Below are 72,089 nucleotides of genomic sequence, written 5' to 3'. Positions count from 1 at the left end.
CTACCACATGAAGGTGAAGAAGATTGCAGATGCACTTGCTTCCATTGGGTCGCCAGTGGAAGATGATGATTTAGTTTCTGTGACCTTGAATGGTCTAGGAAAGGATTATGCACAGTTCTGGACATCCATTGCCGTCCATGAGAATTTTCTTGATTTTGGGGAGTTGATTGCTCTTCTAATTTCTGAAGAGCAGAGAAATGGTGGTGTATCTTCTTCAGAAGGAAATTCAAAAGAAACTATCTTCTACTCAAATGTTGGAAGAGGTAGAGGCAGAGGTAGAGCAGGCCGATCTGGAGGCCGTGGTAGAAATCAGAATACGTAGCAAATTTAAGAAAACCAGTCCTATGGAGGAGGACGTGGTAACCTTAGAGGCAGGGGGAGCCAAAGAGGTCGTGGTGGATGGTAGAGAGGCCAAAATGCAAACAGCAATGTTGAATGCTACTACTATGGTAAAATGGGTCATATGGCTAAAGACTACTACAAAAAGCAAAATGACATCATGAATGGAAAATTGCAGCAAGGCAACTATGCATCCTCTAGTAGATGGGGTGATGACAGAAATGAGCATCTGTTTATGGTGCAGCACATGACCAATTCTGTGACAAGTGTAGAAGAAAGCAATGATGTGTGGTATGTTGACTCAGGTGCGTCAAACCGGATGACAAGTCATGCAGAATGGATGCAAGATGGAAGGAAAATGGAGAGACCAGGATTTGTGGAGACTGGTGATGATATTGCACATCCTATTGTGCAGATTGGTAAAATTCCTTTGTCTATGCAGGATGGGAAAAAGAAATACCTCTTTGATGTATTTCACGTCTTGAATATCACCAAGAACTTGGTTTCTGTTGGTCAAATGGTTGAGCAGGGCTTGTAGGTCAGATTTAATCCTCATGGATGCTTTGTTGAGGATATGAAAAATAAAGGTCGCTTGATAGCAAAAGGGAAGAAGAAGGGCAGGATGTTTACGTTGGATGTGGACATGCCTGAATTAAGTGCAACAATGTTTGCACATGGGACCGGTGTAGTTGTAGATATTGATATCTGGCATAAACGCATTGGTCATGTTAATGTACAACGACTTAAATTAATGCAGGCCCAAAATAATGTTGCAGGATTGCCTAAGTTCAAGGTTGCAGAAATGCATAAGGTATGTGAAGCCTGTCAATTTGGAAAACAGGCAGGGAAACCATTTCCTAGACATGTTCAAGAGAGTAAGAGGCCATTGGAATTAATCCACTCTGATGTGTGGACTACTAAAGCTGCATCTATTGGAGGCTGTCATTATTTTGTCACTTTTATCGATGACTACAACTAAAAAGTTTGGGTGTATTTTATGAAAAAGAAAAGTGAAGTGTTTGGACATTTCAAAGCTTTTAAAGCTATGGTTGAGAAAGAAACAAGCCTGCAAATAAAATGCCTAAGGTGAGATGGAGGGGGAGAGTACCTTAAATGAGTTTGCAAGGTTCCTGCAGGAGCATGGCATAAAGTAGCAATATTCATGCAGTCATACCCCATAGCAAAGTGGACTTGCGGAAAGGAAAAACAAGCATATTGGAGAGGTATCTCGTGCCATGCTCAACGAAAAAGACCTACCAGATTATTATTGGGCTAAAGCAGTTGCTACAGTAGTCTACATAATGAACAGGACTCCCACTACAGCAATACATGGCATGATGCCAGAGGAGAGGTATACTGGTAGGAAACCATATATTTCTCATTGAAAGTTTTTGGTTGCATTGCCTATGTTCATGTGCCAGATGAGTTGAGATCCAAGTTGGATCCAAAAGCTGAGAAGTGCATCTTTATTGGTTATTCTCTGCAGCAGAAAAGGGTATAGATGCTATAACCCTTCTACTCGTAAGTTTACAATGAGCAGAGATGTTTTTGATGAGATGAGCAGTTGGTATAAACCAGTAAATGTGATTGATGATGTAGATGCACAAAATGGTAATGCTGCATAGAATTCACAGCAGCAATCACAAAATATTAGTGGATCTGTAGTGTCCTCCAACAGTGGTTCACATACTTCACCATGGATAGGTAGATTGAGATCAGGAAAATCTCCTCAAAGCAATGCAGTTAGTGGTATGCAAGTATCACGAAAAGGAAAAGAGAAAGTAGACCAGCCCATGGTTGATGTGAATGCAGGTCACTCTTATGTGGATGGTGAATTTAGTGGCTTAGAACAGAGCCTTGATGATGAGTTGGGTATTCCTTCTATTGTTACACATGGAGTAAGGAAGACAGGGATGTTTTGAGACCACCTAGTAGTGAGCCTATTTTGCGCAAGTCCACCAAAGTTAAGTATCATGTGGATAGGCTGAAATATGATGGATTTATAGCCATTCACTATGCCTATATGGTCAAAGTGATACAAGAACCAGAACCCACTTCTTTTGAGCAAGCCATGGGAAAAGAAAAATGGGAGAAAGCCATGGATGAAGAAATGGATGCCTTGGAAGCAAATGCTACATGGGAATTGGTGCCTTTGCCTAAAGACAAGAATGCAATTGGCTGCAAGTGGGTCTATAAGGTGAAGCACAATGCAGATGGTTCTATGAGCAAATACAAGGCAACATTAGTTGTCAAGGGGTATGCACAGACATATGGCATTGATTATGAAGAAACATTCAATCCGGTTGCAAGGATGGCAACCGTAAGAGCAGTCATTGCTATGGCTGCATCAAAGGGATGGTCTTTACATCAGATGGATGTAAAGAATGCCTTCTTGCATGGTGATTTGCAAGAAGAGGTCTATATAGAGCAGCCACCAGGTTATGTGCATGATGTTCATCCTGAGTTTGTTTGCAGGTTGAAGAAAGCCTTGTATGGCTTGAAGCAAGCACCCAGAGCATGGTCTGGCAAGATAGGACCGTATCTTATCATTATTGGCTTTCATATTTCCACGGCAGATTTCTCACTTTATGTGAGAAAAACAAAGAAAGCTATTATGCTGCTTGTCATTTATGTAGATGATTTGATCATCACAGGTGATAGTGATGAAGATATCCTTCATGGGAAAATGCTATTAAAGCAGAAGTTTGAGATGAAGGATTTGGGAGAGCTGCATTACTTCTTGGGCATTGAGGTGATTAGATCCACAAGTGGGATATGGCTCTTGTAGAGGTAGTATGGATTGGACATGCTATCCAAATATGGGATGACAGGCTGTAAGCCTATTTCAATTCCTTTGGAGCAGAATGTGAAGCTGAGCGCAGATGCAAGTGAGCTTCTGGAAGACCCTACTATGTACAGACGCTAGTAGGAAGTTTGATTTATATGACTATTACAGGCCAGATTTGAGCTATATTGTTGGGTTGGTAAGTCAATTTATGCAGGCTCCAAGGAAACTACATTTGGATGCGGCTAGACGCATACTGAGGTATGTGAAGTCCACATTGGAGTATGGACTATTTTATGAGACTGGGGTTTAGATACAGTTGCATGGATACACTGATACTAATTGGGCTAGTAGTATTTTTGATAGACGATCTACCAGTGGATATGTGTTCTCTTTTGGGAGTGCTGCAGTCACTTGGAGCAGCAAGAAACAGCCTACAGTTGCCTTGTCGAGCACAGAGGCTGAGTATAGGGGTGCAACAATGGCTGCATGTGAGGTAGCTTGGTTGCATAAGCTACTTTACGATATGCATCAGTCTACAGATGGGCCAATTGTCATTTATTGTGACAACATGAGTAGTATACACTTGGAAACTTACCCAGTATATCATGCTAGAACAAAGCACATTGAGGTGCATTATCACTTTGTGCGGGAGAAGGTTCTAGTAGGTTTTATTGATCTAGTTTATGTTAGCACAGAGGATCAGGTAGGTGACATATTCACGAAGGCATTGGGTGCAGAGAAGCTGCGCAAGTTCAAAGACCTACTTGGTGTCCACAAATTGGGATTGAGCTCGAGGGGGAGTGTTGAGATATCGAGCTCCACTCGTGGTATGCCAAGGTGACCGTTGTGTATTTATGTCACCGACTTGTTAGCTGCAGATGCGGTTGGTACACCGCCCATGAATAATAATTGGATGACAACTATCTTTATGTACTCTAGTTAGTGGCTCAGTTAGTATGCCACCTAGGTTAGCTGAGTTTGGTTTGAGACCCACATATAGGGTTCATCTATTCCTTTTGTACTTAGAGAGAGTTCTTTTTGCTTTCACAACTAAGAAGAGGAAATTTGTTTTTAGCCTCCACCTTTGTGTGTATTCCCCCATTGTGTATGTGAGAAAGCTGCAAGTGAGACTCCTTACTTCTCTCCCACTCTTTTCACAATCCTTGCCTATGAAACTTTATGGACAAAGTATGAAGGGGGAGCTTTGCGAGCTGTGGCATCTGCATCATCGGCCCCTCAAAGTCTCGTAGGGATGGAGTACTTAAAGATGAGCAAATTTGTTATGTCTTCAGAGCCTCATCTTCACTCAAAAGTAATGAGTAAAGATCCAAAAACATACGTGGAGGCACTTCACATTGCGACCAAGAAAGAAGCTTCTATAAAGATCGAATCCTCTTTTGTGTCTTCAACAACTTCAACTTCTAAGGTGGAGGTAATGGGCACTCCTTAGGTACCAAAGTCCTCTGAGTTAGATCATAATATCTCCCAATTGATGGCAGATTTTGTTGATTTGAAATTACATTTGGTTAATGCACGACAACCTAGAGCACCAAAGAGTGAAGATAGGCCTCGAGATAAGAGTGGGATCACTTGCTATGAATGTAATGAAAAAGGTCACTATCACCCCGAGTGTCCTAGATTGAGAAAAAAAGAAGAAAAACAAGTTGATGAATGTGGGTTGAGTTTCTTGATTAATTGATGATATGGACTGAGTTTCTTATATAATGCACTGATAATAATATTTTTAGCTGCATGTACAAAGGAGGGTTAAAAGAGCAGCAAGAACTTGAGATTCATGTACTTGATGACAAAATATGAAGAGGGGAGAGGAGAAGAGTAGAGAGGGCACAGCTAGAGAGCACACCACAAATGACTAACTGTACACTAGATTTAGTTGAAAATGATGATGATTCTAGGGAATCAAAGAAGAACTAAGCATTACATTTGTTCACACCCCTTTAATGGGAATGTCCTTCCTCTGAGTCAAACCAAGAGCTTGTCGATGCTTCTCGAAAAGCTTTTTGTGGTTGATGTGATCATTGATGGTCAAGTGATTTCTAATGTTTACATTGATGGAGGTGCATCGATTGATGTCATGAGTGAGACGACCATGATAGATGTTGATTTAAAATACTCTAGTACTACCTCTCCTTATCGCATCAAATTGGCTGACAATACTAGGGTAAAGACCTTGGGAGTTGTGAAGAATCTAGAAGTGGATATATGTGGAATTTCTGTGCCAACTACTTTTCAGGTGATCCCTACCAAGCCAAATGCACATGCCTATCCATTGATTTTGGGAAGGCCTTCACTACGCAAGTTGAAGTCTGTTCAAAAGTGGAATACTGGAGAATTGATTCTACAGGGAAATGATAAGAAGGTGCGCTACAACATCAGAAGCCGCAAAAAGGAAGTTGTCAAGGAGGAGTCTTCAACATCAGAGAGTTCAAGCTCTGACTTAACTGATGAAGAAGAAGAGACAGGGTGTAGCTCTGAGGAGTCCAGCTCAGAGGGTGAGGTGGAAGGAGTGGCCTTTGGTCTTTGTCTTGGTGTTGATCGGGATGAGTCAGGGAGTCAGGAGGGAACAAGGTGGTGGTACAAGAAGATCCTGTAGAGACACTTCATGTGGAGGATGTGGAGCACACTAAACAAAGCCAACACAATGAAGAGCTTCTTGGTGATTCTCTATCAGGTAGTGAGAAGCTCCAGTACTTGGATATGCTAGATGATTTCCCATATCTCTTTGCAACAAGCTATTCATAGGTTCGACCAGTCTCTCTTGTGGAGCACAAGATTGAGTTAAAGCCAGAAAGCAAGCTAGTTGTGCAATGCTTAAGGCGATCGAGGGTGATAAAGGCTGAGGCACTAAAGAAAGAGGTAACACAACTACTTGAGGTGGAATTCATCTTTCCTATTGATGGTTCATAATGGATATATCATGTAGTTGTCACACCAAAGAAATGAAATAAGTGGCGGGTTTGTGTGGACTTTCATCCTTTGAATGCATGCACTAAGAGGGATCATTTTCCTTTTCCATTCCAAGACGAAATACTAGACCAAGTAGCAGGGCATGAGATGTATTCTATATGTGATGGGTATTCTGGGTACTTTCAAATTCATATTCGAGAGGAAGATCAAAAGAAAACATCATTTGTCACACCTTGGGGAGTTTTTGCTTACAGAGTGATGCCTTTTGGGTTGACCAATGCACCAGCTACATTTTAAAGGTTCATGAGTCAAGTGCTCGAGCCTTACTTGGGAAAGTTCATAAGGGTGTTTTTGGATGATTTTTGCATTTAATCTCAACGCATAGATCACATGGAGAAGTTAAAGATGGCCTTAGATAGGATTGATGAAGCAAAAGGGTGTCTAAATCCTAGCAAGTGTCATTTGGCTCAAACAAAAGTAGTCTTATTGGGGCATATTGTGTCTGAAGAAGGCCTACAAATGGATCCTGACAAGGTTCAAGCAATCATGGCATTGCCAAGTCCTAAGAGTGTCACTGGTGTTCGCGAAATTCTAGGAAAGAGCAAGTATTATCAACGCTTTTGTGATTATTTCATAGAGATAGTGCATCCCGTAAACTTGTTGACAAGAAAAAAAGTTTCTTTCCAATGGGGTGTGGAGCAACAAGAGTCTTTTCAGTGACTTAAGGAGGCCATGAGTAAGGGCCCAATATTGAACCCCCCTCATTGATGTCAAGACTTTTATGTAAATCCAAGTGTATCTTTGCATTCAGTTGGTGCTGTATTGCTACAAAAAGGAGAGGCAGGTAGAATGAAACCCATCTATTATGCTAGCTGATAGCTTACAAAGGAGGAAACAAGTTATGAAGAAATGGAGCAGCAAGCCCTCTCTTTGGTGTTTTCAGTCAGAAAGTTTCGCTCCTATTTATTACTTTGGCCATTTTTCTTCCTTACCTCTCAGTCTGTATTAGCATATCTAGTTCGCAAGCCTAATCCTAGGGGGAGATTTGCAAAATGGTTGTCAGAGCTTCAAGAGTTCTCTTTCTCTTTTGTAACTGAAAATACCACTAGGTTTACTATGGCAGATTTGTTGGTCATAGGATGGCAGGATCTAAGAGAAGAAAAGAAATATAAGGAGAACATTAATGATGAAAGGGAGACATCACCAATAGCTTTTGTCTTGTATTTTGATGGGGCTTTTAGTCCTTCATGCCAACAAGGAGCCGATGGGATAGTTTTGATGAATTATGAAGGTCAAGAGGTGTGGGCAAGAGGACAAGAGCTTCTAGGTATCACAACTAACAATGCAGCTAAGTATAATGCTTTGATTCTTGGTTTGGAGGGTTGTCTTCAAAGTCAAGTTAAAGAATTGGAAGTAAGAGGAGATTCTCAGCTTATTATAAAGCAAATGCAAGGGCATTACAAGACAAGAAGTAATCATTTGAAGGAGCTTAATCAAAAGGCTATGGCACTATGTAGTCAATTTGATTTTTGCAAGTTTGTTCATATAAACAGAACAGAAAATCAAAGGGCAGATGAGTTGGCTACTCAAGCCATTGTAGTACACGACTGGGGGTGGTTTCTTTGGTAGACACTGGATGGCCAGAACTGCAAGATGTTCAGCAATATGTGAAAGAAGGCATGTTTCCTCAAGGGTTAACTCCGCAACAGAAGCAGAGATTGGTTACTTTTGGCCATGACTTCATAAGGATGTATATGAATGTCACCAATGGAACCTATCAGCTTGAGGATGTTGATGGCATGGTGATACTTGGATGCACCAATGACTATTGCCTTAAATTCTTCTATGCTCAACCACCTTGAGGGCCAGCAAACCCTCTTTGTCACTAGAGAGGATATGCTCGGGGGGGAAAGATGTGACGCCAAAATTTGATATTTTTAATTTGGCATTGGTATTGTTTTTCTCTATGTTTGATAAGAGTTTGAGTATCAAGTGATAGCCTAGCAGCTCTCACTTATTTCTATTTTCTAAGATATTATATGGGATTGAGAGGATGAGTGGAATGGATCATTCTATTAAATACCATAGGTATGAATTATAAATACCTTGGTATGGGTTGAGAGTTATTTGTGTATGGGATGTTATGGGGTTTTTAGAAAATAGAAAGAGAGTCATATAAAGAGGTGGGCTCATGTCCATGTGTTCCAATAATATAAGAGAGGTCACATGCCAAGCGTGTGGAAGGCATATGGAGGAGTGTGGAGTCAAGAGGAATCCTTGTAGAATTCCCATGTGGAATAAGGAGGATGTGGACATATGGAAAAGAGAGGGTCCTTATGGGCTCCATGTGGGGAGACTTGACTTTCTCAATATTTTAAGAGTCTTGAGCATCTTCTGATGAGACACATGGCAAGAGTAGCCAAAAAGAACATGGATGGTGACATACGGGCTTATGTGATTGATGGGGAAAGGAATCTACAGGTAGCAATTGTAAATGGGTGAAGGAGGGTGACAAAATCTTTATAAAAGGAGCCCTCCTCTCCCTTGCTCATCATCTCTTCCACCATTAGGCCTCATGTTGATGTAGCTCTAGTCTCCTCAAGCCTCTTCCATGAGCCTTGTCTCCTCTTGTAGATATTCTCTTATGTAGACTCTTGCGTCCATCTCTCTCTAGTTTATTCTCTCTCTATGACTAGTCTTGGAGCTTCCGCTCCCTCTTGTATGTATGAAACCTCTTCTTCTCCCTTGTGTTTGTAGTATTTTGAGTTGCATTGGAGTGGAGTCTCACTCTATTGGTAATCAAGGTCACTTCAGGTTCTCTCTCTTGAGTGTCTCTTCCCTTTTTCCATTGTTTTCTCTTCCAAAGTGCTCAGAAGTGTTGTCTATTTCACTCCATTGGTAATGAAGGTCACTTCAGGTTCTCTCTCTTGAGTGTCTCTTCCCTTTTTCCATTATTTTCCCTTCCAAAGTGCTCAGAAGTGTTGTCTATTCGGCTGCTCATTGCACATACATGGTTGATCTATTTCCCAAGCCACAAAGGGGGCTCTTCCTTCCCTCTTAGGTGACCTCTATGGGACTTGGATCGTTGATGAAGTCTAAGCATGGAGGTAGTATTCTCCCAAGTTGGGACTAGTAGGAGGAGGAGAGGAGGAGTAGGTGTTTTTCAGACAGTTTGAGCCCCTGTCAGTATTTTGCTCATAACTTTTTGCTCAATGGTCCGATTTGAACAAAACTTATATCAACATGAAGCTCTCTTTAAGGAGTATCATACTATGTCTTTAGTTATTGTATTATATGTCAAACCAAAAATCTATGACTCTTTATGTGTGACTATTTCTTTTTCAGATAGTTTTTACCCCCGTCCAGTAAACTGCCCATATCTTTTTGACCGCTTCTCTGTTTCTTATGAAACTTACATCAAAGCGAAGCCCATTTCAAGGTGCATGTGGATATGTGTTTGAATATTTTAAGTTATGGGTCTCTGTGTCTCATGACAGTTTGGAGAGTGTTTTGAGCTAAGTGTTTTGAGCTAATTGTAAAGGTGTCTATGCAAGCGATGCAATGTTTCCTCGGAACCTACCCATTCGACCCAAATATCCCCTTCAAACTCCGTGATATATATCGGTTCATGTCATGTTGAGCCACAAGATCTTCTTTCAATAACGTATCACTCTTCTCTTTGGTGTAGACCGGCTTACTGAGATTATGGCCTCCATTGATCCTTTCCTTCTCCCTATGCTTGAGTACAACATCACTTGGGATGTTACCATCTTCATTCTCATATAAGGGAGGATGGTATGGTGTGGTCTCTTAGTACAAAAGCTTCTTCTTAATGTCCCTTTCCTAGTGATGAATATCTCTATCACTCAGTTTGAAAGCAGCAAGAAGTGAAGAGGTGCGTGAAGTTTATTATCCCCAACTTCATGTCACACTACTCTGTCTAGAACATGTTCTATGAAAGGCAAGAGATAGTGGTCGTGCTTGGTGGCAGCATTGACTTTTTTTAGATCCACACATACTCAAATCTTTCCATTCTTGTTTAAGACTATCACAATGGGTGACACCCAATCTATATGCTCTATCTCATAGATGAATCCCACATCTATGAGTTTTTGGATCTCCTCCCTCACTATGAGCACATATTTGGGATTCATAGGTTGTGGGTCCTCTCACCCTCTTTGTTGGGTTCTCTTGACCTTCTGGTATAAGATCTTGCAATCCTCAATCATGTAGGCCTTATAATGGGGGAAGGTACTTATCGCATGTAGGTCCTCCTTTTCATCAGGCTCCTCCTCCACTCCCCTTGGGGTGGTGTCCCTGTTGGCCCTAGTGGGAGCCTTTGGGATTTTAGAACTTGGGAGCTTCAGACCTAAGGGGGCTCCTTCATGGCACTTATGGAGCCAACTAGAGAGGTAGCTTTGCTCAACTGTGATCCCCAATTGGAGGACAACTCATGGTGAGCATTAGTGGCACCCACATATGTCAGCCATTAGAGGTTTTATTTGACCCTTACTATCCCTCTGCTCACCTCTAGGGTTTGAGCATGTTAAACATTCTAAGGGGAGCCACCATATTTAACTCTTCACACTCAAGGGTTGTTATTTGGAATCCTATTCTTTTTAGGATGTCGATGTTTGCCAGAATGTGCATCCAATTCTAAGAGAACTCTGGCTCGGGGAGAGCGGTATACCAAAATTTATCTATTGCCTTCTTGTCACCTTCTCTCTCACACTTTTGGAATAGTTTCAAGGATGTCCTCCAGTCGATTGTCTTAGATTCCATGGCAAATAGTTGTCCTAACAGTGGGTGGACCTTGTATGTATGCAATTCCACTCACATATTAGTGCCTTTTCCCCTCTATGAGTGTTCTGGTGGTCCGAGTGGATAGTATCCGACCCTTTGTTAGCATTGAGCCTATGCTTGAATTTCTCATGTCATTCCCGTATCAAGTTCTGGGCATCTATAAGTGTTGTCTTTTGGGTCTAGATACATTGCTTTATACGAAGGTGGGGATGTGAGGCCTTGGGCCCACACTGGCTTGTTTCCATCCGGGTACAGAGGTATACTCAAGTCATTTTGGAGAGATCCACACCCAATGCACAAGGGCATGGGGCGTGTTGTGGGTGGAACCACCGGGGTAAGATCCCTATACGGGAAGTCCTTTAGAAAGTGCATCCCTTGGCATTTAAAGCATGACACATTGGGGTTTTTTGAGCCGTTATATGGGCATTCACTTACACTCTGTGGACCTTGGCAAGTATAGCGTTGGATCGGGGGCCTTCGCACCATGGAGTTCATGTCTCTTGAACTCACGGCCACTGGTACTGGTACTACCTGGAACACTGGGACATGTTGATCATCATGTAGAAGGTAGGGACTTATGATGTCACTTCCTCCTCACAGGGGTAATAGTCAGGGTGTCCGTGATCCCATTTTGGATCCTCCCAATCATTGGGTAGTTTCTCTACCAACACTTGGTTGACTGGAGTTATATGAGTGGGGGAGGTTGCAAACCCAGTATATGTGGCAGTGGTAAGGGAGCCGGTTGTGCCCTATATTGCCTTGGATTGGCTAGAGGGGCACCTTGTGCATTCATCACATTAGGTGGGTCCCTCAGGGCTAATGGGGGTCTCGCTTGATAGATCAGTTGGAGAAGGACCTTCTGGAATCAGCACTAGGAGGTGTCATGGTTTTCCCATCTATAGTAGTGTGTGCAGTAGAGGGCCTACCTTACCCTAAGGCGGGGCACTCATTGGAGGGGTGATTGCTGTTGCATACCTCGCACCGAACATTGTCTCTCTTGCAAAACAAGTGGGGGTTACTCAGTGCTTCCTTGGAGGTTCCACTACTGGCCCATTTGATTGAGTATAGGTTGAAGTCCAACTTGTTCATATCCAAACCCTTAGGTTTGCTGTCCTCCTTCTTGGTATGCTCCGTACTGGAAGACCTTACTGATTGTGATACCTCATATGGAGTTGTAGTTTTTTCCTGGACAACCTTATCCATCATATCATCACTTATACAGATGGCTAGCTTGTTGCATAGTTTGAAGGAAGTGAGATTCATAACCATTGAGTGGTCATGTAGCTTTGGGTCTACCAATCCGATGAGGAAGTGTGGCAATGTTATGGATAAATTTGACCAAAGTAAAAAGGCATAAATATGAGTGTGTGCTTATATGTGTGGCAATAGTATAATAAAATATGGAGTGCATAGGGCCCAGGGTTGAGGTGGCAGGGCATGACTGTAAGAAAATAATACAACGTTTGTGCTCAACAGATAACAAGATCTCGTACGCAAGAGAGAAAACCAGATAGTATGGAGAATCAAAAATTTGATTACTATAGAACTGATACAATAGATGGCGCTGCCTCTCAACCGTGCGCTCCTGTGAAAGAAGCTTCGATGGCGAGCTGGAAACAGTAGAGGACGGACACGGGGTCGCTCTTATATAGCCACCAGTCGTAGTCGGTTAGGCCCAATATGGTGACCGACCCAGTCCGCCCAAAATGGTCGACTGGGGATTGGTCCCGAAATAGGCCATCGACCATACGATAGAACCGGTGTGCAAAATAGAGCAACTGACCTATGGTCACCGTTCAACCATCCGAGATAATCTGAGGCTCTAAACAGGCCCCGCAACCCGAGAGTGGGCTGCCTCGGGAAATACTCCGTCTACCCTCAATGCGGTCAATCATGGGATGCCTTCCCGCACTTGCATGTAGCCTAGTTGGTGGTGTGCCAACTCTATCTAAAGCTGTCCAGCCATCAGGCCACACATGGCCCCCATCTGGTGTCCAAACCAGAACCTACTGGATAACCGAGCTACTCAAATGCCTTCTCCTCATATGGGGGGCTTACAAGTAGAGTTAGCTGGTTCCCATGTAGTTACACGAGAAAGGAGCATTGATATTTAACACCCCCCCTCAATGTCCACCCGCAAGTGAACTTACTTTTTTGGTCCAATGCCAAGTCGATGAAGATGCCTCTCCAGCAAGTCTCTTCCAAGAGCCTTTGTGAAGACGTCCGCAGCATTCTCTGTAGTTGGACAGTACACCAAGTCGACCTCTCCATCCATGATGAGCTCGCGTACAAAGTGATATTGAATCTCAATGTGTTTTGTGTGAGCGTGGAACATCGGGTTCTTTGCAATTGCCATGCAACTCCGATTGTCACATGATAACTACGTAGGCTTATTCTGCACTGCACCCATGTCCCCCAAAATCCTCCTCAACCACACTGCCTCGCAAGAAGCAAAGCATGCAAATTTGTACTTGGCCTCTGTAGAAGAAAGAGCAACTGTGGGTTGCTTCTTGCTCACCCATGACACAACTCCAGATCCAAGTGAGAAACAATAACCTGTCACTAATCTCTAACTATCCACGTCTCCTGCCCAACGTCTCCTGCCCAATCCGAGTCATAGAATCCAGTCAAGATGTTGCCCTTGGTATAGGTGATGCCATAATCAAGTCACGTCTCCTGCCCAATCCGAGTCATAGAATCCAGTCAAGATGTTGCCCTTGGTATAGGTGTGCCTTTGATGTATTTCAGCACCCACATCCCTGCCCTCCAATGGTTCTCCCGGGGCTTATTGGAAAACTTGCTTAGTACACCAGTCGCAAAACTGATGTCTGGCCGTGTGTTGCACAAGTAAATCAAACTGCCCACAAGCCTTCTGTACTTCGCTTCGTCCACCAGTGGTGATGAATCCTCATTCGAGAGCTTCACATCAACCTCCATAGGGGTACCAACTATCTTGCACTCAGCCATGCCAAATGCCTTTAGTATCTCTTTAGCATACTTCAGCTGTGAAATGAAGATCTGTTTCAGCTCCTGCCAAACTTCAATCCCCAAATAGAAATGCATCAGTCTGAGGTCTGTCATTTCAAACTCTCTTCCTAGCAAATGCTTCGTCTGCGAGATCTTCTCTTCATGGTTCCCTGTTATGACAAGATCGTCCACGTAAAGAACCACGATCATACACCTGCCTCCTTCTCTGAAGATATACAAATTTGCATCAGATGGGCTCCTCCTGAACCCGTTTTGTAGAAAGTAGGCATCAATTCGCTGGTACCACACTCGTGGGGCCTGTTTCAGCTCGTAAAGTGCCTTCTTCAGTTTGCAGACTTTACCTTAGACTAAAAGATCTCGTAGGAGTAAGTGGTCACCCTCAAATTTTTCCATCGGCGGCTCAAGGCAAGAGGACTATTCGGTCGTTCAGGACCTTGCTCATTGGTCTTTGAGCATCACGCTCCCTCAACTAATAGCATTAAGCCCTAAGGTGAGACGTGAGCTGCAGCAAGGGCTCTCAATAAGGAGGAGCAAGAAAAAGGGAAAGGTACGAGAGGTTTCTTCTATCTTTGAAGAAATTGATCGGCACCCACATACAGTAGATGTCATCATAGATAATTGCCATGTCAAAAGTGTGTGTGTCGATGGGGGAGCTACATGTAATATCATGGTGCCCCAAATCATGAAGAAATTGAATTTGAAATGCACAAGACGTTCCTCCACTCGAATCACTAGCAGATGGTCGATGACTCACCACCTTGGGAGTCATTGAGGATTTGCCCATCACTATCAATGGGTTGACTACCACCATCAATTTCTATGTAGTGGACATCGAAGATACAGGCTAGAGTTACCCAGCCATACTCGAGAGACCATGGTTGAGAAAGAGTGATGCAGTCAGGTATTGGAAGATAGGACACATGTCTTTTGGTGCTTCTAAGGAGAAGATCCCAGTACAACCAAGTGCCACAGAACCAGAAGAAGAAGAGGAGCAAGACAATGATACTCTCTCATCCTCGGTGTCAGAATCAATCGAAGAATCAGACGGGGGGGAGGAGTTCTCATAAGAGGAAGTTAACATGATGGGGGTGTCTCCGACCCCGCCGCCTGCAGAAAAGGTAACAGCTAGTCCTCAACAGCTTGAATCTATGCTTTCCCTAGACCTCACTCCAAGCGAGAAAGACGAGTTCCTAGAAATGTTCAAAGATTTCCCTCACCTCTTTGCAACTAGCTACCGCCACCTTCGCCATGTGACTACCATAGAGCACAAGATAGAGCTGAAGCCTGATGCGAAGCATGTGGCTTAGAAGTATCAGAGATTAGGGCCCGATGCTTTGTGCTTAGAGTTGCAAAAACTTGTAGAAGCTGGGTTTATTGTTCCGATTCACAATACTGAATGGGTTTCACCAGTAGTAGTCACCCCAAAGAAAAACAACAAGTGGCAGGTCTGCATTGACTATAAGAAACTCAATGCAGCCACCAAGAGGGACCATCATCCTCTTCCCTTTCAAGACCTCATTCTTGAGAAGGTAAGTGGTCATGAGATGTATACTTTCTGTGATGGTTACTTCGGGTTTTATCAAATCAGAATTGCCGAAGAAGATGTGCTTAAAACCACATTTGTCACACCGTGGGGGAAATTTGCATTCAAAGTAATGCCATTTGGCCTCACCAATGCTCCTGCTACCTTTCAAAGATTTATGCAAATGGTGTTTGCTCCTTATTTGGGGGATTTCTTGGAGGTGTTTTTAGATGATTTTTGTATATTCTCGTCACGTAAGGATCATGTCATGAAGGCTAGGTTGGCCTTCCAAAGGGTCAATGATGCGAATGGCAGTCTCAACTCTGAGAAATGCACCATTGGAGCCACTCAAGGGAGGTTACTGGGACATATTGTCTCATCTGACGGCATCAAGCCTGACCCCGAGAAGGTAGAAGCTATCCTCAAGCTCTCCCCGCCAACAACCAAATGTCAGTACGCTCATTTGTCAATCTAGCAGGATACTATCATCGCTTCATTGATCAATATGCTGCTTTGACATGACCCATGACTATGCTATTGAAAGAAGGGGTTGATTTTAATGATCTAGAAGTCCGTGTTCTTACTCACGCATTCGTCCTTTCGATTTCACACCTTTCGTATCGTTGTTGTTGACACCCAACGCACTTTTTGAGATGGAATTCTCTTAATTTGTTTCACTTCCATCGACGTGATCCTTCTGCTACAGCCTATGATCTGGATTCCCCTAGAATTCTGCACCGTCGATGCATTCACAATGTAGAAAGCACATCGCAGAGTTCATTGACAAGGGATCGCATGATGCAGCTGTGAGGCGTACTGGGCTGTGTACGCGTTTAATTCACCTTCAAATTGGAGTTTCCTGACTCGATCCTGGAGGCTGGTACGTTCATATTACCAATCCAGGATATACGAAGTAATAAAATTTGTTTCCCACGCGCTCCTTGAAAGCCCAAATCCAGCTTATTGGCAGTGTGGTGTGCTATAAAGTACTTTCTATGAAACAATTGGATGGTTTATTTGCAGGGCTATCGAAGATGGATGTACGCAACCTCAGCATGGATATAAGTTTCAATGGTTCCTGTTTTGTTGCAAGTACGATGGTACCAATAATGCTTGCTAGGCTTGTCTTCATCGCAACAGAGCCGACTAAGAGAGCACCCGTGATTGCGGGAGAGGAGATTTGTGATGGCCAGAGCTTCACTTTCGGTGGATCAGGAGAACGAATTTGCTCTGATACGTGATTCTCAACTCGCGGCCGCTGCTTTTCCCGATAGCAGGATTCTCTATAACAATACAGCAGCAGGACCTCGATAACGATATAGCTTGATAAGATTACTGAGTAAGACTCGTACCATTATTTACATCGGTAATTCGAAATAACTGCTTACACGGCGATAAATTTGAGATGAACAGAACCGGTGGAAGTCTGTGTCAAAGTGTAACGAGTTTGTTAGGCAGGATTCGAAATTCAGAGGTGGAAGGGCAGAAATTTAATCATCCGCAAGACGAGAAAACGGCATCGCGATGCCTAATTAAACTGCATTGGCTCTATGCAAGGTACTACATTGGATTAAGATTTATTATAAACTATGCAATAGATGCCGTTGAAAGTCCTTATTCATCAAACTCCTTACCATGCTTGGTAGTCATTTTTGAGTATTTGATGGCATATGATTTATCCCTCCAGAGATCAAGTTGATGACATAAGGGTTACACGTTTTACAAAGCAAGGCATGCCGGAGGGCGATAGGGTCTCCTTTAGTTATTTGTAGCCACATGATCCACGAGGATCTCACTCCATGGAGAAACAATAGAATTTAAAGGCAGCTTTGAGAACGTGCTCGAGATTTTGGTACCTCTTTTCGAGTGGTCACAAAATCCGAGCACCTGTTTGTGGAACCATACAGAGATTGTTACCTGACTAGAGTTGTTTTCAGCATTTGGGGTTTCCTACAGGTGGTGAGATTTTATCCAGGCCTCATACAGGATGTGGAGTTGGTCTTCGGGTGTGGAGATCAACCCAAGGTACTAAAGCCAGATCACGAAGGCCAAGTGTGGTCCCCGGTGTTAATGCTAGTGTACTCAGAGTCAAGCACTAAATTGACATCCCATTTCTGGACTGGTCATTTTGGGGATGGCAAGTACAATATTCTCGAGTTCGAAATTGTGTCCTTGTTCTCAAGATTATGGATGGAGAGAGAGGGACGGGGGGCGGGCGGGCAAATTAAGGTCGCCTTTGTTTTGGGGGAGCTTATCATTTCGAAGGCATTGTTTAAGAGTTTTTTATTTCTCACAAGCCAAAAGTCAAAATAAAACCATACGAGGAAGGTGCAAACTGTCAATCATGGGCAAAAAGACATCCTACTACTTTTTGGAACGGCAACACATTTATGGGTGATGGCACTCGGATGGAGCTATGTTGATTTGATGCATGCCCGCATACATTTCTACTGTCACAACTCACAAATCGCATAGACTGGAGCCTGGAAAGAAGGTGCTCTCAATTTTCATGGGAGTTGCATTATTGTAGAGGCACTGGAGTCTAGACTATCTGTGTAACGCCGATTTTGCCATCGAGGCAGTCGAAGAAGCTTGTGATGAGAGCGAAGGAAGCAATAAATTGGAATGAATTTACTATAACGAAGAATTGCAATGTGGAAAGCCCTGCATCATGGAGATGAATTTGAAAAGAGGGAGACGATGAAACATTTGGTGATAGGATCGATTCTAAGAGGGAATGATGAAAACATTGGCGATCGATTACAAGAGCGCCGGAATACCTAATGTTGGAGCTCACAAAATTTGAGATTGGTCAAGGAGAGCACAATGTGAAGGTTGGTTGCTTCTTTCTTGAGCCTTGCTCATGTATGAACGAGGTTGGCCACCTCTCTGCATAGCTCCTCCACCAACATTTCTTCAGCTCCCATCGACTTGGATCATTGAGGTTCAGACTTGAAAAACCGGCACCACTGTTAGTAGCAAAGACAAGGTATCACATCTTTGCTTAAGTCAAGATAGTATGTGTGATCATAGCATTCTAAACTTCGCACTTTCATAGCGCATAAAGGAGATGTGCATCTGTTGATTTGTGAGGCTGCATTGTTTTATAGACTATAAGCTACAAAAGATTATGATTTGTAGAGAAGTTGCATTTGCTGATGAGGCTGCTATGAAATGATTCAGAGAAATCGACTTTACAGGATTGGCTTGGATGGCCAAAGGCTCTAGTGTGAACACTGAGCGAGGGGGGGCGCTATATTGTGTTTGAGGATAGTCATAATTATGCTATACCCTACTGGGTGCTTCGTAAGGGAATCAAACATGTAGTTGAGCCATTCTTCTATTGGCAGTTTGAAAAAACCCCGAACGTCCATCATCGTAGCCTCCATCAACGCAGTTGGGATGCCATGATTAACAACCTAAGAGTCGTAAAAAGTGTTCAAGTATTAGTACTATGCTCAAGATCATTCTCACTGAGGAATTTCCCTCCACATTTCTTTTGATTTCCTTGCCACGATCGAGTTGCCATGTGACTTAGTAGATCGACTTTTCTTGCATGCGTCTTACATTGTGCTTGCTATCTTATATGCTCAGATTTGGTCCTTGTATTTACATGAAGTTCACCTTCGCCTTTCGTAGGCTTGATCAAACCTTATTATTTCTTTCATGCTCATGTGTTTTCTCTTTGCCCAAGTCTTCCATTCTTATATGGGACTATGCGTTTAGATTGTTTTTTGTGGTCTCTAGAACGCACGGATGAGGGGATGGGGGGGGATGTAAGCTGCACTCCCTGTGGAATTTATCTACCATCGTTTGTTGTATCTCATAGCTTGAACCATTTTTTACAAAGGCTTCTATCTTTGAAGCAAAGAAATGGATGGTGGCAATAGTCAAAAGCCAAGATGGGACACAAGCCAGCTTTAAAAAAATCCAAAGCGGCTGCTAACAAAGGTTGGTTTTGTTCTACTCAGCTATTAGTATTTTTATTACTTATATTTGTGATTTTTCTATCACACACATGCTTGCCGTGCTTGTAGGAGCAAGTCAAGTTTGTCGATGGCTACATTCATGTTCGTGCAAGAAGAGACGATCCTTGACACTGCCAAGCATGCTGGTGGGAGGCAAGGAAGGACGGGTGTATCAATCCATTAGCAATGGTGAGTACATGGGTTGCTTGAGGAGATTTGGCATCGAAAAAACAAGCACATCATCCATGCACTCCTTGTTTAACAAGACAACCAACACATGGAATTCGCAGACGATGGTCAGTGAATGACTCTGTTCTTTTTCTAAAATTTTTCTTTTATTTTTAAAAAAATTTATGGAATGTTTTTGTTGTAGTCTGCTTTTGTGTACTATCCAATCTGCTTTGGGGTATCCCTATAAGGGTTTGCTCAAATGGCACATGGGATTCACAAAAAATCAGTCAATGAATGTGCCCATTCTCTTTCATTAAATATTTTGTTATAGAGAGCGTTTCAGTACCATCTACTTCAAGATATTTTCAAAAGGGTGTCCTTAAATAACACATTGATAGTCACTATATATGTACAGTTAAGTGCACTTTTGAATACTCCTAAGTCATGACAATTTTGAATGTATTGGTTTCCTATGTACCAACAACAGATTCTAAAGATGAATTTTGCCTTGCATAATTCTAAAGCTGAGGACGAGTATGCTACTAAAGCCATTTCTTAGAAAAAAGAAAAAAAAATACAATCCAAAAAGGCGGTTCGCCTGAAAACTGATGTTTTTCTATTGAAAGGGATTTATGCCAGCCAAACAGGCTTTATGCCTGCTAAATAGGCTTTATGCCTATTGGTGAGAAGATTGTTGTTTACTGAGACTGTAAAAGAAAACAAACAAGTCAAATAAAGCAAGAAAAAAAGAGAAATTCCCATTATATTTTCATTAAATGCTAGGATCCAAGTTTCGGTTTATAGAGAGCTATAGGTGATAAAAAGCGAGTTTCTCAAGGTTAAAAGTAGAGGCTATCCGCTTTGAAACAACCTTGCATTTTTTCAACTACATGGAGCAGAAATTATCCTTAAATTTCTTTTCGATAGAGCCTCATAAGCTCCGAAGCCAATGCTCGTGTGCACACATGCACTCTTGTTGCCTTTCATTTGAATTTTGGGCTTTTGGTATGGTTGGATGTTCTTAATGATCATTAACCATTCTAGTGCTTTCTATTGTTGGATTATGCCCTAAGCATTACAGCTAAGGTGGTTGGTGGGGTTTGCCATCCTTGGAGGTCAAAGTTTAAATGAAAGCATCAAGAATTTGATGTGCAGATGTTGGTCTCGTCCCATCAACTACGGATTGTGGTAAGGAGAGCTGCAAGCACACCCACAGAGTAGTGGATCTATAGGCCATGCATGTTGGGGGAGGTCAAGACAGAGGAGTGCTTCTTGTGTGCCCACCTAGCCCTACTATGAGGTCCAAGGACACTACCATTGTCTCTTTGAGGAGGGGCACGGCTTTGGTTCACTCTCGGTTTAATTTACTTCCATGACTAGGTCTATGTTGGGCTCTATCTAATTGAGATGTGATGGCACAGCTATTGAGACATATTAGACAGTAGTAGGAGGTGATTGCACTGCAAGCACAATGATATGTCATGAGCCAAAGATGTAGAGACCACACATGACACAGAGAGTGACAAGAGCATGCATGATTGAGATCCATCTATCTCAGCTCTTCTCAAAGAGATTGCCAGAGACGTGGTGTCACTGCGTACACACCTAGAGCCATAGACATAGAATTGCATGCAGCCATGAGCATACCATCAATGCAGAGACCTTAACACATCGTGCCTTAGTGCACTTGTATTCTTCCATCCTAGTCCTTCCACAAACACTCTCTTTAGGACCTTTAACCTACAGTCTAAGTAGAGGTTGGCTTTGGTAAACGATGTTGCCTCCATTGCTACAAATTTTTGCTTTGGTGCAAATGGTTTGGTGTTGGCAAAGTTTCTATCTGCTCTGTTTTGTCAGGTTATGCAAGGCAAGCCTTAGCTGTCAAAGAGAGGGATTGAGCTCTACTAGTCATAAGACAACATCCTAATACAACACTAATCTAAGGAGGATGCAACCTAAGTGCAAACATGATGAAGAGAGTGCTCATGACATGTACCTCAAGTCAATTAGGTTCCAAGATAGATTAGCTTGGACTCATAAAGAGAATCTTGAGATAGTGCAAAGTGCTTGATTGATATTACTTCAAATGAACCTCCTTTTATAGGTGAGGGACCTTTCCACTAATCCGATCATCCCCCTCTAAAATCTTATCCATTGCCATAGCTGAACTTCCAACTTCACGTGTCCTATGATCTCACTCAACTGTTTCCTTTAACAAAAACCACTGACTGACACACCCCAAACAGAGCATGGACAAAGGCAATATTGCAAAACTCAAAATCAAAGCAGAGCATTTCGTGCATGTCACCCTTCATAACAAGTAGCAAGAAAGGGACAACATTGATGCCTACAAGAACCTCCACTCCATAGCTCTTGGCCGACTCTCGCACAGCGATGCATAACAACTTGTCTCCGAATCCCTATTCCCTTAGAACCTCCCCTTTAAAACTTCTCTTCCCTGGCTATTCCAAAAAGATCTAAAGAAGGTGCACAAAACTACCAAGATGACAGATGAAGCATGCACAAAGAATGGTATTGATGCGACGATATATATGCCCATTCCCCTATACATCTTCAACGCAAGGGCAAAACTTCCTTGAGTGTTAGAAATGGAAAAAAAGACTAGATCCAAGCATGAAGATGTATTGTACTTAGCCAACTATCTTATGGCAATGCCATTATTCTCTCCTCATCTTACAATGGGTAGCTGTGATGGGGAGCCATCCAAATATGTTGGTGGGAAAAAGGGTGGATATTTGCATGACAGCAAAAGTTAAAGTTGATGGGTTCTTGGATGTGTATTACTCCACACCAGAACGTACCATTGTTAGGGCCTTGTGCACCCCCTCACTTGCAAGATTGGATTACCTCTTCACCAACCTTCAACTTGATCCCCCTTGCCCAAGTGCTAAAGGGGAGAGAGAGAGAGAGAGAGAGAGAGAGAGAGAGAGAGAGAGAGAGAGAGAAAGACAGAGACAGAGACAAAGACAGAGAGATAGAGAGATAGAGAGAGAAAGAGACAGAGATAGAGAGGGGTGCGAGGGGGGAGGAGAGGGGGGATGGATGGCCAAATAGAAATCTACAGTTCGTTGCTACCCTTTTCCCTCTGTCCCCCTTTCTCGCACCTCCCTCTCAATCAACCTCCCACCTAAACGTCTCCACACCTCTGAGAGCCTATCGATGTTTTGGTATATCGGAATTTTCTTCAAAAATTTATGAATGCAATCCAATTGATTCAAGACTAAAATTGTGTATAGTTTATTAGTTATATATTTTTGAACTCTAGCAACCCATTAGGTTAGAGTAGGTGAGAACGTGAGCTTGAAATTGAATATTGAAAATGAGGATGTGTAATGGATATTTGGTCGCCAAAGTGTTGAAGGCAGATTGAGTATGTCCCCATGATCTTGAAAAATGGGAAATTACCATTAATTAGTTTCGTGCATCTCGAGTCAATTGTCCAATTAAGCTAAGCTAAAATCTTTTCCCCATGATTGAGATCTATTAAGCTATGCCGCCCATGAGATCAAGAATTCAAGCTGATGCTAGAACATTCTAGTCACTCCATCACCTCCTTCCCATTCCTTTTCTCTTCTTTGCCTTGCCTGCATCCTTGGCCCCTAATTGCTTGTCCCTGCAGATGCTTCAATCTCTAATCTCCCTAATTATGCTCGAATCTCCATGATCACTCCAATCTACCATAGTATGCTTCAAACTCCTTGATGGCCACATCCCCCCTCCTTAATCTTCAATCTCGTTGTGTATTCTAGTAGTATGCCAGGCCCCTTCGTTGTAATCTTCAATCTTGCTATGTACGCTAGGTCCCTCCTCCTTCACCTTCAATCATGCCTTCAATCATGCCAGATCCGTCCTTGCACTCACGCTTCTCCTTACAATCTCCCTGTATATGTTGGTAGGATATTGTAGGGATGAGGGCATGCAGTGAGCACACAGAGAAGGGAAGGAGAGGCTGAGTGATGGGGAGAGGGAGAGAGAGGCCAAATGATAGGGAGAGGGAGAGAGAGAATGAGTGATAGGGAGGGAGAGCAAGCAACAGAGAGGCTGCTAAGCGGTAGGAAGAGAGAGAGGGACAGAGAGGGGACAATTAGCAAGCGAGAGAAAGGTTAAGTGGTAGGGAGAGGATGAGGGAGAGGAAAGGAGGTTGCTGAGTGGTTGGGAGAGGGAGTGAGAGAAAGGTTGTTGAGCAAAGGCTTAGCGATGTGGGAGGGAGAGAGTGAAGGGAGAAGGGTCTGGGAGAGGGAGGGTGAGGGGAGGAGACGGGAAACTTAGGTTAATTGAGATTATTTATAAGTGGAAATTACAAACTTAGGTTAATTGAGTATGGGAGGGAAAACAAAGTAATAAAAATACACGAGAGAGAAAAAAAGATGAGTTGCAAAAGGCAAAATGTATCCAATTCTCATGCTGACCTATAGTGACTCGCACAAGGATCTAAAATATATTTTAGGCTATTAGTAAAGTTACCTATTGTGGCTCACTTATACTTGCCGATAATAGTTCATTCAAATTCTAACCGGTTTTGTAGCTCGAAATTGCTAGCTTGTGTCAACCTATAGATTACAAAACCACATGTTTAAAAAGCAACAATTGATAGATTATACTCTTATCCAGGTTCATAATCAATGGATTTCATATATTATGAGCATGAAATAATAACAATGTTTACATTGTGTATTTCGCAATTGCTAGCCTGTATCAACCAATAAATTACACTTTACAAATTTCCACACTTGTTCAGAAAATATGTAAATGTTAATAGATTATAATGTATGTAGTAATATAATCTATAAATTTCATGAATCATGTATTCTATAGACGCTACATGATAAAAATGTTTAGATTTCTTCTAAGTGACGATTTTAAAAAAATGGAAATTATATTAATGTCTTGGGGAAAAGAAAATTGAGAATAAGAAGTGACTAAGTGTAAATGTAAGTATCGCTAGCTACTGTACTAGTGTGTGTGAAATACCGACATTCATCTACAAAGCATGATGTTGTGAGTGATCATGCTACAGATAGATGGTTAAGAGAGAGAGAGAGAGAGAGAGAGAGAGAGAGAGATTGGAAATAAGAATGCCACATGAAGTACAAAGACTAACCTCATGGGGCAAAATCCAAACAAGGTGAAACTATGCCAACATTGATAATCAAAAATTATAATATTTTTCCATCAGTGTAAGGCAATTTGGGCAATTAAAATAGATATTCCCAAATGTATTGGATTGCCACTATTTCTTTGATAGCAAGAACACATATTCATTGCTAACGCTTGTCCCACACAAAGTTAAAGCACTACCAATCACAAATAATTCTAGTCAAACCAAAGTCATTCATGATGTGCTTTGTATACTAATGCCACATGAAGTAGAAAGACTAACCTCATGGGGCAAAATCCAAACAAGGTGAAACTATGCCAGCGTTGATAATCAAAAATTATAATATTTTTCCATCAGTGTAAGGCAATTTGGGCAATTAAAATATATACTCCCGAATGTCTTGTTGATTGGATTTTATTGCCACTATTCCTATGATAGCAAGAACTTATATTCATTGCTAACGCTTGTCCCACACAAAGTTAAAGCACTATGTTCAATACCAATCACAAATGATTCTAGTCAAACCAAAGTCATTCATGATGTGCTTTGTGTACTAGATCTTATTCAAAAACTTCTAACAATGTTAGTATACACACAACGCCCTTCTTTGAGTATGTATCTACTATTGGTGTATTGTGCACACATGTGAGGACCCCATTATGAATAGCCATTGGTGCACGTGACTTGGTAGAAACACCACTTAAATACCAAAGGCATGATTGTTGTGACCATTGATGGTTAGAAGATGGATTATGTGCTAAGTGGATTGTAGGCCTTAAGCAGTATTGGTTGGGGTCTGGGGAAAGGCCTTGAACTAGGGGGTTTGAGGAGGTGGTAATCCCTCTGACAATGGTCTGAGAGTGGAGCCATTGGCCATATTGCACAAACCATATAGAGGCCGATGACCCATGTGGTTAGAGAGCTATGTAGTTTTGTCAAAATATGGGTAGTTCCACCACGGGATGGAGTAGTTCTTGATCACCTCCTCAACTACTACATAAAGGTTGGTCTAATAGCTCCAATTACCTATTAACATCCAAATCCTTCTACTCTTAGTAATCTTCCATGCACAACCTACCTAGATCGCCATCTAAGCTCTGCACTAGGGCACATGGTGGACAAAGCCATCATTCCTCTCAATTGGATATCATAAAAATTTTCAAATTCTCTTTATTGCATTGTCTATTGCACTTTCCCTTGCTATCTCTCCTTGTTATCTATATTCTTATAATCAAATGGTAGGCAATGACAACAATGTTCTATTCAGCAAGACATTAGATTGTTAAACTCTTGACATCATTGCGAACCAATAGGCTAATGTTGCAACTCATAATACTTCCATTTCACAGGTTAGCATTCCTTAGTATTAAAGAATTGTAGATCTTTATTACAAAATTCTTGTATTCATGAAATACAATAATGTAGTTCGAGGCTTACATGTAGTGCATTACGCTAATGAATTATGTTAAACTTGTTTCTTGGGAAAGATGTATGGAAAAGAAATGCAAGAATATTTCTCAATCAAAATGAAGGACCAAAAAGGTTCTACAACTCATGCATACAAGTCTTTGGGATTTAGCACAAGCCTTGGTGGTTCCTTGTATTTAAATCACAAGCCTTTGATCATTAGTGGATGATATGGATGTAAGTACTCTCACCTATAAAAGGGAGGTTCATTTGAAGTAATATCAATCAAGCACTTTGCACTATCTCAAGATTCTCTTTATGAGTCCAAGCTAATCTATCTTGGAACCTAATTGACTTGAGGTACATGTCATGAGCACTCTCTTCATCATGTTTGCACTTAGGTTGCATCCTCCTTAGATTAGTGTTGTATTAGGATGTTGTCTTATGACTAAGAGAGCTCGATCCCTCTCTTTGACATGGTATCAGAGCTTAGGTCCTAGCTCTCTACAAAGCAAGCAAACTACAACAACTCTTCTACAGTCGACAAGCAGCACATGCAAGCCAAAGCAAAACAAGCTGCATGACCTATGCAACAAGCCTTTGATCATTTTAAAACATAAGTTGAAAATGAAATAGATAGTACATAATAAGCTCAAGCATGAAATTGTGGTGAATACAAGTCCAATGGATTCGTTGAATTCGATAGACATTATGCCATTAAAATAGAGTTGGCATCAGGTACACAGTGCAACAAAATGATATTGAATAATAGAAACATAGCATAATCATAGAATCTAACATATTCTCATATGCATGATGGAAAATAAACAATTTCTAGAAGCATATTGTACCAAAGCTTGCACTACTATGGTAAATCTAATGAATAGAATTCAACAAAAAACCCAACTCAATTTCAAGACCTCTCTTCTATAAATCCTCCCTTCGACACCAAAATTTTATACGTGAGAAATTGGATTCAAGATATTGGGAAAGCGAAGGGGCGAGATCTATTGAGGGATCTACACGCATTGGTGGTCATCACCTTCTTCAAAGGTTTTACAGGTCATGATGCGTACTAGTTTTCTATTTATTCTCGATCATCTGTCCAAAAATTACGTAAATGAAGGGGATGATTATTTTAATTTTTTGGGTATAAAGTGAAACACACATGCCACATTCCTCTCTCCCTCTCTCTTTCTCTCTCTAAGTTGGATGTTAAAGCATTACCTAGGCATGGAGTGTGCTTGCTTGGAAAACCAAGAGCTTAATGCATTATGACACACATTTTAATGTTGACGATTTCTCATTTCATAGAACTCTTTCTTGATATAAATATCCTATTCTTGTGTTGATGCATGTACGTTTTTCTTGCAACTTTGATAACACCATTATCTCCTATGATATACTCTTGTAGTTAAACACAACATGATTTTTTCCTATGGTGAAGACGTGTGAGCCATAAGGGAAATTGTTTAGAGATTGAATTAAACAAATAATAATAAAAGCTCTGTGTAATATCCTATTTCAATAACCAACTATTTCTAAACAATATTCTATAACTGTTCCCAATTAAATTCTCTTGGTCTTCATTTTTTGCAAAAAGTTCACACAATGCACATCATGCATGGTTCACCTTGAACCATGTTTTTAATGTCAAAATATAGTTATGGGTAGATTGGTTAGTCATATTGTGCTTCTAATGCATCCTCCTCAAAAATATTGAGCTAAGTTCTTACCTAGATGAGAGAGAGAGAGAGAGAGAGAGAGAGAGAGAGAGAGAGAGAGAGAGAGAGAAAGATGGGAAAAGGCAACTTTCCATCCCACACATATTTTAATAGGTAGATTACCACGTTTATAATCTTCCAATCACATCGAGAGGGGGTTGGTTGACTTACGTGAAATGTTATAACAAGAAGAATCTTGCCATCGATTTTGGCTAAGAATCCAATGGAAAGGCAACATCTTGAATAATCAAAATGAGGCAAGGAATGTTGTTGACGTTTTGGGCCTTAGTGACCTTGAAGGTCACTATGTTGGATCACTTGTCATAAGCAAGAGAGGGATTTAATCCTTTAAAATACGTGAAGAATAATGATCTTGTCTTATCAGGCCTTGTCATGATATACACCCAATTTGGATGGGTGTCGCAAACGACATATGTAGAGTTAGACATCATTAACAAACTATAAAAAAGTAATGATACCTTTCTGGGATCTTACATGCAAAAGGGGATGCAGAAAGGTACACGACTTGTTGGATGAAGCCCATGGAACAAGGAATTTAATCAAGCAAGGTGGGAAGGAGCACATCTAAAGATCCCTCTGAGAATTGTCAGGTTAAAATACCTAATTCAAAGGTAGGTAGAGGGATTTTCATAAAAGAGGGCTTCAAATTTTTGTGACTAACTAGGTTCTAAGGAGAATTTGATCTTAGTTGTGCTATTGAGGAGAAATTCCACATGTGGATGAAATATCTCAATTGTGAAAGTGTCAGTAGTTTGTAAAATTAGGCCAAAATTAGGCCATGTGTTAGTGAGGGATGGTTGTGATGATGATGCCATTGTTTGAAAGATGGGAGCATCTCATGGATGAATTACCCCATGAGAAATTGTAAATTAGAGTAAGGCATATGTGAGAGTATGTAATGTGTTTTCTTTTAAATGACCAATAAAATATGAAGGAACAAAGCAATCCAATGGGTGATGATGGAGTGAGGCATCCACATGTAACTACAATGTGTTTCTCAAACTGATGAAGCAGTCCCTTGGATGCTCACCAACCAAAAGAATGTTACTAGAGGTCAAGATGTATTCTATTTTGTTCAAAAATCCTACTAAATGTTATAGATTGATGCCTAAAGGTGTCTCCAAAAAAACATTATCTCATTAGGTGAGAACCATTCACAAAAGAAAATAATACATGTAGTTCTCCATAAAAGAATAATTAATTTGACTTTGAGCTAGAGTTTTACGTAAACAACTTCAACAAACTATGATGGGCAACATGTAGCCCAGTGCACTATTGTGTCTTCTACATGCAATGTGCTTAATTTGATTCACCAAGTAACACTTTATCAAGTCATTATTGCTACTTGCTACTTCATCAAGCCACATCACATTGGTAATGCTATACTTCTAGTGAAGAGGTTAGCAACACAGCAGTATTTGCCCTTGGTTGAGTTTGCCTTCTTTAAAGAGTCTCTAGATTTCATAAATTTGCCAAGTTGCAATCAACACAAGAGCCATTCCATCTACATTTTATTCAACTTTGTTCACATATTTTCAGCTAGCATTAGGCCCACAAAATTCCCTTGCAAATTTGTCAATATGAGAGGCATATGCCAAACACCCTTTAAATCTACCCTTGTACACCTCCTACATCAAACTTCCACCAATGCCCGCTTAACTGTAAGTTGAAGTTTCTCCTTCTTTACGAATTGAATTGGACTCTATCTCTAAGACATCTTCAACAATGTGCAACAAATGCTTGTTGATCGTTCTTTCCTCTAGTGAATCCACCTCAAGAGATTTGATTTACATCAACATGTCAACCATGATCTCAAAGCTTAGTGGATTTTTCCAAGTGACTAGTGCAGTGAGTCATGACCACAACCATTAAGTGCAATCTACAAAAGTCTTATACTATCCACTTATGAAGGCTAGTTCAAGTTGGTCTACAAGGTCCTTGATCCTTTGCATATATAAAGGTTTCGATTCTAATAATCCTCATTTGCAAGTGTTGAGCTTGTTCTCAAGCAACAAGACATCCCAATGATTTCTTATGGGTTCATATGATTCAAGTTCCTAGACAAGTCCTCATCAAGCAAGTGATTATGTCACTAAGAGATAACAAATCCCTTGTCTACATGATTTCTCCCTGGAAAATATTGTAGCATGCCTAGTATATGGAATGCCTTCTTTTGTCACATGAGACGAAGGCTGTGCATTCATATGGACTTGTTTCCCTTGGGATAAAAGCTAACAACAATTGTTGAACATATAATTGTCATAAAAAGAGAAGTGAGAATCCTAAATTATAAAGAGTTAACCATGAATGTGGGAAAGTGTGATGGCGATCTGATAGGTAAGAGAAATCTTTGAGCTACGTTTCACCTACTCAAGATTATAGTAGATAGATTCTCAAATGATGGGTGATACACTTGCAATTGCAAATGCCAAAACGTTAACAAAAACCTCGAGTCTTCATAACAGTGTAAGAAATTTGGTGTTATAGTTTCAATTTTTATAGGCATCTAGTCACAAGCCAAAACCCAATCCAATTGGTGACAAGGAAAGTCATCTCAATGAGGTATCTAGTCCCATTCTCTTTATTATGACATGTATGCTCTCTATATAACTTCGGCTATTTTAAAAGATACTTAACCTTCACCAGTTTGTGGGTGTTGGGCTTTCGAGGCTTTCTAATCTCTCATGGGTTGATAGATGAAGGATAAAACATATTAAGAAAAAGCTCCTCCATGTCATTACAAAAGTGAGCCACAATCAGCACCTCATAAGGTTAAATACAAAATGTCAACCCACACCGTGATCTCTCCCCTCCACAGTCCACCCTCCACCTTTTACTACTTGGAAAAATTCAGTGTCATTTCAATTTGTCCTGCCCTCATAGCATATTTCTATCTAGATGAAAGAAACAAGCACTCTCTTAATTATGGCTATTTGGAGAGAAATATTATATCTCCAATCATTCTAGTTTGCCAAAGAAGATAGTGGTGGGGTTGGGCATTCCACAAGTCCACGCTTTTCAAAATTGGTAATAAATTTAAAGAAGATGTTCTTCCCCTCTTCCTCAATCCTCTTCTTGTACGTCAATAGTCCAGAGTACATGCTATGTTTATTACTCCCCAAATAATGCTCTAAAGTGCACGTTATTATTCATGAACTTTTTCCTGTAACTAAAAATCTGTAATGCTATTGCCAAGGTTTAAGGAATCTTCACTAGGTTAGAGGGACAACACTATAGTGCGTTATAGACTCTTCCCTCATATTGTGCTATAATAAAGATGATAATGCTTAGTACAGTCTTAATAAATGAAATATTGTGAACGAAAAATAATAGAATGATGGTGGTTAGCAGCAGGTCTCAGGGTAACTTCGAGTTCGCAGTTGACAAAAGGACAACTTCCTATATTTGAAACTTTTAAAGACATTATCTTTATTTGCGCATAAATGGCCAGTGTCTGTTATAATGATGTACAGTGGACAGAAAGCACCTGCCTCTTACCCCTCACATTGGATGCTAAGATTGATAGCACAAAAGCGAGAAGTGTTAATGAACGGCTCATCTCAACATGAAAATCTGTGCAGACCGATATTAAGATCAGAGGAAATTGAAATTAAAAGAGGAAGACTGTGGTGCCAAGCAGCTTTGAAAACCCGTTTTTGATGTGCTTTAATACTCTGTGATGGGTCCTTGCTGTTGTATCGGATATCAAAAATGTGAATCTTTGGATCAGTTGATCCAGATGCGATATAACGGCCATCTGGGGACCATGTTTGGTTTATGAGGGCAGATTGAGAGTCGCTAGTCTCTTGAGTCCAGCCAAACACGTGTAGTTCGGAACGCTGTACGCGTATATCAAACAAGCGAAGCTGTTGTCCAGGAGTTCTATCAAAAGAAACAGAAAACAAAACGATTTTTCAAGCTCTCGTAAAGAAAACAAACAAACAAATATATTAACGAATGAACTTCAAAGATTAAAAAAACGCTTTGCTGACAACAAGAAACGCTGTTGCCCACAATTAATCAAACTGATGTCAACGCTTATCCAAAGAAAAGGACACCCAACCAAAACATACCCAGTTTGCACCATGAAAAGGTTGAAGTCGGCTGGATTTGGTAGCACACCCATAGCTTTACTCTCAAGCAAGTATCGAAAATCAGCTCTCTGATAGCGCGTGTCAAACCCAATCACACGCTTGTCTGCACCAACAGAGAGCACAGACTGTTTATGCTGCAGTCCAGCAACCCCCATGACAGCTGAAGAATGTAGGTTCCTGTGTAGTGCCTTAGGTTTCCATCCAATCCCTTCCTTTTCTCCCCACATCACGACAGCGTGGTCACTACCACCAGTGACAAAGAAAGTCTCATCGTACCATGGCATGAACACTATGCTGTTCAGTATTCCTTTCACATGAGGCTTGTCTTCCAGAAATTTCACCTTCTTCTGAGTAAGAAAACCAGTTAATAAATTCTTAGAATCATATGGTAATCAAATCAAACCAGAAAACCGATCTGCAGATCGTCTTTTCCCAAATTAGATTGCCTCATGTGAGTATTTACCTTCCCGGAAGAGTCCATTATGGCTACTTGATTATCATTGCCATCAGCAGAGTAGCAAGCAAAAAGACAATCCCCAGATGGATGCCATGCCAAGTCTTCTGGCCACTTCCTCTGACCCGGTGAAAGAGAATCTACTGAGCTCTGCAATGACAGACCAATACTGCAAGTAATACAAAGTACACAATACGTTAGTCATCATGCAAACTCACCTAATAATGAAAGACTATTAAAGAAAGCCTCTTCACAAGTTCTCCGAAGGCAATTTGCAGACATTGAATTACTGCACCTGCGCTCTCACTACTTGCAATGACTTCCCTATCTAAAATATCAGTGCACAGGTCATTTGTCATCTTCTTTTATCCGCTTATGAAAATTTCATAGGTTTGCATTATATGCACACGAAGTCTCAAGCATTAGTTCATTCTTTGGTGCATAAGACATCTTTGATGTGTTCATAAAATTCTGCAAAATTAGCAGACAATAAAACTGTCCTAGGACATTTTTCTGTAATTTAACCTAACTAGTGTTAAAGGTGTGTGGTACCATATGAAGTACTCCGGGAAGGGTTTGAATGCTTCAAACGGCACATTACAATAAGGTGTGTGCTTCGGATCAACAATGGATTCCAGGCTACACCCATGTTTGCTGACATAAAGCAGATGATGTCGCTCTATTCCCAAGAGCTGACAAGAGCTGAAAGTGGCTAGCAGAGACACTTGGTTGCTTTGAGTCAGTCCTTCCAGTTTTCTAGCATGCAAGTGATATTCGAACATAAACAACAATATCACTTCCACATTTTAAGTATAAAGAATTGTATGAAAAGATATGGAGAAACAATGGGAGATTTTGCAAGGATGAATTTCACACACTTGAAAATACACAGAGGTTCAGGGTTTAAATGACCCTTCATTATGCCAATCCTGAGACAGTTAAGTGTTAACAAGGTATTATATGCAGGGCCAGACGTTGAGTTTTTTCAAAACAACATTGCACAAGCATTGAGAATTATTACGGCTGTTAAAGATTGGCCGTCTCATTTTCCTATTGATTGTGTCTGAAATCCTCTGCTTTCAATTGTTCTGTTACCCTGACCAAATTTTGAGACATCCTTTGTAGATGTGCATGCATTGTTTGGAGATCCACGTCCAGGCCTACAAGTGCTGACCCACTTTTACTTCTCTATTAAATACTTGAAAGGATAGCTCAAGTTGGTGAGGTATGACCGCTGACAGAAGATTCCAAAGCCTGGGATCTTCAGGTCTATGCCCCCTTACTAGGGAAGACATTAATTGACTCGATGAAGGCATGTATAACCTATAGCGAAGGAAAACCCTGCCCATTGTATAGTTTCTGTAACTACATTCAGAGAGGGGGCGGATGGGGGCGGTGGGGGGTGGGAAGGGGGGGAGGTACGGATACAGATGCAACCATCACATGGTCTTCAGCTACCGCTAGGGCCACAGATGCAGTTTCCAGACAATTTTAGCTGAAAAAAGGAAAAACCAATCCCCAGGTGATTTAGGTTTTTTACTTAGAAAAAAACGAGTTCATCAAACGGTACTACAGAGCTAAGAAAAAGGCACAAAGTGAATGTAGCTTTTCCCTTCTCTCGTTTTCCAAACAAGGATAATAAGGAGTTGATCAAATGTACAAATCACACAAAGCTTAACATGTTCCTTTGCTTGGGAAAATTATAATAACATTTTTAATAAAGATTTGGATATACAATACCCAGATAACTAACGTTTAGACCCAATTTTTCTGCTGTCTTCACAAGGCAACTAACAAAACATGACAAATAAAAAATATGAAAGAAGGAACTTCAGAATGGAAGGCTTCATTACCCTTTACTCTGAATTTCCCACAAATTGATAATGCCATCCAGAGCACTGCAAAATAAATACACCTTAGTTATCACATTTACAAAGCATCAGTGAATATCAGATATGCATTAATTCTATCAATCATTTGTGTTTCTATAATCAATGAAATCGTATTGAGATACAATATACAGTAATTTATCAACTTATTGTATCTTCAAATATATCCAGTAGTTTGAAAATCTAATTTATAAATGCAAGGGAAACACAGATTAGGCACAAAAGATTCCCAGGATACTGAAGACTACTGGAAAAAAGAAGATAATTATTCTATTTTGAGTACAGCAATATTCAGCAGAGCTTGCTATGTGAATCAAACAATCAAATATGAAGCATACAGATACTTGAGACAAACAAAGTTCTAACAAATGAAAGCACGTGTGAGATATAGTTAGTAGCCTCCAAACACCCTCCTTCAGTTTCTGTTGCACCAAAAGGGGCTTGACCTGGGGTTTATCCCCCTTAGGCTTTTGTGGGTATGAGGCATTAGCCATGAGTAGGCTGTTCCTCAGGTCCACATGAAGACAGTGCAGTCCACTTTGGACTACGATACACGAATGCCCTTCCTTGGGCTGTTGTGGACTGCCATTCAGGGCAGGTGTTTTGGCCAGCCTTGGAGGCTCCAAGCCTTGGCTTAGGCCATGGAATCCTACAAATAGCTTACTAGGGACCTGTGACACGCCACCAACAGGTCGGCAGTGGGTGTGTGTGTGTGTGGGGGGGGGGGGTGGGGGGGGTGGGGCCCTTGGCCATTCTATATGCACTTCCACTCAAGCCTCTGAGAAGGCACACAGACAAAGTCTACAGCAGCAGTGAGGCTTCATCCAAACCTCTGTTTTGCAGCCATCTAGCTATAGATAGTGTGTGCAGCACTAGGCTGCCTACTAGATCTACACTTTTATGTGTGCTCAGTCCACGTCCATGGAGCTATAATATGATATTTTTGTGTGTTCTACATTGCTCTCTACTTCCAAACCTAAGTATTTCGTCATCATACACTGTGCACTTCTGATAGAGTAGACAGGCGAAAGTAATGAGGTCCTTTAGCCAAGAGATTCCTTTGTGAGGGTTAGCACAGGCTTGCTGCCTGTTCTCTATCTTCCTCTGCTTAATACTGAACACTCTGAGATGGTATCACAGCCCAAAGGTTCCATTTCTCATGGTCTACTCTCACTATTGAAGGAAGCAGCCCCTTTGCTCAACGGAAGGTATGTTTTAGTCAACTTCCGTGTGTGCTCTCTATTTAAAATGTCTTCACAAGCGCCCGTCCCAACTATCCTCTGTGGAAGGTAAAGATTCAGAACCACTTGCTGGCAACAACAGGTGTAGAGACCAAGCCAGAGGGCATCATTATTGGCAGGACGTAGCTGTGGAAGGTGAAGGTTCAGCATCATCTAGTAGCAAGGAGGATTTGGAAGGTCACTAAAAGCATGGAGACAAGCCAAAGGACATTGTTACTGGCTAGAAAAGAAAGAAAGAAAAGAAAAGAAAATTTATTAGAGTCTTCGGAAGACCGATGGGTCTATGAGACTGAAAGAAAATCTGATACAAATCACAGTAAGGGTTGGAGCTACTAAACGAGCATCATCACCCGCGCTGAGTCCTAAGTCTGATCATACATAATCAAATACATCTGGATGTGACAATGAAAAGAAAAAAGACTGGAGCGGAGCGGAATCCTCTGTATGTCATGTCGCCCTAGCTGGTGCACAGCCGGTGATAGGACGCTGGCATCGTCCGTCAAGGCGTGCCATGCGTCTCGGTCTCCTAGAGGAGGCTTGACGCAAGACCAGAGCCACCGTGACTCCCATGGGACGTGTCCCGGATCTAAACAATGACGGGAGGTCCCCCAGAGTGATCTGTGTGTCCCCTCGATGCCTCGTGTGTCGTGCTGCGATCGTCGGGTCAAGGTATCTATCACATCTGCGGCTAGAGACTGGACGATCAATGTCACTCGATGGGAAGAACTCTATGATCCTGCTCTGAGAGGTGTCTGATGGTGTGGCCAAGCCCCGTCGCCTGAGTAAGTACTCTCTGTGTCGGACCCCCTCGTGAATGAAGGCCGCGAGGCATCTTTGATCTGGGTAGGCAAGGAATCTGGAAAGGAGCCCGGAGCCGTCTCTGAAGAGACAGTGGTAGCGACCTCGGATCTCATAGTACACTAGGCACCTGAAAGTAAAATGCTCCTCCGACTCAACCTCCTGACAGTCGCACAATGTGCATATGCGATGCTCCCTAGGGATCCCCTCTGCTCTGCTGCTCTCTATGCGGAGGCGGTGTGATGATACCCGAAACTGTGGAGATCCGTAGTGAGTGAGGCATATGAAGCTCAGTGTATCCCGGTGGTGTGATGAATCCCTCCTTCGAAATACGAAGACAATGATCTCTATAGAAACTCAGCTTCACTTGAAGCTCCCTCGACTCCAACCAGGTCCTAAAGGTGTGTAGCTGCAGGAGATCCTCTCGAATGACCTAGTTGGTGTGTGGCCCGATCGGGATGGTGGGTGGGAGTACCGGAGGGGCATCCAAACTGTACTGAAAAGGAGGTATCCTATCAATGTGCAACCCTAGTCTCACAAACCATCTATGAGCCCGTGCATACCAGCATCGCTCGTCTCCCTCTGCTGCCAACCTCATGGAGGAATCGAGAGCCAACCATGGCAACCTCTGTCTCCCTGATGTGCAGTTCCCATATGATCTAATCCGGTGTAGATATGTGATGGTTTGAAAGGCTGCATCTAGCTGGAGCGGAGAAGCACCAAACTCGGCCTGAATGATATGATGTGGTATAGATGGTTTCCCCTGGATCATCCGTGAGAGCATAAGGATCTGCAGGCACTCCACCCGTGTCCACTCTATCTCTAACATGTCAGGTCCCCAACAAGGGCTGCCATACATACCCGCTGGTCGGACCAAGGAGTCGAAGAGAAGAGCCTTAGTCCGACGGTCCTAGAAGTGGGAGTGGAAGCATTGTCTCTCTAGCCGAGCCAATGAGGCGTATCCCCTACTCAGTCTGGCCTGCATCGCTGGTCTCATCGTGAAGATCGGGCCGGAGAAGATGACCCCCAAGTAAGTGTATGAGGATACGATCTCAACAGGTGATCGAGCGAAAGTGAACTGCTTCCGACAAATCCCAGTGCCTGTAGGCGTGTGATGAGTCGTGCTCGATGTACTATGTCAAAGGCTTTGCGGAAATCCACAAAGCAGCAATATACCCTCTCCTTCCGTGATCTGGCCTCTTCTATGACACTCCTGAGTGTGAGTATGTGATCCATAGTCCCATGATCTCACCAGGCTGACCGACGCATCCAATACTGCTGCATAGATCTTGGACATCACATGTCCAATCGATAGTCCTGTAGTTACTCGGGTCAATGGGGTCCCCTACCTTGTGGATGGGGGTGATGGTGTTCAGTGTCCAAGTGCGGGGGAAGCTAAGACAAACAGCGTCATTGAATAGCTTTGCTAGGATCAGGGCTAACGTGTCGATCCCATATGCGATAAACTCAATGCATAGCCCCTCGTGGTCCTTAGCTCGACCATTGTGCAGTTTCGATGTCGCGTCCTTGACTCCCCCTCTGGTGAACAACGTGCAAGTGGTGGGGCGAGGTGTGTGTATGAGATCTGGAGTAGACTGGTGTGAGACATCATAAAGATGGCGTGCATACGTGTGCCAAACTCTCGTGTCAGTGAGGGGTGATGTATAAGTAATCTCTGCCAAAATTCCTTAGAGTTGTTGCTGTACAAGATGTTCAGCAGCTCCTCCTCATTTTGACAAAGAAATGCTTGCTTCTTCCGACATACAAGACGTCAATACTTGCGTACCGCGTCTGGTGTGTTCGGGAGGTGACACCTGGTTTCAAGTCAGAGTTGTCGACGATAAGCCTTGCACTCTGCATCGTACCAATTGTTGTAGGGTACAGAACCAAGAGGTGGTGGTCTAGTGGACCGTGTGGTGTGGGGAAAGACTTGGAGGGCAGCCTTGTGCAGTGTGCGACTAATCAGGGCAGCACGGTCCGATCCTCGAACTCATCCTGTATCCCTCGTCTCATCCTTGAAGGCTGACTCCCATGTGTAGCCACTGACTATCGGTAGTGGACGCTCTGGGCTCTAGTGTGTCTCCGTGTAAAAGACTATGTTTTGTCCTGTGTAAGATTCCGAGAAAATCCCTGGGTCTGACCATAAGGTACCATTACAGTTCCAAATGGTGCAAGCTAGGGTCTCGGAAACTTGAGTCTCATAGGCCCCGTCCCCCTAGGAGGTACGGGTGGGAGCCCGACGGGTGCCGGTCAACAACCTACCATCTCAAACCACGGCCCATTTTCCCTCCTTGCAGGCAACATTCCGCTACTGGAGAAGAACTCGTCGCTCCTCAATCTGTAGTGGTGTCAAATCCTCATCCATGGACAAGGTGGGATGCTCTCATAGAGCGGCTTGACGTCAGAGTGTCGCTAGTCGAGCATGTGAATCTCTGAAGCGGATGACTAGGGGCTGCTCTCGATTGGGGTCTCTCCCAACACGCCATGCTCTCTCTATGCCATGGTCGGGGACCCCCATGGTGGTGGTCACAAAGGTGATCGCCTCCTCCATGGGCGTCGTCGTGGTGCTGGTGTTGTCTCGTATGATCCCTCGTATCCGGATGTTGAGGGCCTTCGAAGAGGGCCTTCGAAGCCCTCTGCTACTGCTCCTATATGGCGGCTGAAACGGTTGCCTTTGCGGGCTGCCGTTTCGCGACATCCACCCATCTAGTCATCTCTACTATAGCCAACTGTATCGTGGCTATCTGTGCCTCCATCTCTATGACTGGGGTCCCTCCAGGCGCTGCTCTCAGGGTCCGAAGCTCCTCTCGAAGCTGTGTGATGTCGTGTCTGAGCCCCTAGATAAGGGTGCCCTGCTCATGTATAATGCGGGCCTGCTCCTAGGTGTATCGGGCCTGCTCCTGAGTGTAATGTGTCAGATCTGTCTGACGGGCCCGGATGCGATGTATCTCAGCCAATAGGGAGTCCCAAGCATCTGGTAGGGGCCTAAGATATCCTGGTCTAGGTGGGAACTAGATCTCAAGAGGGGTTGGAATGAAGGTGGGCTGCTGAGGTTGTACTAAGGGTGGGGACAGCGTGATCTGGGCGGGGGAGTGGTGTGTAGGAGTAGCGAGGCTGGACGAGGCGATGAAGGGTGGCTAACTGAGAGGTAGAGGGGATACGAGGGAAAAGTATTGTGGAGCCGTGGTTGGTGGGGCTAGTGATGGGGCTACTGGGGAGGAGGCATGTGATGATGATGCAGGAGAGGTGGCGTAGATGATGAGGCGGATGATGGTGGCGAAATAGTGGTAGTAATCATAGAGGTCGAGGCTGTGGTGAGCGGCATGGGCTTCGGGTGGGCCCCTTTCTTCTGGGCCACGATGCTGTCCACTGTCAAACCGCTCCGGTTGCTGCGTTTGTTGAAGTCCTCCAGGCTGAGTTGCTTTTGTGTTTTCCCCTTGTCACCTATAGATCCAAATGAGATTGAGGATAGAAAGACCAAGATGCCTTCCATGATTATAAGGACAACGGCAAAGTCAGTAATTCATCTCATCCAACTTGCATAGACGGCCTTCAGGCATGGAACATTCACCTATAAGACAACACGAGTGCTCAACCTCGATTGGAGATCAATTGGCGACAATGAGCCACAATGTATACGACTGCATGCACAACACTCCTACAAAATATGCTTCCACAAAGCTTCAAAGGAGCCAACATGATGATTGCAGGCGTCAAAGCTTCTCGCTTTTAGCCATGCTATTACAAAAGAGGCAAGTAAAAAAGATAAGGCCTTTGCCGCATTTAGCAAGAGTAAAGGCAAGAGTAAGACTAGCAAAAGTAAGCTCATACGGTGGAAAATCTCCAAGCAGTGAAGCCAAAAAAAGAAAAGAAGTTTCTATAGGACAAGACTAAGCATTTTCCAAGAGCCTGCAAGAAGAACAAGGTAGACCAAGAGAAGAGAGGGGAAGACAAGCCCAAAGAACATTGAAAGTCACATGATGCAAATGTGGTGGTAACTAAGAGCTATTGTGATGGGAGTATGCAAATACCAAACAAGAAGAGTGGATTGCAAATGGTTGTGCTGCCAAGCACACGTCCAACGAGTTACGAGATTAAGTGGTTTAGAACTTTGCCAAGAGATACATCCGGATGTAAAAGTGTCAATGGAAGATAGTAGGAGATGCTCAATTAGTTGGATTGGTAACATCCAAATTGACACTTGTCAAGCTGACAATGAGGTACTCTCAAATATCCATATGTTCCATACCATTGTAAGAACCTGCTTTCTATCATTGTAAGAACCTGCTTTCTATCATTCTTTTGACTAAGCAAAAGATGAAGATAAGTTGAGTTGAATGCTCAAGAGTTGTTAAGAAGAGGGCAGCAACGATATATTTTCTTAGACAAACTTAAAAGTTAAAAGGCACGAGGATTTTGAATATCTTAGGAGCTCACTCCATACTAGCTTTAAAAAAAGAGCCATGAGACTTGTCAAAATTAAGGACACTTTTACAGAGAAGGGAAAGCAATTATGAAGGATTTCAAATCTAATCCTAAAGACTCTCGGTCAAATTGATGTAATGATGGCCATATCATGTTAGCATTACAAATAGTTATGCTCTTATCAAATAGGATGAGATGCTTCATGCACTCACATTTTGGGGATGGGACGTAAAAGCTACTTATTACAGTCATAAATCTTTTTGGTCTTCCCCCAATGTGGATATATTTTTCTTTCTTTCCATCTTTCTTTCTCCTAGTTGCTACTCCTATATGCACGCTTCCCCTCTTTTTTGTGCTTTTAACCCTCCACACTACCCACTTCACTCATCTCTTCTTACAAAACTTAGTCGCCCTCTTCTCCCTTTGCTTGAAAAGGTATAAGCCTATTAGTTCAGCACGTTTACTCAAGTTTCTTGAGCTTTTGTCACTGCCCTATCAATTTCTCTATTTTGCATTCCAAACAGCGTCATCGACAAAGTTAATTTGTGTTTTGACATATCACACTTTTGTCCTCTTTTTCTGCGGACAATGCCAAGATCAAGTGCTACTACGGAAGGTGTAAGCCCAAAGAATCCTGGGTTCTAGACTGGAAATCACGAGGTATCTTCTTCGAGCTATTTCGGGCTTCCTTTGCCTTTTGTTTAGACTACATTCGAAGCAAATCCGTCCTACTTACTTGTAGAACGTCACCCTAGTCTTCTTAGACTAATGCCTTCAAAAAATGAAGTGGAAGGTCAAGAAAAAATTTTCAATGGACCATCCTCTTTTCTTTTATGTAACACATACACATTTTCCATGGAGATTATTACTACATTTTCTATTTCTCAGCTGATGTTTATCTATTTCTTGTGCCCATACTTACTGATCACACACAAAAATATAGAAAATTAAGGTTTGTGCATCATCAGATGTGATGGTGCTCATAAACTTTTGGGCTGTCCATTCCTTAAAATTCAAGGAACAGCTCCAACAAAGCAAGAGGCTGAAAAGAGTGAGTAAAGTGCAGGTGAAGCAGGTATTTGAGGATGTGAGATCAGCCCACACCCTTCTAAAGGCTTGGGGTAGTTTTGGTGACAAACCAACCCTAGTTGGATCCGTACGCGTATGGTTGGCTGAACCGTACATACGGAATCATGGTATTCTGTACACGTATGGTACAGGCAATCGTACGTGGGTTTTTTCTTGGGAGGGGGGGGGAGGATGTTTCGGAGCAGCACACCGCCTTGGGAGTCTCGACCTGCACTACCCGTCCGCATTTTCGAGTATGTCATTCCGTACAGCATTGGAATTCGAAGCTTGGAGTCCTCAAGCATCTATTTTTTCAGCAGGGCTGCAGTCTACAGATTCAAAGGCTTCTTGAGCAGAGAGCCCTCAGCCTGAAAGCTCTTGAAGGAGGTCGGACTCCCCTTATCTCTCATGCGTCCTTCCATCTCTCTTCCACTCTAGACCGTCTGCATTTTCTGATTTTCTGAATTTCAGATTCACATCTCTCTCTCTCTCTCTCTCTCTCTCTCTCTCTCTCTCTCTGAGTAACAGCTCCAGCTCTCATCCTACTTCAGATAGGACATGATATGATATGATATGACATGTTTTGTACTTGATATGATTTTGCTTGAGCTTTTTAGCTCTTTATTTCAGCATAGTACTCAGCAAGGGCCTTAGCACGCCCTTTGCTCCAACCCTTTGTGGCTTGTATGATTTTTTCCCTTTGGTGTATTCTGCACTTTGTCCCATAGGCCCGCGAGGCCTCCCATGGACGTTAATATATCTTTCTTTTCTTCTCCTCAAATTTGGCACACCTACGCCCCCACATTATATGATATCCGCAATCAGCCCACTCCTGACATTTCGCACACACCACGAACTACCTCTTGCACCCTATTCACTAAGAGGGGTGTCAAGGATGTAGTAATGAAGCTTCATAATGGCCAAGCGAAAGATCACTAGGGTTTATGCAATGAGTTAGTTGCATACACGATTGACATCCTAGCCCTAATCCTAGCTAAGTTATTCAATGAAGGAGTTTGCCTCGGTTTCCCACACACGTGGACCCTCAAAACCATCACACCTATTCACAAGGCAACGGATCCCATGAATCCAGAAAACTACATGACCATTAAAATCGGGCATGTCATGTCCAAGATATATGCCTCAGTACTTGACATGGAGGTCATTCATTATGCAAAGTTGCACGGAGTCAGGGCAAAGGAGCAAGCACGGTTCTAGCATGATCATGGGACCATGGACCACATTCTGATACTCGAGTGTCATAGAGGAGGCCAGGGTATGGAAGCAGAGGGCCTATTGCTACCTTGTGGATTTTCGCAAAGCCTTTGATACAGTGCAATGTGCACGCCTCATCAGGCGATTACACGAGCTGGGTTATGGCCAAGAGATTGTCTAGGTTGTTGAGGCATTATACAAGAGGGCTTCCGACAAAGTTTGGATGGGCAGTGGGTGGACATATGAGATCATGAGCACCATTGGGTCAACAAGACTAACCACTTTCTCCGACGTTGTTTGGCCTTGATATAGATGAGCTTGAGTCTTTTATGGGGACCCTAGGGGCGGCTGGATGCTCTCTTGCTGACTCCTTGCTCCAGATTCCATTATACGCTGATGACATGGTGCTTTTATACTCATCCGCTAAGGGGCTCCAAAGACATCTAGATGCACTACTAGCTTTTTGTGAGTCCCATGACTTGAAGGTCAACCTGGGTAAAACCAAGGCCATACCTCCCAAGCAGCTATGCACAGAGAGCAATTTACTTTTGACGGATCACTAGTTGATATTGTCTCATCATACACATACCTAGGCGTTCTATTCTTTGGCCCTATCTTCACAATGAGATTGGTGATACAGGCCTGCCTGAGCAAAGGAAACGCCTCTCTTGCCCGACTGGAGAGACAATGCTTCCATTCTCACTTTCAGAACCCATGGACCAAGGTTCTCTTCGACTCCTTGGCCCAACCTACAGGCATGTATGGCAATCCTTGCTAGGGGCCAGACCTCTCAAATATAGAGTGGACTCAAGTGGAGCGATTACAAGTTCTCTTGCTATCACGGATGATCCGTAGTAAGCCATCAGTTCCCCATCACATTATTCAAGCTGACTTCGAGGCATCTCTATTGCAATTAGATGTGGCATTCCAGACTATCAATTACCTATAATGCGTGCAAGACTATGGCTCTTGTGCTACGGGGCGATGCAAACTACCTTGGTGGCTCTATTCTCTTCTATGGCATTAGCAGCTAAGGGTGATCAGAGATATTGGTATGCACACACACATGCAGATGGTTCGAGAGACTGGGTTTCCACATAGACAGGCTGCCACCCTTCCAGTACAACATTGACGCCCCATTTGTCCCGTTTCGGGGCAACGAGTTCAACCCGATCATCCGAGAGGATCTTTTACAGCTACACACATTTAGGACCTAGTTGGCACCGAGACAGCTCTCCGTAGCTCGGCTTCTATAGAGATCACTGCTTGCGCATCTCCGAGGAAGGTTTCATTGACCCGCCAGGGCCTCAGATCCACCTACCACACTCGCTTAGGATTACCATTGGGTAGTTTCATGTTTCATCACACCGACTCCGTATCGAGAGAGGGCGAGCAGAGGCGATACCTAGAGAGAGTCGTATCTGCACACTATGTGACCGAGATGAGATGGAGCCAGAGGAGCACTTAGCCTTCCATTGCCCAATCTACTACAAAATCCGTGGATGATACCATTGCCTCTTCAGAGATGGCCTCGGGCCCCTTTCCAAGCATCTTTCATACCCAGACCAGAGGTGCCTCGCCGCTTTTATTCATGCGGCGGTTCGACATAGAGAGCATCTCATCAGATCACATAGACAAGGACATGGGGCCTTACCAAACTCATCTTAGAGTGTGATCACAGAGTTCTTCTAGCCAAAGCATAATGCCAAAAAGTTTGTAATATATCATATCATCAAAGATATGATCAATACATAGTCTTTAGAGTAGAAAAGCCGGCCCCCATGGAAAGAAGTTTCTTCAGCAAAACCATTCTAACAGAAACTCAAGAGTTTGGAAACTTCTGAGTTTGTCACATAAGCTAAATTAAAAGATGGGTACCAATGAATCATCTGTATCATCTGTACCATCATCAGTAAAGTAGTCAAACTATCTGAAACCCATATCAGATGAGTCCCCAGTATTGTCAGAGTCATCAGAGGCAGCAGCATAAGCTTCAATGTGTGAAACTGATTCCTTCACAGTTGGAGGTTGGATCTGCTTAAGAAAATAAGTAAATTCAGCAAGTATTTCAAAGGGAGTAGTGTTGTCCATCCCAAAGCATCTTTGTACATGGTCTTGAAGATTAGCATCAAACAGGGCAGCATCAGATATAAACTAAGTTATCATCTTTGCAATTTTCCTTTGGTCCTATGCATCCAATTGAGATAAAGTTTACAGCATGCAAATCAAGTTAGTTAAATTGAAAATTGTTTCTGGCTATCCAAATAAACCACAGTGCATGTACTCTAATGGGTGCCCATATCTCTTGCTTTGTCTTTGAAGAGTCCCCTAACACAATAGCTTTCCAATTAATGGGCTCTCATGTTTCATATTGTACTTTTTTCCAAACCTTTATAGCAATAGGACAGGCAACAAAGAGGTGGAAGACATCTTCCTCTGAAAAAGGACATCTCTTGCACTTGCCATCTCCCTTTCAAATTCTCAGTCCTCTACTGTTGGTCCAAACAGCTTTGTGCATTATTAGCCAAAGCAGGGCAGACATTTTATCAGGGATTGAGCTTGACCAAATGCAACAGAATCTGAATTGAGCTCCATCATTTTTGTTCATTGTATTGGGCTTTCTATCATTCTAATAGACCCATCAATCTTCAGTAGACATTAATAAACTCCTTGGTCCGCCCAGCTGGGATGTATGGAAGCCCTTGCTGGGGGCAAGACTTGTCGGATACAAAGTGGGCTCGTGTAGAGCGGCTTCAGGTTCTCATGCTATCACGGATGATCCAGGGTAAGCCATCCATCCCTCACCAGATCATTCAGGCTGAGTTCGGGTCATCTCCATTACAGCTAGATGCTGCATTTCACGTCATCACATATCTATACCGAGTCAGGGAGTATGGCGATTACACTTCTGGGCATAGCAAGCTACCATGGTTAGCACTGTCCTCCTCTATGGCTCTCTCAGAAGGAGTGGACCAGAGATGCTGGTATGCACGCACAGAGAGATGGTTTGAGCGACTAGGGCTCCATATGGATAGACTCCCTCCCTTCCAATACAATATGGATGCTCCGTTCTCTCCCCTCATGTCACATGAGGTCAACCAAGTCATCCACAAGGATCTCTTACAGCTACACACATTCCAGACCTGGTTGGGACCGAGCGAGCTTCCAGTGAAGCTCAGCTTTTACAAGGATCACTGCTTGCATATCACAGAGGAGGGGTTCATTGACCCACCAGGATACACGCAGATCCACTTACCCCACTCACTGAGGATCTCTATCGGGCAGTTACAGATCTCTTCACATAGACTTCGTATCAAGAGCAGCAGAGCCGAGGGCATACCCAGGGAGAGGCACATATGCACATTGAGTGACGCACAGGAGGCTGAGACGGAGGAGCATTTCATCTTCAGGTGTCTTGTTTACTATGAGATCCGAGCGCATTTCTATTGCCCCTTAAGAGATAGCTTTGGGGTTTTGTCCCGGTTCCTCTCCTATCCAGACCAGAGATGCTTGGCAGCTTTCATTCATGAGGCAGTCAGGCACCGCAAGAGGCTACTTCGATCACGGAGACATGTCCAGACTTCTCACCTGGCAAATACCTCTCAGAGCTCCATCACGGAGTTCTTCTTGCCAGATCACAGGGGATCACATGGAACCCCATGGGATGAGACCTAGACATGACCATGACCCAGAGCCCACGACTCGGCAGCTCAGACAGAGTGCTGACGCGCGGATTACACTTAAGGATATCCCCTCCTTGTTCAAAGTCAGAGCCCCGCCGACAGGGGTTACTGTAGCCCTTGTTAGGCATAGAGTTATGACCAAGAGACGTCACAAGGTCACACCCGTGAGCGACCGACAACACTCTATTGCCACATTCATGCCTCCATCGCCTCGTCCATCCTGATGCACTTGACGATGTTGGTGATGACGATGATGATGAGATTGATATGTAGTTGACCATTGACATGACTATGTTGTACTTAGTATTTAGTACTACCATTCTGCATTTTTTATTGGTGTGGATGCTCGTTTTAGTAGCTCCACCCTCACAGTTCGTTTATACCAAGATATTCATAGTCTCATAGACCCATCAGTCTTCCGAAGACTTTAATAAACTCTCTCTCTCTCTCTCTCTCTCTCTCTCTCTCTCTTTCTCTCTCTCTCTCTCTCTCTCTCTCTCTCTCTCTCTCGTGAGCAATTCACTATTGAGCTGCAAGGAATTCAATTGAAATGTCTCTCTCATCCGATGAAGCGACATTTACTTTTGTCGTTGTGCCTAGAACTACGTAGATGGGAAGAAAGAAAGGAGCTGGATGGGAATTTGTGGCACATTGAAACCTTTAGAAAAGGAGCAGTACACTTGTAAATGCTAGTACTGCCCTCATCATAGGAATGGAGGACCTACCCACATAAGAGTACACTTTCTTGGGCTGATAGGCTGTGGGGTTGACAACGTACCGCTCCCCCCTGAAAAGGTGAAAGAAACTTTCAGAAGGTTGCATGCAAAGGTAGGTCTACAAAAATTTGCAAAAGAGGTTCATGCAGATGTGGCTAATTTGGGGGATGCCTTGATAAGTGGTGCTGCAAGTGCAAGTGCATCTGGACATGAGCCTGGCTAAGGCATAGGAGTCACAAACATGGAAGGGTGCATACATTGCTCTGCATCACTTTTTCTTGTGCAAAGGACATTTTGGAAATGGTTCGTGCGATTGGCCTAGTTGGGCCTGGAGGCTAGCTTCAAGCCTTCATCTTACAAAGTTTTGCACAAGAAGGAGCTAAATAATGAGGTGGTATGCATAGATCAAGAGTTGCTACAGCTTCAGGAGAATTGAAAAAAATATGGCAGCAGCATAGTATGTGATGGCTGGTTTGACACTCGGCGTAGGCCTATCATTCAATATCATGGTCTCATGCATTTTTGGCTTAAATTTCTTGAAGTCAGTGGATACAAGTGGGCAATACAAAAGAAATAGCTTCGGGAGAGATGAAAAAATATGAGTGTAGCATAGTATGTGATGGTTGGTCTAACACTCGACGTAGGCAATATCATGGTCTCATGCATTTTTGGCTCAGCCTTCTTGAAGTTAGTGGATACAACTAGGCAGTACAAGTGAAGGAAGTACATTTTTGTGATATTGAAAGATGCCATTCTTGTGCATGCACACCACATCTAACTACGTCCGAGCAAAAGAATTGGTAGAGGAAGAGTGGCCCCATATTTTCTATACTAGATGCAGATGCCATTGCCTTGACCTCTCATTTGAGAATACTGGATAACTTGCATGGGTGAAGCCAGTGTTGGCACATGCCAACATGACTGTGCCATTTGTTACTCGAAAGCACACCGTGTTAGCATCCTATAGGACCTTTAACAAGAAGGAATTAGTGAAACGTGCACAGACACTGTTTGCTTACATATTTATCGTGTTAGCAAGCTTATTGGATGAGAGAGTCTACAATGGATTGCGCCACATGGTTGTGAGTGATGAGTATTGTAGAGAGAAGGTGTCACGCACTGTGAAAGAACAACATGTGTCTTCCATTGTATTGGGTGCTTCATTCTAGCAGGAAGCAAGAGTCATTGTGAAGATATGTGCACATCCCTGTGCAATAAGCTGTGTAAAGATGGCATTGAACTCACTCAAGTGTGAGGTCATAGCTGTACCTTCCTTCATGCGACGATCAACCAGCTTCTTCAACCAATAAACCTTACTGGCTGAGCTCTTTTGGGCATACAACTCTTCTAGCCTCTGCCATAGGCCATAAGAGGTCTTTTCAGCCTGAACATTGAACACAAGAGTATCAGAAATAGTGAGCATGATAGCTGCCCTTGCAGACAAATCAAGCTCTTCCCAGTCATCATTTGTCATGTCAGATGGCTTGACACCTTTCACCCTTATGGGCTTAGAAATCTTCTTTAACAGAAGTACATTCAAACACTGTTTTGCCCATAATGCATAATTGTGTGCCCCTTCCAATTTCTTTATGTTCAGAATTGATGATTCACTTCCCCCTGATGCCATATCAGATAAGGAAAGTACCTGACTCCCTGTAAGTCAAGAAAGACTGAATAAAATTCTGCTTTCTCAGAAAAAAACCTGCTCTATCAAGAGCCAGGAGCACTCACAATAGTGCTGTTTTTTTACTGTCAGAAAATTTGCAGCAAAACAGAAAATTCCCTCCAGTTACTGTACCTTCTGACACACTGTACCGTGCTCAAATAGGCATAAAAAACAGTAATTTCAGAATGCTGCAGCTACTCCACAAGTGCTTTAACAGTGCATCATCAGCTGACAAAGCACAAAACACTGCTGTAAACACTGCTGTACTGATCACTTCTCCCACCTCAGATGAGGTATTGCACTGATTTAATATGCATAAACCACTTGGCATACACTATTTTGTTCACCAAAAAAAAATCAGACACTTCAGCCTGTCACAAACCTGTAACAGAAAATGGGATAAATCCCAAGCAATCACCCTTCTGCCAAGGGAATAAAAGGCATCTGAAGATCTCTGACAGTAACCCAAGTGTTCTCAAGCAAAATCTGGGCAAAAGCCCCTTGATCTGACACTTGTACCAAGTCAAAACAACCTCAACAATGAGGGATAAGGCATACAATGTGCAAATCTCTCTGACAAAATCAACTAACAGTGTAATGCAAATACTACCCTGTGTAGAAAAGGCATACACAGATCCCAACGTACAAACACTCAATGAGGAACCTTTTGAGCATTGTCAACGATGGACAGTTAGGGACCGAGTAAACTCGATGCGCCCTGGCCAAGCGTGGCTCAACTGAGGTTCTCTGAGTGTTGCACAAGAAATGTGACCTGCATGAAAATGTCACCTCCACACTGCGGAAATCGAGACAAATGTGTGCTCTCTGGCACCACACTACCTCAAGGCATACAAAGCATCAACTGCCAGGCAAAAGCCCTATGATCTGCTCACCCGTAAACTGAGATTCAAACCCAGTAAAAGCATAAGAGTCCTCTGCAAAATCAAGGCATTTCCTTCACGAAAACAGATAACTGTGCAATCAACCACACACTGGGTTCTGTTCACCTCAAGCACGAGGGAGATGAAGGTACTTTCTGTACTTTCAAGAAAACACAGTTTTGAGAACTGAAAGATGATCCTGAATGAAGAGCAGAGTGCTCTTTCTCCTTTTCTTTCTTCCCCAAAAAAAAGATGTACCTGCTGTACTTTTGTACCTGTGTACCTGTGCAGGGTACAAATGTACCTGCTGTGCTTTTGAAGAAAATCGAAATTTTCTTCTTCTTCCTCGAATGCCACCTAGGCCTGCGTGCCTAGATGCCTAACGCTGCGATCCTGAAGACAAAAGGGAATACCTCCCTGTCGCACTTACCAAGGGACAGTACGGTGACGTCTGTACTGTACGGACGCCTGTACGGAGTCCGTACGACGGTACGGACGGCCGTACGGCCGCGCACCTGCGCGCCGCCTGGACGAAGCCCGAAGGCTGTAGCAGCTAGCAGCTGCTGGCGCAGCTCGGCGCCGCCCTGCTGCAGCTTGCCCTGCGTTCCTGCCCGCGCCCTACGGTCTTGACCGCGCTGTCCCGCTGGCCCGCGATGCGCCGCCCTTGCTGCTGCTGCCACTGCTTTGCTCGCTGCTGAGGGTGCTGAGGGCACAAGGCCCGAGGGGCTAGAGAGTGGAGAAGGAGGATAGGAGAGGCTGGCTCTGATACCAGTTGAGAGGGAAGGAAGAGGGAGAAGCACAAGGGGGAGAGAGTCAGAGAGAGAGTAGACACCAAATGTGCGGGTGTGAAGTGATGAGCCACACCACAAACTCATTCGTTTTATTAGGATTAGGTTTTACCCTATGACTGTCTTAAGACAGTCATAGGTGTCCTATCTTTAATAAAGGGGTGGCAATGTGCCTTTACCCCAACAAGAGCCAGGGCATCTTATGTGATAAGTCAGATATTTACAAGTCCATGTCAAACACATTTGCTCGAGCAATTGCGAAGCATGAAAAGAAGATGCACAAAGGGGTGAAGTGGTGGGAGACATTTGGGGCTAACACACCAAATTTGCAGTAGTTGGCTTCAAGTATTCTTGCAAGGCACATGTGCTTCTCTTTGCGAGAGGAATTGGAGCACATTCTTTCTTATCTGTACTAGAACAAGGAATAGGCTGCTTCCAAAGAATCAAGAGAAATTAGTATACATCCATACTAATTTGCATCTCATCTCCAAAATCAAGGAAAGGGGGTTTGAGAAGACAGAAGTGACCTTAGAAATTATCAACAAGAAGAAGGATTATGAGAGGCTGCTTACTTTGCAAGAGATTACAGAGGGAGAAGAGGAGATTCCAACCCCTCTTGTTACAAGAAGGATGGATGTTGCTGCAGCTTCAAGCAGCTCTAGTCTTTTGGAGTCCCATGGCGAGGCAGATGAGGATGATAGTGATGAGGATGAGGATGAGGATGATGGCACTGATGCTGATGATGATATCGGCATGAGGATGAGGATGAGGATGCAGCTCGAGGCTTGAGCCTCATCAGTTGTGATGCATTTCCTGGCTGTGGTAACCTGCAGGCTTTATTTCCCGGCTATGGCAGCTTGCAAGCTGGCAACCTTTTCCTATATGAGGTTTTGCCTTGATGTTTAGGTGTAGTACCTACTTCCAATTTTCTACTATCTCCTACTTTTGATCATGATGTTTTAGTGTAGTCTTGATCTATCACTATGTATCAGAATACAAATAACTCTGGTCCTCTTTTATGAATCATGACTTTAAAATTAATACAAGTTTCAAGTTTCAAGTTAAAAGTTTTGTAAGCTCTCTATCAATCAAATGGCTCCAATGTATATTTTCCTGTGTTAATTTCTGAAGAGCGCAAATGAGCCAAAGGAGAAAAAAGTCATGATATTCATCTAAATCATGTCTTGTTTGATTTGATATGTAACATTAATTTGACAATCAAAAGATAAAGGGATGTCAAAATTCGTTTTTTGAGACAACACATCCAAAATTTAACAATTTGCAAAGATACAAGGATGTGAAAATGTCATCTTTTGGACCAAAATAGGGAGCGTGTTAAAAGATGAAATTTTCACATCCTTGTATCTTTTGATTTACAGTCCAAATGGGGTCATGTTACATATCAAATCAAATGGCAAGACAAGGCTAGACTACTTCTTCTCTAATTCTATGAGCCTAGTTTCCTGCAATAGTACTTATTTGCATCTTGTTTGCATCCTAAGTATTACCACAATTGTGCTTGGGTTTTCCAGAAGGCTTTGTTGTTTTTGCACCTTATGATGTGTAGAATTTAGAAAAGGCATGATCACCTGAAATAGAGGCATTCTGATTAGCATACCTTTGCTCAACTTGGCCAATGCCGTACTCAAGTCACAATGCCTCTTTCGATGCATCACGCATAGAAAGAAACAACTTCTTACAGGAAATAATGTGCTTAGAAGCACCACTGTCCAAATACCAAGTGTAGAATGCATCAGAAACTACCCTGCACGGATCATGAATAGAAGGATAGCACTCACATGTAACCACAAAAGCTCATTCATGATGAGCAACCTTGGTTGATTCATCCTTCTCATGGGAAGATGAAGTGTCAATATTTGCAAGGCTAGACTACTTCTCTAATTCTATGCACTTTTGGCAATTAGAAACATTAAGACCTAGTTTCCTGCAATAGACGCATATCTTATTTGCATCTTCGCATCCGAAGTGCTACCATAGTTGCGCTTGGGTTTCCAGAAGGCTTTGTTGTTTTTGCACCTTATGATGGGTACAAAAAGGCATGATCACCTAAAATCGAGGCATTCTGATTAGCATGGCTTTGCTCTTCCTGCAATAATAATGAGACCATCTGATCAAAGCTATAATGGTTAGGATTTCCCATGGATACCAACCTCTACATGGTTGCAAACCCTTGCTATGAGTTAAGAAGTCCACTCAATGTCGTAGACACGATCTGACTATCAAGCACAACCTCATCAATGTGGCCAATTGCTCTTTAAAGTCCTTGACATTAGTCAAATAGGCATCCATGCTTTCCCCTTCATCCATCTTCAAAGCATCTAACTACTTCCGCTTTCCACGATCTCCCAAGGGACATGACATGATATGTACATTTATTCACAGGTTCAGTAAGCAAGCTCATTTCATCCCATGAGCTGTGCACTTGCAAGAAACGATAACAACAGATTGAGATAGCAAGCAGTGAGCTCACTTAAAGATTCTCCAAAGTAATCCCTAAGATGGCGACCTAAGGTTTAACTCTCTGACTTTGATTCTACCTCCCATCAAAACTCACAATATTTTCATCTTTGAAAGGTATGTGAATACTTGTGTTATATGACTTTCAACAAATCAAGAAAGATCACAACTTACAAAACCATAAATAATGTATAATTCTATTCAACTATACTCTAAGAAAAGGCATTTGTCCTACACTAACATTACATGCCACACCCCTTTACTAAGTGGCTCTTCCATCCTTTGATATGATCCAGCTGTAGATTCTCCAATGCCCATCAAACAAAAATTTACATATTCACCAACTTGAGGTAGAGCATAAAGGAGCAAACATTATACAAAGGCCTCTATATTGAATTTCTAAAGAGAGCAACTCCATAATCACAAGAATGGCACCCAAAAAAAAAGGTAGCCGAAGCAAGGCATAAATATTGTTGCTTCACAAAAGCTTTAAAATAAAGAATTTTACTTGACTCACTAATAAAAAAAGAAAGTCATAATGGAAGAGAATGCAGAAGGGTAGAGAATAGCCTTTTGTTGCCAAATAGAAAACACGATTTTCTAAAGCAATCACTCCGATTCACCTCAATGTCCTAACGCAGCCATACTTTGATGATGCACACATTTTCATAGGTTGGATGCACACATAGACCTTGTAGCACACATATTTAGTTGAAGTATATGTGCAAACTACCTTGTAGCACATAGGTGATCAGAAGTTGGATGCACAGTCAAACTCCTCAACTTCCGTTTATGTTGGCTAGCAATGTAATTTGGTTGCAGCATGCGCAAAAATCCAGGCATGCTACTTCTGCGAATGAGAGAGACCAAATCGGTATGCTCCTTGCGCTCTGAAACTTAAGTTCAAACAAAGGCTTTGCTGGTTATAAAGAAAATGTTAACAATAAATGTGAACACAATTTGATTATTAATTTAGATTGCTAGCTTCATATCCAACAAACACAATCATTGACCTTTAAGTAGCCCTAATGTAGCAAGGCTGGCTAATAGGCCTGCTAATTCAGCCCTAATCCACTAACTAGACTAGCTTAAGGGGCAGCAGCTAGGAAGTAATGGACAGAACAGCAAGAATCACGAGAATCCAAGTGCACAATCAACAAGAGAATAACTGGAAACCATGAAGGCATCCATAGGCTTCTGATGGGCTGCAAAGCAACAGTCTAGGAGGAAGATTCCTAGGTCAGCATAGAGCACATAGGGCTCAGCTGTAGTGGCTATTATTTAATGTCATTCAAAGTTAAGAGTACAACGTACAGCAGGACCCCTTTTATAGGTACAAACCTGCACACATCAATTACCACTTTGCTAATGGGATGGGTGTCCTAAGATGCCACGTGGCAGCAGTAGACTATCCAGCTAAAATTACTACCATTTGCAAAACCAATTAAAGGCTGATTAGACCAAAAGTAAGTAAATTGGCCTTTGTTCAATGTTTAATCTCTGCTGCAGCTGTCAACAGTCCCAACTAGCTGAATAGATGAAGTAGGTGGAATAGATGAAGTTCCAACAGCATCACACAGCCGAACACAATGGCCATATCTGTCCAAGGCATCTGAGAAAATGGGGATATTGGTCCACGATTGAAGATGGCTGTCAAGATGATTCATCATCAGGTAGACATCACCACTTCATGTAATACTCAACATAGGACTTATTTCTGAGAATATGATCTCGAAAGCCAATAATCCTCTCTGGTATAAACTGTATATGACCTTCTTCCTCCATCAGAGAAGATCTTTCAAAAACTGATTTGTAGGCCCCAGATGCTTCTTCAAAAGAGAGCCATGGAACACATCATGAATCCTTGATTATGGGGGCAGATCCAACCTATATGCAACATTCCCGATTTTCTGCAGCACCCATAATACTCTATGGGCCAACTTAGTATTGGTATTCCCTTTCAATGAAGCATACCTAGATTTATGGAGCCTGAGGAAAACGTAATCTCCTTCAAATAAAAGGTCCCTACAATGATCATCTGCATATGCCTTCATACATGCTTGAGCTTTCACCATTTGATCCTTACATTGCTGAAGTAAGGCAGTCATATGTGCAAATCATCCATTGCTTGATGGTTAGACATAGGTCCATGAAAACCAACAAAGGAAATCTGAACTTTATAACAATACATGGCCTCAAATGGGCTCATCCTATAAAGGTGTGCTTAGTGTTATTACATAGCAAAATTCCGCCAATTGCAACCACTTGTCCCATATGGTTTGGGTATCAAAACAAAAATGCTAAGGTACTCCTCCAGCCACATATTGACCCTCTCAATATGGCCATCAATTTGGGGATGGTCAGCTGTACTTGGAGTGAGACGTGTACCCATTGCCTTGAATAGCTCTTGCCAAACTAGCCCATGAACTTGGTGTCTCGGTCACTTACTATCTCCTATGGCATTCCATGTATTTAAACACATTCTCATGAATTGTGAAGCAACCATAGAGGCTGAATATTGGATGAAACATGCTGCCTTAGTGAGCCTATCCACAACAACAAAAGTGCTACTCCAGCCCTTAGCTGTCACAGGCAGACCAAGAAATCCATTGAGATGTGGGTCCACTTACCCTCTAGAATAGGCAAAGGCTGAAGTAAATCTGCTGGCCTAAGATTTAGTTCTCTGCTTTGCTGACAGGGCTTGCAACTTTGGACATATTTGTAGACATCTTTCCAAATCCCTTTCCATATGAAACTTTGCTTCACTCTTTCACAGGTTTTGAACAGGCCAATATGACCAGCCATTGAAGAAGAGTGCATCTCCTGCAAGACCAGCAACTTGTATGTAGGCCACAAGATGGAGAATGCAGCAACTTGTATGTAGGCCACAAGATAAATTCTCCCAACTTTGGACATATTTGTAGACATTCCAAGGCCCTTTCCATATGAAACTGTGCCTCACTCTTTCATAGGTTTTGATCAGGCTAATATGACCAGCCATAGGAGAAGAGTGCATCTGCTGTAGGACCAGCAACTTGTATGCAGAATTCTCCACAAGATAAATTCTCCCCTTGTGCCAGAACAAGCCATTATACAATTTATAATTTGGATGATCCACACCAAAAGGATTTTGCAAGTCCTGGAATATGACTGCAATTTCAAGGTCTGAGAGATACTCCTCTTGGATTCCATGAATCCAATCCTTATATACCTCTATAATTGAACTTAAAGTGCATGCCCACATTCGAGATAAAGAATCTGCTACTATATTCTCCTTCCCCGCTTTATATTCAATGTCAAAATAGTGCTTTTCTATTATGGAGAGCCACCATCTTTGCTTGGGAGAAAGTTTAGTTTGAGACAAGAAACACTTGAGTGTCCTGTGGTCAGCCTTCACTTTGAAATGGCTGCCATATATACAGTGATGCCACTTCTTAAAGGCAAGTAATATTGCCAACATCTCCTCGTCATATATATGATAGGTAAGCTCCTTAGCACCCAACTTCCTACTCTAATAAGCAATCACTCCATGTGGTTGTTTTAGGACTGCTCCAATACCGCTTCCACTTGCATTAGCTTCAATGATATTGGGAGAAATCAGGACATACCAAAATAGGCACTGAAGTGAGGGCTTTCTTCAATTCTTCCCTGCATCTCCTGTCCACCCAAAAGAGTCCTTAAGCAGATTCAGTAAGTGTTGCAGCTATCTTGGCAAAGTGCCTTACGAATCTTCTATAGAAAGAAGCAAGGCCAAGAAATCCCCTTAGCTGAGTCACATTGGTAGGCTGTGGCCATTCTATGATGCATCTCACTTTGTGGGGGTCCACCCTCATTCCCTTGCTGCTAACAATGTGTCCCAAATATTCCACTTCTCTTGCCATAAATGTACACTTACTACACTAGGGATAGAGCTGGTGAGTTCAGACTTCCAAAATTAGCTTCACATGTGAGGGATGATCCTCCTTAGTCTTGCTATCGATGAATATGTCATCAAAAAATACTAAAACAGACTTGTAAAGATAAGGCTGCAGAATTTTTTTCATTAAGGCTTAGAAAGTGCATGGGCATTGTTGAGGCCAAATGCCATCGCCCTGAATTGGCACAATCCCTTTTCAATTTTGAAAGTTGTCTTTCTCCTCCTCCTCCCTCATTCAAATATGGTGATAGCCTGATCTAAGGTCTTAGTCAAGTACTTGGCTCCCTTTCATTCATCCAAAAGATCATCAACACTAGGTATAGGAAATATGTTCTTTATTATCCTCCTTTTGAGGTCTTTGTAATCAATGCACATCCTGAAAGACCCATCCTTCTTCACCAATAGGACAGATGAAGCAAAGCGAGATAGACTGTGTGATAAATCGCTACCTAGCAACTCCTTCAATTGCCTAGCCACCTCCTTCCGATATGGTGCTTTGTTCACGAGTTTAGAACCTGGCTCAAAAGTGATGGAACAATCAATATGCCTTTGAGGAGGAAGATGATGGGGAAGGTCAGCAACATATTGCTGCAATAATTCGTGCATCACTTGATCCTCAACAAAGACTTCATTAGTGTTCTCAGATCTTGGGAGATGGATAGCATAGACTACACAAACACCTTTGAGATCCTTTGCCAACTTCCTTGAAGAAATAACTACAATATCGATTTCTACCAAGACCACTTCTTGAGGGTATCAAAGGATGGAGTGATCATCAAACCACCCGGTAACCTAAAGGATAGAGGAGTTTCACATGCACAGAGGACTGCCATTGGCAAATGCGGGTTTCGTCCCATCAGCTAAGGAGCAAGGCAGGGAGATCTGCAGGCACACGAAGAGCGCAACGGAATCTGTAGGCTATGCACATTGGAGGAGGTGGAGACAAAGGAGCATTTCCTATGTACTTGTCCAATCTATTATGAGATCCAAGGACAATACCATTTCCTCTTCCAGGAGGGACACGACTTTGGACCACTATCTCAGCTGATCCACTTCCATGACCAGGTCTATGTTGGCCTCTACATGATCGAGATGCGGCAGCACAGAGAGACCCTACTAAGACAGATCAGTCAGCAGGAGGCGATAGTGCCACAGGAGACAGGGATAGATCCAGCAGAGTGACATGTCATAGATGTCTACAAACTTGAGCAAGCCCCAAGACATAATGGAGAAGTGGAGGAGGAGCAAGCTGACATGAGGGCAGAGAGGATCAACGGGAAGAGGCAATGCAAAGCTGGGGAGCCAGAGACACACAGACCACGTATGATGCAGAGGCTGACCAGAGGACTCACAATGGAGGTCCCAACCTATCTCAGCTCTCCTCATAGGGGACTATTAAAACCGAGTGTCACTCTTAAATTTTGATATGGCGTATCAAATACAAAAAATCATGAAGACCCCACCCCCGCCACAACAAGAGATGATCCAACCGATACAGATACGAGATATCTTCACATCCCACCAGAGAGGTGCCATGGCACTAGGTTTTGTTTTTGAGTACTAATTTTGAGTTTTGAGCCTTTGAGCATAGCACTCAACAAGTGCCCTGGCGAGCCCTTTGCCTCAGCCCACAGTGGCTTGTATGAGTTACTCTTGTGATTGTACTTTGTCTCATACTCTAGCAAGGCCTCCGAACACGTAAACATCTCTCTCTCTCTCTCTCTCTCTCTCTCTCTCTCTCTCTCTCTGTGTCTCTCTGAAGAAGAAGAAGAAGAACCAGACCCTGGAGCAGCTCTGTGATCTGACCCAGAAGGGTCTCTCTATGACATCTCATCACCATCAGGTAGAGACCGACGCAAACCTAGTCCTGGAAGTGATCAATCTGGAGAGAGGCCCAAATCCAAGGCCCTCTTGGAAGAGGCAGTGATAGCGTCCTCAGATCCCATAATAAACTGGGCAGGTACATAAGAGATGCTACTCCGTCTCTACCTCACGCAATGTGCACAATCTACAGATCCATTGCTCCCTAGGTGTGCCTACGGGTCTCCCAGCCTCAATCCTCAGCTGATGGAGACTCGCATCTGCCCAATGGCAATCCTAAGGACATGTGAGACTCGCTCGTCCTCCAAATATTCGCGTCTGATGATCACAGCCATCCTCTGTTACTCTCAAGAAGTAGTCGCGATAAAATATGGTCATGGTGGGGAATTCCTAGTTTCGTGACATATAAAGCTGGAGCAGGTCTAACCATATGATACAGTTGATCTCATCCCGTGGGACAAGAGAACCAGGAGCATCCAAACTATACTGAAAGAGGGGGAGACGATCCATCCAAACACCATGTATGTCGAACCATTTAGAAATGCATGCATAACAGGCCCTGCAGGCTCCACTCTCTGTCAGTCGCTAGATGACTCTAGTGCCACTCTCGGTAGCCTCCCTCTAGGTAAGGCCCAGATCTTGTGGAGATAGGTAATTGCCTGGAAGAATCATCGATCTCAAGCAGTGTCCTAGCGAACTCTACCTGTATGATCTAGTGAGGGGCTGGAGGCTTGCTCCGAATCATCCTAGATCCCATACATAGTCACATGCAAACCCGTTACGTCTTGTTCGAAACCTCGAAACAGAAGAAACATTTCGAAACACTCTCAACAAAACCTTTGTTTCGCCCAAATCAAAATACACGTTTTTGCCCCGTTTTTTCTAAAATCCATATGCTATTAAGTTTTGACTCCATAAATACTAAATCATCTAAAGTTGAAACTTGAGAAAGGAGATTGAACGCTTGAATTTAAAAACATTTGAAGAATGTATTTGTGTTTTGAATTTCCTTTTTAGGTATCTTGGCTCTAAACTTGAATATAACATATCTTATTTGCCCCTATCCTTGTATATATTCAATATCATCTTGAAACCTATCCAAACTTGAGAAAGGAGATTGAATTTAAATAAACTTGAAGAATGTGTTTGTGTTTTGAATTTCCTATTTAGTGTCTCGACTTGAATTTCTCTTTGTTCACTCTAACTTAAATATAACATATCTTATTCGCCCCTGTAAGGTATGTATTAAGTATCAATTCAAAACCTATCCGTTTCGACCAAAAAGTCAAAACAAAATCAAAACAAAACTTGTCGGAACAACGAAATGGACGAAACGTTTCTTGTGACTATGGTCCCATAGTCACATGTAGTCTCTCAAAGCGTCGCCACTCAATCACTATTAGATCACATCCCCATAAGGGTGCCGTGTACATGGCTGTAGTCTTCACTAATGTGTCAAATAGTCATCCCTTTGTCGAGGGATCCTGAAAATGCACCTAAAAATTCTGTCGCTCGAGTCAACCAAAGCGCCCTGCCCTCGTGTAAGGCATGCCCTGGCTGCATGGGTCATCGTGAAGACTTGCTCTCCAAGGACTGCAAGATTGTAATCTCCACTGGCTCTCCTCTGTAGGTGAAGCTATGTCGATGAAGTACTGGCTAAGAGGTGTTGAAGATCATAGCCTTGGTTTTACCAAGGTTAACTGTCAAATCCCTCTCTCTACCAAACACCTCTAGGGCATCTAAGTGTTTCTGTAACCCTGCTGCTAAGGAGGAGAGGAGTATGTCATCTGCGTACAATAGTATCTGTATCATCAGGTCGGCCAGCCGAATGTCGTGATCTCATCAATATATAGCCCAAACAAGGTTGGTGAGGGAGCTTCACCCCTATCGCACTCTCGACCCAATCTGACAAGCCTCCAGGGACACATACTCTCCCTCTGACTGACTCATAGACTCATCACCCCTCCGAAAGTCTACAAAACAATCCTAGACTTTTTGGGATTGCAATCGTGCCTCCTCAATGTCTTCCCATACAGTGAAGATATGGTCCAGAATGGAGTGTTGTCTCCTAAAGCTAGCTTGGCCCAATGCTCGCTGCCCATGCATCTCTATGTAGGAACGAATCTCTCTCTCTAGTACCAACCCACGGATGTTGGCCAACGTGTGACTACTCATGAGAGTGCGGTAGTTCCGCATGTCCATGGGATCTCTTGCTTTGTGTATCGATACAATGGTAGTGGTACTCTAAGCAAAAGGGAAACCATGACATACCACATGATTGAACATCTGTGCTAAGATCGGGGCCAAGACGTCCCGTCCATGTGCTAAGTGCTCAATTCATAGGCCCTCGTGGTCCTAGGCTCTTCAATTGTGGAGCCGACGTAATGCAGCTCTCACATTCTGTGGGTGAATAGGAGGCAAGTGGTGGTCCGTGGGAGAGCGAACATATCGGGTGGTGTCTGAGCCGAGACATCATAGAGGGATGTCACATAGGTGTGCCACTAGATCTGTAATGGGTATAGGTGGCTTCCCCTCAGATAAGAGCCCCCATGCAAAAGTGGGGTCACCACTACAAAACAATCAAATCATCTCATACATCCTATGTGAGAGGAAAGCTCGCCTCTTACGCCATGTCAGGTGTCGTGGTATCCATTGTGCCTCAGACCTCATCAAGTGTCCCAAGGCCTACTCTCGTATGAGGTAGGACCTCATCTCCCGGCACTCATCAAGGATTTTGTGGCACATTTCCAGCTGGGGAGCGAATTGTAGATCTGGTCGTGGGGAATGATCTAGTGGCAGCATCATGGATCCTAATACCAATGCATCTAACGCAAGAGCAAGGTCTGCATCATCTCTCAAGGGAGTCGCTAGCCCACGGGACAGGTGGCTCATATAGACTGCATCAAGAGCATGATTGAAATGCACTCAAAGCTCGGTGGGAGCAGGCAAATCTCGTGCTATATCTGGCAATGTAGTCAAGATGCTCAATGACACGTTGAGTGATCAGCGCCAAGTAGGGGGGAGGGACTATGAAGTCATGTACTCGTGTCACAAAACTCGGGGAGCCCATCAAGTAGCCCGCAGTGCTGCTGCCCCCTCCGTGTGGGAAACATGTAAGTCCTCCAGACCTCAGCCATCGCTAGAGAACATTATATATGACCAGGTCATGTACCGCTCTCATATCCAATTAATGTCTCCCATACCCTGTCACATGTGATGCATCCACTAAGTGTCTCTTTGTACTGAGCTTTGTTGGATCTACCTCTGGCACTCGAAGGGAATCGAACTCAAAATCAAGCAGCTCCACCTGTCTATTCTCTGTATGCGCAATGAAATCACCAAGGAGTACCTCTCCCTACCGCGGAAAAACTCCACTGTATCTTCATAGATTGTCTCATAGGAGCTATGACTATATGTCGTGACCTCACATGAATAAGATGATGTGTCTGGGGGAAAATAGCACACTGCAATAAAGAGTGGCGGTGTGTCAATTGGCTGGAATTGTACCCACGTGTGTCGTGTGTGCTCCTCCTTCCATATCATAGCTATAAGTGGCCTCAAATAAAAACTAAACAAGACTGCTACCCCTCCAAAGCCTCGTATCCCACTGTCCCTCCTCATGTCCTTGACTCCCAGGTATATCCTCTGACTGTGGGTAATCCTCTTTCAGAACTCTCATGTGTTTCAATGTAGAATATCATCTATCTACCAGTGTATGTCTTTGGAGAAGCCCTGGGATCTGACCATAGGGTGCCATTACAATTCCATACTGCTGTCCTCAGTTCATGTTCTCCCCTCACCCCATGGCATAGGCGCGTCATGCACAATCCCCACCTATATCCTCTCCTTTGTCTTTCCTCTCTTGGATTATGACTTTACCATCTCTATAGACAAACCATTGCCTTCCTTTCTGGCTGCCATAACACTTACCATACCTCTTTCCGATCCTCCTGCTGCAAGAGTGTGAGATCATTATTAAGGTATGTCCTAGTCCCTTTCAACGTGGCTTTTGTACTCATAGAAAGTGGATCTATGCATGGCAGTCCAGAATTTAATTATAAGCAGCCTCGAGAATACCTCATCTCTTCCTTCTCGCCGCGCAGCCTCAAAGGTGAGATTGACATTAATCTTTGTCATGAGCACCTTTGGATCTGTCATCGGGGTATTGCCCACTGCCAAGCCTCTTACCAGCACATTAAGGGCTTTATTGCTTCGTCTTTTTTCCTCGCTGCTGCACCTTTCTTAACCACTTCTTTCCATTCTAGAATTTTTCCCTTCCCTTCTGTTATCTGCCGCGTGAATTCTGCATGCTTGCCCTGCATATTGACTTGAATTGTGGCCATCTCCTTCCTGAAACTTTCATTGCAGATTTGAGTTCCTCCAATGCTTTCTTTGTTTTCTCTTCTTCTAGTGCCTTGAGGGAGTTGACTTGCTCCTTGATGGTATTCAACTCTTCATTCAAGGGTGGCTGGAATTCACCTTCCTCCTGTTGGATGCATGCCTTCAGTGCTTCATTCTCAGCTTTGAGTGTGGCAACTTGACCTTCCAAATCCTTTATAAGTGAGGCATGGTAGCTAGCTTTTTCTTCCATTACCCGAGTCATATCTTCCTGCATTTGTTTCAGCTGAGTTTTCCACTCTGCTTCCCCAATGGCACTATATTTTTGTATTTCTCCCCATGAATTTTCCTACCCGGTGAGTTATCCATCTTCAAACTTGAATCTCCCAATTGTAACTGTTATATGTGAGAGAACTCTGCTGAGATTGAAGCTGAAGCTGAAGTTGACCTCATTGAACTTACATTTGAGAGCTCTAGCTTACAACGCATTACGAAGCCCACAGAAGGTCTAGGACAGCAATGCATGCTGAAGTGTTTCGAAGGTGCCACGAGGAGGTAGGAGAACAGTTCTGAGTGTCACAAGGGTCCACATCTAGTCAGCACCTTGCTGATAGAAGGTGGTACACTGTTCATGAATTTTGTGTATGGTTCGGTCCATCCTTGGACAGTATATAATCGGTGTTTATATCTCTCTCTTCAGCATTGTTAATTTACTGTCTGCACATCTCTTTCTCTTTCTACACTAGTACACACTACCAAAAGAAGTCAGATTTGATTTTAGCACTGTGTGATTCCTTGGCACCATCTTGTCGTTAGCTTTTGCTACGGGGAATGTTGGCTGTAACAAGCAACCTCCACCCCTCTTTTCTAACATTACACACATCGCGATCCCAATTTCATAAGTGAACTGAATCTTTGCCCTCATAGAACCTTTCTCAAAGTCCAAGTCGAAATTAACAAGAATTGAAGTAAAAATCCTGAATATCATGAACGCTTGCATCAACAACAAGCAGCCATTAGAACCGGATCAAATGAGGAATACCAAAATACCAAAATTCCTAAGAAACAAATTCTGACTGCATACCTGGACTTTTCTTTGCTGGTCGTTTTTCTGGTGAGCTGTTGGTTTCAGTCTTCACAGCCTTTAACTTATTCACTGGAAATTGTTTACTCTCCGTTTGGTCAAATTCAGTTCGTGCAGCAGTTGTCAATGAAGGCTTGGATCCCACTGTCTTTTTGGGGTCCCCTGCCAGCCTCAAGTTTGGCCCTACTTTGGCATTTTGGCTAGAATACCCATTTGAACCAGGTATGACCAAGGGTGGCTTGCTGGGAGGAGTGATTTCATTCTCACTTTCATCTCTTGAAGGAAGATCCAGATCCTGTTCGGTTTTAACTTTCAAAGAATTACTTGTAAGAGGGACGGTAGACCCTTCCACCATAGCCTTGGGTAGAAGACGAGTCTGTGCACGAAGAAGTTGAGCCTCAGCGTCTGCCAGCTTCTTCTGAGCTTCACCTAGCTGCAAACTCCCTTGTAAAAAGTCAGAGAAAGTATATCTTGTATTTTAACCATCTTATAATAACAAAGCAGCAATCCCTGGGAGTTCAAATTGGCATTCATATGTTGATTCTATACATCATGTTAATCTGTATTCTTACAAATCACACAGATGATTAAATTGGATAGAAGAACAAAGTAGACCTGGACCAGACATATAGAATTGATGAATTCGCTTGAAAAAGAGAACATTCCTTTGACGCTTCTGTTGTTAATGTCATATGTGCTTTCTTTTCTGATGACACACAGATACGACTATTCATTTCAATTTTTCATCCTGCCCTGCAATATAAGGGACTGAGTACAAATTCTTTCGTCATCTTTGGTACAAAAAATGGGGGAAAAGAAAGGAGTGCGAGCAATCTCAAGTTTTAAGGAACAGTATTAAAGAGGATAGAAACGCTGCATTAGTATAACACCTCTATGTTTTGGAGGAGCTAAATGAAAAATGATTCGAAATCCAGCTTATAAAGGCGGCGATCTTTTAAAACAAGCACTTACAACAGCAAACAAGGCAATCGAATTTCTTTCACGTTCTATTGGTTCACGATGCGTGCGGCTTTAACCATACATTTCCTAGGTCGGATCTGGAAGGAAGCCTGAATATGCTCCGCAAGTAGGATTGATTATATCGCAGCTGCTTCACGCAACCGTCCCTCAAAAAAGGGAACAATAACAGAAACTGTGATATACAATGCTGCCGATGGGAATACGGAACGCAATTGGGGATTCGCGTCAAAGCCAAGGAAGGCCGCCCAGTCTGAGCAAGTGGCAATTGCAATACGGCATTGCAACAAAAAAAAGGTCGTGGAGATGAGGAAAACACCTGCAGCTGGATCTTCCGGGCTTTCTCCTCGAACTGCAGGACGTCGGAGCGCTTTTCGTCGACAAGAGTGGTAAGCGACTGGACCTGCTCCTGGATGGCCAACTTGAGACGTTCTCGGCCAGGATCGTCGATGTCAAAGCGAGCGCGTTTGGGGAGAGGATCGTGCTCCGATGGGGAAGGGATTCTACCTCGCATCATATTCGATGGGAATTGAATGCGGAAAATGGGGGGTGTGTTGGAAATGGATTGGCTTTTGAACGTCAAATTGCAGACACTCTTCTTGGTTCCATGTATTTATCTCATCTCATCATTTATTTTGAGGGCCGGGCACGTCGGTAAGCCGGTCGGATTCCGGCACGAGAGCCAACATCCGGCTGGATCCCGACCCGAAACCGCCACCATGTGGCCTTTCCCAGCCGTCAAGGGCGATGTAGAGGTCACATGTGGCATCGGACTTTTCGAGAGGTGCCGGAATTTTTGAGGGGAGATTTCGCATTTTAATGAGCTTTGATCCGACCGGGCGGCTGAGATTAAATCTCAACCGATGCATGGGGGTGTTTCACATGCATCTGCCCGGAAATGGGCTCTGTGTGCACCCTCCAATAAACAAGTTGAATAAATTCAAAAGGCCTGCCTCTGGAAACCCGAAACGCAATTTGAACAGCGCACGAAAACAGCGAAAAAACTTGGTGGAAAAGAATCCCTTTGCCACGACACGCCGAATGTCACATTCAAAGGTGGGGCAGAAGGAGGAGAAGAAGAGAGAGAGAAGGTGCCGCAAATAGGTTCTTGCCCCATTTGTTGATGCCCCAGAAGATAGTTTTCCAAGGTGGAATACCAGATTTTTCTCTTTTAAAACCAAGCCCTACCCGACATTTGGGGGCAGGCCATAGAGCGTGCCCACACTCCACCATCTTTACACTCGTCCGCCCAAGCGTGCCAAGAATCTAACGTGAATTTGACTCATGGACAGGCCGCAAAAAAATTTCGGGCGGCCTTCAAGGCACACCAGTCCTGCGCGACGCACAGCACTATGGACACTCACTTGGGAACCCGAGTCCCGCAGAGTAGAGGCTGACAAGCTTACCATCTAGGATAACCCTTATTGGTGAAATTACGTAGGCGCATTGAATTAATAAACAAAAGACATCCGTCTACTTGTGAAGCATTCATAACCCTTACCATCCAGGATAACCCTTATTGGTGAAATTACGTAGGAGCATTGAATTCATAAACAAAAGACCACCGCTTGCTTGTGAAGCACAGGTGAATGGGCTTCTTATCTTTGATCGAGGGAGGATGAGGTATTTTGGTTCCCCAGTGTGAAACCACCCATCTCTGTCGTATGTCTGATTCGATCAAGAGAGTAAGAGGTCGTCCCCATATGCAAGAGAGGGACGATGCACTGCCTATGCAAGGAAAAATGGATGTCAAACGATTGTGAAATCCAAGGCACCGTCCCCATACTCTTGTCAATGTGTAGGCTACCTCAGGTGAGGCATTTCAGCCCCAGTGCCTCCCCCCCCCCCCCCCCCCCTTCAATATCCGAAAATTCAATGTATGAGGAGATCACAACTCTGACACCCAACCGCCATGTCATGAAGCAACTACAGTAGGAGGTGTGGGGGGCACCCCCTAGAACGGCTTGGCAGGATGGTGATACAGCTTACGGCGTTGTCGGTGGACGTCATATCAGGACGATGCATAAATGTGCCTCACCGCACTACGATGGAGGTCTAGGCCCTCTCTCTAAATCTCCACCATCCGATCAAGAGAGATGGAGAATAGGAATCTGCTCATGCAGTGACATCGGCCGCCAAACCATCCACACATATCGTTAAAGTAACCATGGGTTAATTTGCATTTGGACAAAGTCACAAGCGATTGCTTTAATCGCCGTGCCCACCTGTCAAATTTGCAAATAACCAGCCGCCGCCATCACCCCCCACACACAATTAAATTAACCATGAGTTAATTTTTGGAGCCCCTCCCTGAAAACCTCCACGTGGGGGAATGAACCGGGGTTGGCCTTTCCAGGAAGGAAAGTGCCTCACGGCCACCGCTCGCCCGCCATTATCCAAGCACTTTCCTTCCCTGAAAGGCCTCCCTGGTCCCATTCCCATATACGTTAGGGGCAGCGCATCAGGGCCGGTCCAGTGTTCAGGCGCAAAAAAAAATCCACCAGCTGGTTTCCTATTGAATGGCAATTCTAACTGGTCGGGCTAGATCCAGTGTTCAAGAGGGAAAAAACTCAGCCAACCGCTTTCTTGTTGGATGGCAATCAAACCGACAAATTTGAAATTCAAACCAGAATTCGACTTGCTAAAAAGCCTATAATTCTAACCCTATTTACTCACAATCCATCAAATTAATTAAAAGTTTTAATCGCCTAAATACTAAGCGGAGGCTTGCTTTTCCCCAACCATGGTCTAGTCTGATCGACCATGTCTCGATTGATGAGTTGTCACTCCCCACCACCTTGACAATCGTGAAGCTGCCAGCAATGGCACTTTCTCCTCTGATAACCTCCCAACTTCTACCATCCTTTCTACTATCAAAGGAGAAGGTACCTCCCCTCATAAATTTCCTCCCGCTACTATCAAGGAGAAGGAACCTCCCCTCATAACTTTCCTCCCTCTGTTTTGACGACTTTCACCTGTTTCTCACAGTTGCACGAAATAATTGAGAGTGCAAGTTGAGGAGGAGGAGGAAGCCACCACTCCCTCAGATAGCGAATGTACATAGTGTAGTTAAACTGGGATCAAATTGGATGAGACTTTATATGCTTGCCACCATTACAATCCAACTCACCAAAGTTGAAAATTAGCTTAAAGAACAACTAGTGTTGCACAAGGCAAGGTAGCTTTGGAAGAGAATCAATGAGACTTCATGGCAACAAAATTTATCAGAACAGGATGAAGCTATACATTGAGTCCAAAGTGTGTCTTTTTAATATCCAAAGAGTGGATACAATTCTTGTAAACCCAAAAATAAATTGAATATCATGAATGATCTCATTAAGACCATGATAGCATCGAATTTGTTGTGGCCTTCCATTGTGTTCAACACTTTTAGCGTTTAGCTACTCCCTCATGGTAAAGTACATGCATCAAACTAAAAGTAGAGGATGCATTAGTCGTATAAATGTATAGAGGAGCGAAGACATAAATCAAAACAATGTAAGTGAAAATCAAGCTCATATGGATATGACTATACATAATTGTCTTCACTAGAGTTAGAGATCACTTATGCCAACCAATCTTTTTTTAAGGCTTTTTTGTGTGTCTCCTCCTCTATCATTCCAGCACCAACCAGACAATAGCATAGGTTTTATTTCAATGATTTTTGTACTTTATAGTGATGTTAGTTTGTTGGATTTTGATCTATGTTAATTTGGTTACTAGACTGCAAAGAAGTCTTTGGGCTCACTTGCATGTCAAAGGGCCTTTTGAGTTTTGGTTTTACAGGTGTTATAGGAAGAAGACACTCAATAAGGTATTTTGTATGCTTCTATTATCCCTTTTTGTCTGGATGTTCCCTTTTTGGTCAGTACTTTTCATGAGCATAGTGTTAAAGGTGGCATCTCCTAATTGTACTATAGGCTAATTATGGTGTAAAATACAGTGTAAGGTGGGCATTATAGTAATGTTAATTTGTTGGAATCATATTATCTTAGTTTGGTTACTAACCTAAAAAGGAGTCGTCAGACTCACTTGTATGCCAGAGGGTCTTTTGTGTTCTAGTTTTGTAGGTGCCATTTGTATTCACAAGGAAAGTTGATAATGGAATTTTGAAGTGTTTAGCATGTTTGAATAGAAATATGTTTTCTAAAATAATGGTATTCCTTTAAGGATTTTGATTGAATGAACTTGTGTGGATTTTTCATTGCAATACATCCTCTTTTATGTGATATTTAAGAGAGACCTGAGTAAGAGAGAACTTGAGAGTTTGGGAGTGTGTTGGCCCGGATTAATATCCTAAGTTTTGAGCTAGTGAGATGTCTAGAATCAAAAAGTGGTGAGGAGCTTAACCACCCTAAGAGGGAGCCTTGATTAACTATATCACAAGAATGTGCAAGCTTAATGCTTGAAATGGATTCAGAAACTAAAGGGGCTAAACAATCATCTATTAGCAACCTCTGAGCAAAAAATAGGCTTCATTTTTACTTACTTACATTGTTTCTTGGTAAGTTTGAATGCCAACTTCTCCACAACCCCATGTGGTGTACAATGGAGGAGGAGTACTAATTCAATTTCCATCAGGACAACATTGTCGGGCAAAATGACTAAGCTATGTTGAGGACCAAGCATTGTCACTTTGTCCAACAATATTCTATGGTAGGAAATGTTCCATTTTCTCTAGTTTGGAAAGTTCCTAGTTACAAACTAGTTAATGATATAGAGAATCCTCTTTTTCCCTATATAAAGAGAAAGCAATATGGAATTTTAAAAATCATTGTCATTTTTTCTAAGTACTCTAGTTTAAAAAAATGAAGCATTTAGTACTTCACATCTTCCTTGGTAGCTACTCATTTTATGTATAGAAATTTGAACTTGTAAAAACAAAAAAGAACTAGAGCAATAGGTAATTGTTTGTATGATCACATAAGCTTAAATTATATACACAATAAGATTCAATAAGAGCATCAATAAAAGATTATCGAGTTCTCTTCTTTAGTATTTATATGAACTATACAAACACATAAGCTTAAATTATATACACAATAAGATTCAATAAGAGCATCAATAAAAGATTATCGAGTTCTCTTCTTTAGTATTTATATGAACTGATAGCTCATAATCTTCTTCGTACTTCATTTAAACTGCATCAAAGATAAAAATAGAAGCTTTCATAAAAATTGCCTTCATACTTCATATAGACATCTCATAGACATTCACAAGAAAAAGTGAATAGATTCTACCACAAAGAATTATGAAATGTCACTAGATCCATATTCTCCAAGCAAAATCCCCTAGAATAACCCCATATTCTTAGAGAAGCCTCCCTTGTGATTGTTCGGGGCTTGAAGACCATGGATACGTGTTGAGCTTGTAAATCCTTGCTCAAATGCTCTAAGGGAAAATTTCCCTGACAGATCCTCTGATTCATAGTCATCGGTGGTAGTTCTGAGGTATACGGTAGTAGTTGACTATCAAAAGACCCCAACTGACCGTAGTATTGCTAGATACTATGGACGACGCTCAAGTAGCCAGTATACATTGACACGTGAAACATATTAGAGAAAAATGTGAGAGAAGGTGGTGGCTATCTAGGGAATCACTCATGAAAATTCCCTATATAGGAAAATTCACTCACTAGATATCTATATAGGGAATCTTCCCTATATAGGAACTAGATAGGCTAAGTAGGAAATGTTCCATTTTCTATAGTTTGGATAGTTCCTAGTTATGCTCATTTTAAACTAGTAAATGATATAGAGAATTCTCTTTTTTTCCTATATAGAGATTGGTCCAAAGTCCCTTGTGAACCTAAATGCCATCATTATAAGGAGCTAAACATGACCTCCAACCTTGCAAGCAACGATTGGGGTAACGAAGTGGAGAAGGGAGCTTGGACATCAGAGAGCATGGAAGTGGAGAGAAAGGTGGAGAAAAGAGGGCAAGAGAGATGCAATTGAACGTGGAGGGAGAAACTAGTAGGTCCAAGACATATGCCTAAAGTGTATTTTAAAACCATGAACATAAGTAGTGAAGGGTTTATTCACTTTTCAAAGCGTCAAAATGCAAGCATAAGTACTTGTATAAGTCCAAACTATTTGTGCCCATTTCATGTCAGTCTAAGCCTTTTGTCATCATACGAGCTGTTGATTATTCAGCTTGTTGTCATGCATAGGCTCCTCCATTTTTTAAGGCTGGCTTTCCCTCACTTAAAGGCCACATAACTCCATTAGTGTTAGCTCCCCTAAGCATATAACCCACTTTTTCCCATCTCCTAGTAAGTGACATCTAGGTGTCAATTGCACCCATTATATGCATTAAAAGGTGGTAAAGATATAATATCATGTCTATAATAGTATGCTGCTCCATCTAGTGGGCTATCTTGTGGTCTTTACAATGTCATGTATAGTAGCCAATTGTTCTCACACAAAACTAATATTATTCCGGGTGTCATACCATCTTCTTGCTAAAGAATTGCAAAGGGATAGGGAGTGTGTATGTGTAATACCATCTAAAATCCAGGCTGGGAAAGGGAATAGGAAATATGAAATGGTTTGTACTAAGCATAAGTCTTATTCTTTTCTTGTGTTTAGGTGGATGTTGTGGAATCCATTGGAGGTCATAGTGTTGACCAAGTCCAAAAACCAAATTCAATGACATTATCATTGCATAAGGTATAGGAAAGATTTGCGAGAAAATTATTTTATAAGATTGGCCTATTAGATTGGAAGTGGATTTTGTAAGATTGGCCTATTAGATTGGAAGTGGATAAATGTAGATA

General features: G+C 42.8%; 1 protein-coding gene across 3 annotated transcripts; it reads right to left on the bottom strand.

Annotated features, from left to right (window-relative positions):
• Positions 1–31,116: 31,116 nt before the first annotated feature.
• Positions 31,117–65,867, bottom strand: LOC147903518 (transducin family protein / WD-40 repeat family protein). 3 transcript variants are annotated; one of them, XM_087372506.1, is made up of 7 exons: positions 65,631–65,867; positions 64,334–64,766; positions 53,908–54,070; positions 34,180–34,224; positions 32,336–32,495; positions 31,852–32,219; positions 31,117–31,660 (listed from the first exon to the last, which is right to left on the bottom strand). In XM_087372506.1, exons 1-7 carry the CDS (start codon positions 65,826–65,828, stop codon positions 31,339–31,341), a joined length of 1,689 nt encoding a protein of 562 aa, XP_087228632.1. In that variant the 5' UTR covers positions 65,829–65,867; the 3' UTR covers positions 31,117–31,338. The 3 variants fall into 3 exon arrangements, with proteins under 3 accessions (XP_087228632.1, XP_087228633.1, XP_087228634.1); XM_087372507.1 differs by having other exon boundaries at positions 31,852–32,216; XM_087372508.1 differs by having other exon boundaries at positions 53,908–54,064.
• Between the last annotated feature and the right edge of the window lie 6,222 nt (positions 65,868–72,089).

Source organism: Dipteris shenzhenensis, chromosome 3, assembly GCF_047967505.1.
Source record: "Dipteris shenzhenensis isolate YYH24624 ecotype China chromosome 3, Dip_SZ_1.0, whole genome shotgun sequence".
Classification (NCBI taxonomy): Eukaryota; Viridiplantae; Streptophyta; class Polypodiopsida; order Gleicheniales; family Dipteridaceae; genus Dipteris; species Dipteris shenzhenensis.
Note: the sequence above shows the minus strand (reverse complement) of the source record. Positions and strands in the feature narration are given on the sequence as shown.

What these genes read in the sequence shown, in the direction of transcription:
- LOC147903518 (XM_087372506.1), bottom strand. Translation starts at nt 65,828, where the DNA reads ATGATGCGAGGTAGAATCCCTTCCCCATCGGAGCACGATCCTCTCCCC. An exon ending in ACCAGCAAAGAAAAGTCCAG is followed by an intron (nt 54,071 to 64,333) that starts GTATGCAGTCAG and finishes TTTGAACTTAAG; the next exon opens with TTTCAGAGCGCAAGGAGCAT. An exon ending in GATCACCTATGTGCTACAAG is followed by an intron (nt 34,225 to 53,907) that starts GTAGTTTGCACA and finishes TTTATTTTGCAG; the next exon opens with TGCTCTGGATGGCATTATCA.